Below are 72,089 nucleotides of genomic sequence, written 5' to 3' on the forward strand. Positions count from 1 at the left end.
CATATTAATATGGTTAAACATGCATAAATAGATTCGGTTCATAATAATAGGCATATTAGCAGGCATACAATATATCATGCAAATAAATATAAATAAAGGCGGTAAATAATAAACCTGAATAATATAAATCTGAAATAAAACTCTGAATCTTCAAGTACTCGAACAATAATTCTTGAATAGGGAAAACAAAACAAGGAAATCAAAGCCATTAATTGAATTGACTCATTATTTTAGTGAAAGTCGCCACCGTGCTTTATTGTTTCCAAAGGAAATGGGAAAAGACGAAATAAACCCAAAGTTTGTTTTTAAAACAAAAAGAGATATTAGGTACGAGTGTTAATTATACAAGGGGAATGTTTTACGCACCCCTCATATCTGTGGTACTCCACAGGAACCTTTTTGAAAATCTGTGTTTATTAAAAGATATATTGTGTGCAAAAGAAAGGTTTGTTTGATTTTTAAAAATAAGCTCGGCAAGACATTACATCTTGTGCCTACATACCTCCTCGGTGCAATGGAGAAGTTAAAGCTAATGTAGTTCCTCTTAAAAGGGAAGATTTTTAAAAGGAATAAACATTTTATCATCTTCGGAGAGAATACTCAGCCATTGATCTTAAACATGAGAACAAATGGATTCTTTAAATCAAAAATAAAAGAAGGGCTCCAACTTGGATAAAATCAATAAGTATGCCACTAGCTCTATCAAGTGGAAAAGATTTCATCATATCAATCAATATTAAAATCGTGGGATATCGCAACTCACTACAACAATTAAACTTGTCTATATTTAGAAAGAAAAGCCACGAAGGGCGAAATATATTTTTAAGAAATATATTTTGAAAGAGTTTGCAAACAAAAGAAGGTTTTGGAAAAAGGGAGAAAATTTTGAAAATCAAAGAATGAGAGGAAATGAAGAGGCTATCCTAAAGCGTAAAATAAAAGCTAAGGAAAAGAACGGTCTAACCAAAATAAGAAGCTAACGCTTGACATTAAGAGTCAAGGTAGATTTCTCATCCTTTGGACTACCAACACTAAACCAACACATTACCACTTGACGATCCAGATGAACTTGATTATCCTTAGCACAACTTGCACCAAATCTTTGTAACACATCATAAAATTCTGACGAAAATCGGACAGAGTAACGACTGTATACAGATGAATTTCTTATCACCATGCCTTAGAATTAACCATCAAGGACTTTCAAGGAAACACCTACACACACAAACAGATAACAAACCAATGCCAGACAAAACAACAATGATCGCGACTTTACGTGTCTATTAGTCGGGATAACTGCAAGTGCACAGTCGTGTCGTGTAGTTTTAAAAGATATCGAATCCACAGAGACTATAAATCGATCTACCGTTATCTAAAGTTACTATGTAAAGCTAAGGCTAATGATATTTTGGTTGTTTTCAAAAGGGAAAATTAAAATCTTAATTCTAAGAATATAATAATAAACGGATATCAGTATGTAGTTCGTCTAACTTAGGTGATCCGAAGTTCCATTGGATATGGTTCTTATTTAATTAAAAATCTCTACTAACTATGTTATTTAAAAGTCCTCCTCTCAAACTCTCGCTCTATTGATTTAGACTACGATCCTAACTCATAATGTACGCTCTCGCCATCCTACCAGATTTAGAAACGCTTTTTGAAAACATCATAATTAATAAAATGCTCATTTCATGAAGACTTTACCTACTTAAATCTCCTAGTCTCAAACTCTCGCTCTGTTGACTCGGATCATGCTAGTATTCCCTAACGTACGCTCTCACCATCCCGCGTCGGGTTTAAAAACACTTTTTGAAAGTAAATAAATTCTAATCAGCTTTAATACGCTTTCGCCATCCTTAAAACTAATGTCCTATGTCTACTATCCAGTTAAGAATCTCAAACTCTCGCTCTGTTGATCTTAACCTTTATCAGTTCTAAAACCTCAAACTCTCGCTCTGTTGGTTTTATAACTTTATCAAATTAAATTAGACACAAAACCAGAAACGAGTGATTTTTAATAAAACATATTTAAGCCAATTTATTTCGGATCCCTACGGTTAGATTACTTTACATACACATATCTAAATAAATTAGCCAGACATATTAATATGGTTAAACATGCATAAATAGATTCGGTTCATAATAATAGGCATATTAGCAGGCATACAATATATCATGCAAATAAATATAAATAAAGGCGGTAAATAATAAACCTGAATAATATAAATCTGAAATAAAACTCTGAATCTTCAAGTACTCGAACAATAATTCTTGAATAGGGAAAACAAAACAAGGAAATCAAAGCCATTAATTGAATTGACTCATTATTTTAGTGAAAGTCGCCACCGCGCTTTATTGTTTCCAAAGGAAATGGGAAAAGACGAAATAAACCCAAAGTTTGTTTTTAAAACAAAAAGAGATATTAGGTACGAGTGTTAATTATACAAGGGGAATGTTTTACGCACCCCTCATATCTGTGGTACTCCACAGGAACCTTTTTGAAAATCTGTGTTTATTAAAAGATATATTGTGTGCAAAAGAAAGGTTTGTTTGATTTTTAAAAATAAGCTCGGCAAGACATTACATCTTGTGCCTACATACCTCCTCGGTGCAATGGAGAAGTTAAAGCTAATGTAGTTCCTCTTAAAAGGGAAGATTTTTAAAAGGAATAAACATTTTATCATCTTCGGAGAGAATACTCAGCCATTGATCTTAAACATGAGAACAAATGGATTCTTTAAATCAAAAATAAAAGAAGGGCTCCAACTTGGATAAAATCAATAAGTATGCCACTAGCTCTATCAAGTGGAAAAGATTTCATCATATCAATCAATATTAAAATCGTGGGATATCGCAACTCACTACAACAATTAAACTTGTCTATATTTAGAAAGAAAAGCCACGAAGGGCGAAATATATTTTTAAGAAATATATTTTGAAAGAGTTTGCAAACAAAAGAAGGTTTTGGAAAAAGGGAGAAAATTTTGAAAATCAAAGAATGAGAGGAAATGAAGAGGCTATCCTAAAGCGTAAAATAAAAGCTAAGGAAAAGAACGGTCTAACCAAAATAAGAAGCTAACGCTTGACATTAAGAGTCAAGGTAGATTTCTCATCCTTTGGACTACCAACACTAAACCAACACATTACCACTTGACGATCCAGATGAACTTGATTATCCTTAGCACAACTTGCACCAAATCTTTGTAACACATCATAAAATTCTGACGAAAATCGGACAGAGTAACGACTGTATACAGATGAATTTCTTATCACCATGCCTTAGAATTAACCATCAAGGACTTTCAAGGAAACACCTACACACACAAACAGATAACAAACCAATGCCAGATAAAATAACAATGATCGCGACTTTACGTGTCTATTAGTCGGGATAACTGCAAGTGCACAGTCGTGTCGTGTAGTTTTAAAAGATATCGAATCCACAGAGACTATAAATCGATCTACCGTTATCTAAAGTTACTATGTAAAGCTAAGGCTAATGATATTTTGGTTGTTTTCAAAAGGGAAAATTAAAATCTTAATTCTAAGAATATAATAATAAACGGATATCAGTATGTAGTTCGTCTAACTTAGGTGATCCGAAGTTCCATTGGATATGGTTCTTATTTAATTAAAAATCTCTACTAACTATGTTATTTAAAAGTCCTCCTCTCAAACTCTCGCTCTATTGATTTAGACTACGATCCTAACTCATAATGTACGCTCTCGCCATCCTACCAGATTTAGAAACGCTTTTTGAAAACATCATAATTAATAAAATGCTCATTTCATGAAGACTTTACCTACTTAAATCTCCTAGTCTCAAACTCTCGCTCTGTTGACTCGGATCATGCTAGTATTCCCTAACGTACGCTCTCACCATCCCGCGTCGGGTTTAAAAACACTTTTTGAAAGTAAATAAATTCTAATCAGCTTTAATACGCTTTCGCCATCCTTAAAACTAATGTCCTATGTCTACTATCCAGTTAAGAATCTCAAACTCTCGCTCTGTTGATCTTAACCTTTATCAGTTCTAAAACCTCAAACTCTCGCTCTGTTGGTTTTATAACTTTATCAAATTAAATTAGACACAAAACCAGAAACGAGTGATTTTTAATAAAACATATTTAAGCCAATTTATTTCGGATCCCTACGGTTAGATTACTTTACATACACATATCTAAATAAATTAGCCAGACATATTAATATGGTTAAACATGCATAAATAGATTCGGTTCATAATAATAGGCATATTAGCAGGCATACAATATATCATGCAAATAAATATAAATAAAGGCGGTAAATAATAAACCTGAATAATATAAATCTGAAATAAAACTCTGAATCTTCAAGTACTCGAACAATAATTCTTGAATAGGGAAAACAAAACAAGGAAATCAAAGCCATTAATTGAATTGACTCATTATTTTAGTGAAAGTCGCCACCGCGCTTTATTGTTTCCAAAGGAAATGGGAAAAGACGAAATAAACCCAAAGTTTGTTTTTAAAACAAAAAGAGATATTAGGTACGAGTGTTAATTATACAAGGGGAATGTTTTACGCACCCCTCATATCTGTGGTACTCCACAGGAACCTTTTTGAAAATCTGTGTTTATTAAAAGATATACTGTGTGCAAAAGAAAGGTTTGTTTGATTTTTAAAAATAAGCTCGGCAAGACATTACATCTTGTGCCTACATACCTCCTCGGTGCAATGGAGAAGTTAAAGCTAATGTAGTTCCTCTTAAAAGGGAAGATTTTTAAAAGGAATAAACATTTTATCATCTTCGGAGAGAATACTCAGCCATTGATCTTAAACATGAGAACAAATGGATTCTTTAAATCAAAAATAAAAGAAGGGCTCCAACTTGGATAAAATCAATAAGTATGCCACTAGCTCTATCAAGTGGAAAAGATTTCATCATATCAATCAATATTAAAATCGTGGGATATCGCAACTCACTACAACAATTAAACTTGTCTATATTTAGAAAGAAAAGCCACGAAGGGCGAAATATATTTTTAAGAAAGATATTTTGAAAGAGTTTGCAAACAAAAGAAGGTTTTGGAAAAAGGGAGAAAATTTTGAAAATCAAAGAATGGGAGGAAATGAAGAGGCTATCCTAAAGCGTAAAATAAAAGCTAAGGAAAAGAACGGTCTAACCAAAATAAGAAGCTAACGCTTGACATTAAGAGTCAAGGTAGATTCTCATCCTTTGGACTACCAACACTAAACCAACACATTACCACTTGACGATCCAGATGAACTTGATTATCCTTAGCACAACTTGCACCAAATCTTTGTAACAAATCATAAAATTCTGACGAAAATCGGACAGAGTAACGACTGTATACAGATGAATTTCTTATCACCATGCCTTAGAATTAACCATCAAGGACTTTCAAGGAAACACCTACACACACAAACAGATAACAAACCAATGCCAGATAAAATAACAATGATCGCGACTTTACGTGTCTATTAGTCGGGATAACTGCAAGTGCACAGTCGTGTCGTGTAGTTTTAAAAGATATCGAATCCACAGAGACTATAAATCGATCTACCGTTATCTAAAGTTACTATGTAAAGCTAAGGCTAATGATATTTTGGTTGTTTTCAAAAGGGAAAATTAAAATCTTAATTCTAAGAATATAATAATAAACGGATATCAGTATGTAGTTCGTCTAACTTAGGTGATCCGAAGTTCCATTGGATATGGTTCTTATTTAATTAAAAATCTCTACTAACTATGTTATTTAAAAGTCCTCCTCTCAAACTCTCGCTCTATTGATTTAGACTACGATCCTAACTCATAATGTACGCTCTCACCATCCTACCAGATTTAGAAACGCTTTTTGAAAACATCATAATTAATAAAATGCTCATTTCATGAAGACTTTACCTACTTAAATCTCCTAGTCTCAAACTCTCGCTCTGTTGACTCGGATCATGCTAGTATTCCCTAACGTACGCTCTCGCCATCCCGCGTCGGGTTTAAAAACACTTTTTGAAAGTAAATAAATTCTAATCAGCTTTAATACGCTTTCGCCATCCTTAAAACTAATGTCCTATGTCTACTATCCAGTTAAGAATCTCAAACTCTCGCTCTGTTGATCTTAACCTTTATCAGTTCTAAAACCTCAAACTCTCGCTCTGTTGGTTTTATAACTTTATCAAATTAAATTAGACACAAAACCAGAAACGAGTGATTTTTAATAAAACATATTTAAGCCAATTTATTTCGGATCCCTACGGTTAGATTACTTTACATACACATATCTAAATAAATTAGCCAGACATATTAATATGGTTAAACATGCATAAATAGATTCGGTTCATAATAATAGGCATATTAGCAGGCATACAATATATCATGCAAATAAATATAAATAAAGGCGGTAAATAATAAACCTGAATAATATAAATCTGAAATAAAACTCTGAATCTTCAAGTACTCGAACAATAATTCTTGAATGGGGAAAACAAAACAAGGAAATCAAATTCTCCGGTCTAACGTAAGGTTAGATCGGTTAAAAGTACACAACAATTTCCGGTGTAGAAATTGTTGTGTGAAAAATAAAGAAACCTTAAAACTAAGAAATAAAATAGAAGAATTAAAATAAATTGCAATTGTTCGGTAAAAATGCCGACCCTTTTCCATTGTGGTGTACGTTGTATTTATAGTGGTCATAATGCAGTTTCCATTTCCAATCTTCTCGGAAGTAGTGGTCATGAAGTTCCTAAAATGCAGCAAACGATTTGAAAAAGTCTTTTGAGACATGGGTCTTTAATTTGAATGATTCTTAGTGACGTGGCCATCAATGTAGGAGACGGGCGTCTAGGGTGAGAAAGAAGTGGAGAAAATAGTGGAGAGGTGGAGACGGGCGTCTCCATTTGTGACGTGGCCACTTGTGTTGGGCTTTGGGCCTTTGGAGACGGGCATCTCAACTTTGGAGACGGGGGTCTCAGTTTGGAGACGGGGGTCTCCAACTTCGGAGATGGGCATCTCCCTCTATTTTCGTGGATTGGGCTTTGTTTCTTCCAATATCTTTATTTCTTTTCTTCTTCTTTCCTCCCATCTTGCTATTTGTATTTCTTTTTCTTTTAGAATCAATTCCTTCTCAATTTATTCTTCTTTTGCAAAATGCTTCTTGCATAAATATAATACCTGAAACAAAGGAAAATACCAGCATAATACCGTAATAAAATATAATTATAATAAAATAATGAAACAGTTTATGTTATAATCGAGCCTAATATACGATATAATTACGTGTTATCAAACAACAGAATAACAAGGTCCAGAGGTGCTAAGTCCATAAGGTCCAGGTCTCCAAAATGCTCGGGATAGTAACCAATAGTCCAAAGAGCCTTAAGTGTTTTTTATTGTTTTTAAGTTTTTTATTAATGTTTCAGCACAAAAATAGAGTATGGTCCAAATGGACAAAAGGGAAATAACAGAAACATAAACAAAACGTCCAAATGGACAAAGGGAAAATAGCGGAAACATAAACATGATGAATGATAAAGGCGAAAATAAAAGAAAGCATAAAGCAAGAAATATAAAGAGCAATATAATAAAATGCGGAAATTAAAGTCAATAGTTAATTTTTAGCAAGATGACCATCTTGAAACTTGTCAAGTATATCATCGAAATGTTAGTAATAAAGATCGATGGTGAGTGAATGATGATCTCGGGTTTAAATTCAATGAAAGTTTATCAGAAGCTTGATAAAATCATAGCGACTACACGATAAACTTCCATAAGTCTTAAACCAACCACATACAATCTACACACACAAACAGATAACAAACCATTGCCAGACAAAACAATAATAGAATAACAAGGTCCAGAGGTGCTAAGTCCATAAGGTCCAGGTCTCCAAAATGCTCGGGATAGTAACCAATAGTCCAAAGAGCCTTAAGTGTTTTTTATTGTTTTAAGTTGTTTATTAATGTTTCAACACAAAAATAGAGAATGGTCCAAATGGACAAAAGGGAAATAACAGAAACATAAACAAAACGTCCAAATGGACAAAGGGAAAATAGCGGAAACATAAATATGATGAATGATAAAGGCGAAAATAAAAGAAAGCATAAAGCAAGAAATATAAAGAGCAATATAATAAAATGCGGAAATTAAAGTCAATAGTTAATTTTTAGCAAGATGACCATCTTGAAACTTGTCAAGTATATCATCGAAATGTTAGTAATAAAGATCGATGGTGAGTGAATGATGATCTCGGGTTTAAATTCAATGAAAGTTTATCAGAAGCTTGATAAAATCATAGCGACTACACGATAAACTTCCATAAGTCTTAAACCAACCGCATACAATCTTTGCCATATGGGATCTTTTTATTCGGGACACGAAATGTTGCGCTATGTTAAGCAGACCGCCAAGTGACTTATGTAGAAGTCACCCTACAACGAGACCGGTCAACAATTTTTGTGCTTATGCATGCGAGAGAAACAATATGTAGATCGTTCTCCGAAAGCAAAACCGCACGAAAAGAAAATAGGTAGCGGTCTCATCTTCATCTAGAATCCAAAAGAATTCCAAAGATGTTGAAGATTTTCATCGACCAAAATAAAAAGAAATGAAAGATAGAACCACATTCAAAAGTTCCTTTCATCTTTAAGTTCAATCACTTAATATTGCGGATTCGGATTTTCATCCTATCAACGGCCTAAGTCCATTTACATTAGAGAGGAATTAGACCTCTAAACTTGTGATTCAAAGAAAATATCAAAAAGAAAGGAGTAGAAGAAGAGTTAGAACCAAAAACAAGTTCAAAAAAGGAAAAAAACACCATTCTGTCAGCATGCAATCGATTGCTCTACTGGTGCAATCGATTGCATCTCTTCAGTTTTCAAAATCTGCACATTTTTTCAGCTGTGCAATCGATTGCACTATGCAATTTTCTTAAAAAAACAACAATCAAAGGGAGAAAACTTGTTTAAACATTATACCAAACACCTTGTGATCTTGGATCAACTTGTGCACGAAAATCCATCAAATAACAAGCAGTTAACACCAATATAACACCAAAGGTGTAGCCAACATAATCAACAATAGATCTTGAAGAATGGAATGGATCTAGAGATTTACCACTTTCTTGCTCAAAACTTCATATCCACTTCAAGAACAAACAACAATGCTTTGATCTTCCAAAATTGATGATGAACAAATGAAAGAAAAGAGTGAATGGATGAAGGTTTAGTTCAAAACTTAGTAAGATTCAATGTGAATCTTACTAACTTTTATAAAAATGAACTTTGAGTGAGGTGAATTTTGGAGAGAGTTGAGAGAAAAAGAATTCAAGAGAAATTCTAGCAAGGTAAGTTTGGCTATCAAAGCTTGTTGAATGAAGAGGTAGATACCTCTATTTATAGGATTTAGGCTTGGGATTAGTGGTGGTTTGGATTTAGGCTTGGTAAATGAAATTAGGCTTGGTAAATGAATTTGGAGCCAAAATTATGATCCAATGGTGCACATGTCATCAAGTGAGGGTACATGATATGACTTGATCAAGATGATGTAGAGAATTGATTGTGCAATATAGAACATTCATCCCACACATGAAAATGGTGACACACTCCTCAAAAGTTGGAAATTGTCTTCATTTTTCACATTTCGCACTGGTGCAATTGATTGCTTTAATGGTGCAATCGATTGCTCCTCTTCAAAAAGCACAAATTTGACGCAAAAATAGTAGGTGCAATTGATAGCTCCAATGGTGCAATCGATTGCACAGAAGATAGAAGGCAAATCTGGTGAAAAACAAGTGAGTGCAATCGATTGCTCTACTTGTGCAATCGATTGCTTGTTGAAAAATGCTTAAAAATTCCTTTTTTGGTAGATGCTCTAGATTAGTACCTACAAAACACAAACAAATAAAAGGACAAAGCAAAATCTTTTTTAAATTTTGGTTAGCATATCATATACAAACTAAAACAAAGGTGCTTGATGATCTCCCTTACAGATGAAGTGAGCATAACACAAAAAATGGAACTCCAAATGAAGCTCTTGATTAATGATTGAAGTGCAAATGATGTATGATCTTAGGGTCAAAAATTGAGGTATGACAGGGAGTGTACCTGCAAGATACTCCGATGCCAAAGTGAGAAAAGGGAGTAATCAGAGTGCAAGTACGAGGTAAGAGTGAAAATGAATGAAGTTACCTGACCCTCTAGTGAAAGAGGATATTTATAGCCCCCAGCGCTGGGCCAAGGTCTCGCGATTGGACTGGATACCCAGGCCCAATTCAGAGACTGTCAGGATTCTACGTGTGTAGTGGAGACCAGCACATCGTCTCCATCCTGGATCAACCGCTTCGAAGTTCTAGGGGAGACGCGTTCATTTCGGGAGTACGTGGACTCCGCCTTATTCAGAGGGTTGTGGATGAAGAAACCCTACGAGGAGGAGAGACCTCGGCCTAGAGGATAGGTGGAGGTGCTCGCAGGAAGTGCCTGTCCGAGACCTCGAGGGCGAGGATCCTCGGCCGGAAAGATAGGTGGAGATCCTGTCCGGATATCCCATCGCGGTGCACGCCCGACCCGGTAACGAAAAACTATATTGAGCCTTGCTCTTGGATTAGGCTGATTTTGGGCCTTTTACTGTACTTGGGCCAGGCGACGACATAGTCATAACAATATACATATTTAATAATTAGATATTGAGCACATACAAAAATTAATTTAATTGTTGGCTGGCTTGCATCTTTTTCCTATTTTTGAACAGCGCTGGCAAATGGTTCTAGAAAAATCTTTTAATTGACGTTGGCAAATATGCATGCATAGCACCTATCGTTTTTTTTTTTCATTTCAAATTTGATAAAAATACATACTACTTTTTTAAAAATTTGGTGAAAATGTAAATTTTTACTTATGGATTAGTAAAACGCCGGTTAGATTTTTTAAATAGACTATCATATTTTTTGGTATTTAATGAGTGAATTTTCTTTCAAACGGTAACGTGGTGTAAGTAACAACAAAGATAATTTATCAAAATTGAAAAATGTGGGGATGTCACGACTAATATAGAGTTTGCCAAGTAAATTTCTCAAAATCTTTTAACAAGTCTTTTTCTATTCTTAAATAGGTTGTTAGAGCATAAACTGGGCTTCCCAATTCATACCTCTGAGCCCATAGAAAACCTTATATTGAGGAAGCTTCTTGCCACCCTTAAATTAAACCTGACACCCCTATAATTTTTCATAATGTTAAATATCATTGTAAAAATTTTACTTAAAAAGAGTGAACGAAAAATCCGACAGTGTAATTAAAAAATTCGATAGTGTATTTTATATGCAATTTTATCGGATTTTAAAAAAAATGAATTAAACATTTCGGATTTTTTTATAAATCCGGTATGTTTTATAATTTTTTCAAATTTTTGGAAAATTCTGGTAGTTTATTTCTGATAGACAAAAAAATTGAAATTAACAATTACCGGATTTTCCAAAAAATTAGGTACGATACTGAATTTTTTGAAAAATATGGTAAAAACTCTTAGTTTTTGAAAAATCCGATAAAAACTCATATTTCTTGAAAAATCCGGTAAAAAACTCTAGACTTTTTGAAAATCTTGTATAATCTCATAGATTTTTGAAAAATCCGATAGTGTATTTTAGAAAATCCATTAAAAATTATGAGTTTTGAAAAATTTGGTAGTGTATTTTGAACAATTCGGTAAAAATTCATAGAGTTTTGAAAAATCCGATAGTGTATTTGACAAATCCAGTAGTTCAAATCTGGTAAATTTTGAAAAATCAGATAAAAACTCGTGTGTTCCTCCAAAAATTCGGTAAAAACTCATAGAACCCTAAAAAATTCGGTAAAAATTCATGAATATCTCCAAAAATTCACAATTCTTTCGAAAATCCAAAAAATATATTTTTTAAAAACGTAAAAAATCATAAAAGATATTATTGTAAAAACACCCCTTTTGTGCGGGTTCCAGGTTATACTTAGGGTTGTGGCAAGGAAGATTCCTCCACCTTATTTGTTCCAAATAACACCCGACACAACTGCCCTTGTTCCCTCTCGTTATTGTTCATTAGATGACTCTCTTTCCTTAGCTGAACCACACTATATGTAGCCACACCATATTATCTTTTTCTATTAAATTGGTTATTAATTAACTTCACCAAACATTGTTCAACGTCTGACTATGCTTATAAAATTATCAAGGGCTAATTATATCTTTTGTAATTTGATGATGAATAAACATATCCTTTTATATATCATTCATGTTGACAGTAATGTTGAATTGTAATTGCACATTTAGAGAATTTGCTGTTAGTTTGTTTTGGACCTTGTGTTGAACTATGATTAGTTTGGCCCAATATGGGTTTAATATATATTGCATTTTTGCTTTGTAATGACAGAGTGAACAATCATTCATTGTAATCGTTTTCCAATTGAGTAAAAAGATAGTTACAATTTTTCTCTCTTTTCTCTCTCTTTCGTCATCTTCATCTTCAACCCTGTGCTCCAACAATTGGTATCTAGAGCTTCGGTTCGGATCCACGGGAAGGGAAACATGAGTGTACGTGAGGTGTGTGATTATTTTGATTTCAGTTTCATTCAATTCATAGTGAATTGAAAATTGGAATCGTATCAAAATCCCATTTTTTGATTTTGAGGGATCGGGAAACACAAGTGTATTTGTGAAATTTGAGTGATTTCTTGCATAATATCAAAGATGAACGGTGGAAGCAATAGTTTGAATATGAAACTTCCAGTGTTTGATTGAAAGAATTGGAATCGGTGGATAATTCAAATGCGTGTGTTATTTGGTGCTTAAGATGTTTTTGATGTCGTCAACGACGGTTACACGCTGGTTGTTGCTGATGCAACAGAAGCGCAAATAAATGTGCAACGAGAAACGGGGAAGAATGATTAGAAAAAATTGTTCTACATCCATCAGTGTCTGGATGCGAATGTGGTTTAGAAGATCTCTGATTTGACGACGGTGAAGGCTCCGTGAGACACACTAGTATGGTGCTATGGCGGTGACGCATTAGTGAAGAAGGTGATGCTTCAGTCTTTACGTAATCAGTATGAGAAACTCAACATGAAGAACAATGAGAAGGTATATGAGTACTTCTCAAGAGTGATTATGATCACTAATCAGATGAAAACTTGTGGAGAAACACTCTCAATACACGTGATTATTGATAAGGTACTAAGATCACTTACTCCTCAGTTTGATTACATTGCTGTAGCTATTGAACATTCTAAGGATCTGAGCATAACGAGAATTGAAGAGCTACAAAGTAGTCTAGAAGTACATGAGTTGCGTTTAACTGAGAGAATCTTTGAGAGAGAGAGAGATAAACCAGGCTCTGAAAGCTTCTTTTTTGAATAAGGACCAGAAGCAGTCTTAGTCAGAAGCCAAGAAAAGACATGGTGGTTCTCATAAGTCAGAAGGCCCCTACTCTGATGAAAATAAACATCAAAAGGAAAAGGAGAAGCTTGACAAGAGAATGGTTCACTATTACTGTTGTAATATGTTTGGCCACTTTGCTAAGGACTGTTGGTTAAATAAGGAAAGGAAGTCAGAATAAGCAAACATAGCCAGAGGAGATTCTGACGAGGAACTTGTACTATTGATGACTTATGAATCTGATGATGAACCTGTGCGATTGGCAATTTCTGATTCTGAAGGAGACTCTGAATATGAGTCAGAATAAGAAGATGACTCTGAATATGAGTTAAAATTAGAAGATGACTCTGAATATGAACTCGAGTATGATTCTGAAGATGAGTTAGAATCAGAAAATGACTCTGAAGCTGAAGTCGAGTTTGGTTCTGAAGTAGGTTTTGAAGATGAGTTAGAGTCACAAGGAGACTCTGAAGCTGAAGATGACTTTGAAGACGATTCAAAGTCAGAAGATGATTCTAATTCTGAAGGTGAATCTAATTCTGATTCTAATTCTGATGATGATCCAGAATCTGGTGGTCAAACCTCTGAAGATCAATTAGAGTGTGAAGGAGAGTCTGAAGGTGACTCTAACAGAGATTCTGGAAGTTATCCAGACTTTGAAGTTGGTATAGACTTTGGTGGTCAAGACTATGGGGGTCAAACTTCTGGAGGTGATCATGTTTCTGAAGGTGGTAATTATGAAGATAGTGTTTTTGGAGGAGGTCCATAAGCTAATATTGTTCCAGGTTTTGTAGAAGGTTGAGAAAAAATTCAAAGACCAAAAAGAATGAGACGAATGTCCAAAAGGTTTATAGAGTTTGACATGTTATGCGATTCTGAAATAGACTCTCAAGGTGAAGTCATTCAGTGTGCCATGTTAGTAGACTCCGAACCTGGGATTATAGAAGAAGCACTTAAGAAGAAGTTCTGGATGAATGCCATGGAAGAAGAACTTGACGTTATATAAAGAAATAAGATTTGGGAGTTGACTGAGCTTCTAAAGGAGAAGAAATCCATCAGCGTTAGATGAGTTTTCAAGGTGAAGTTGAAGCCATATAAATCAATTGGGAAACACAAAGCAAGGTTAGTAGCTAGAGGTTTTCTTAAGAAACTTGGGCTAGATTACTTTTAGGTGTTTGCACCTGTAGCTAGACGTGAAACAATCAGGTTGGTGATTGCTATAGCTGCTAATAGGAATTGTTCTATGATACATCTCGATGTTAAATATGCATGTTTGAACGGTCCTTTACAAGAAGAAGTTTATGTGTCACAAACTCCTGGATTTGTGAAAAAGAATCAAGAAGGGATGGTGTACAAGTTACATAAAGCCTTGTATGGATTGAAGCAAGCTCCCCGAGCGTAGAACTTGAAGATTGATTCATTTTTCAAAAATCAGGGGTTTCAGAAATGTGAGATGGAATATGGTGTTTATGTATAGGATACTTTTGAAGGCAATATGATTCTAGTGTGTCTTTATGTTGATGACATATTGCTGACATGGAGTTGTTCTGATGAGATAATTAAGTTCTAAAAGGTGCTGACGAATGAGAAGGGTATCATTTTGCATCAGCTGAAGTATGAACTTGAACTTTTGAAGAGATTTGATATGACAAATTGCAAGTCTGCAATTACACCTGTTGAGACGAATCACAGGCTGGATTCTGATGTTCAGGGTGATGATGTAGATGCTACAGCTTTTAAATAGTTGGTTGGCTCATTGAAATATATTTGTAATAACGGACCTGATATCTGTTACACATTTGTAATGGTGAGTAGGTTTATGAACAAACTAAAGTGGTCACATTACCAAGTTGCTGTTAGGATTCTGAGGTAAATTAAGGGGACTTTGAAGTTTGGAGTTTTGTTCCCTTATGGTACTAAGTCTGACGCAGAGCTGATATGATATTTAGACTCTTATTAGTGTGGAGAAAGAGTTGGCAGAAGAAGTACTTCTAGATATTTTTCAAGTATCTAGGATGTCCCATTTATGGGTGCTCCAAGTAGAAACTAGTGGTTGTGTTGCAACTTATGAAGCTGAATACATTGCAGGTGCTTTTTCTACGTGTCAAGCTGTTTGGCTGATGAATTTGTTGCTGGTTCTGAAGATCAAAGTGATCAAGCCTATGAAGTTGATGATTGACTAAAAATCTGCCATAAGCCCGAAGAACCCAATGTTGCATTGGGGAAGTAAGCACATTGACACAAATTTCCATTTCTCCGAGGAATTAAGTCCATAATAGAATACTATAAGTTGTTCACTGTAGCATTCATAAGCAACTTGCAGATATTCTGGCGAAAGTCATCAAGATTGGACATTTCATCAATTTGAGGAATGAAATTGGTGTTGTTGATTCTAGCTATGAATGTGAATTAAGGGATGTTGTTGATGTGTAATTGCACATTCAAAGTGTTTGTTGTTAGTTTATTTTGGGTATTGTGTTGGGCTTTTATTAGTTTGAACCAATATGGGTTTAGTATATATTGCATTTTTGCTTTGTAATGACAAAGTGAAGAATCATTCATTGTAACTGGTAACCAATGAGTAAAATTTTAGTTACAGTTTTTCTCTCTTTTCTCTCTCTTCCATCATCTTCATCTTCAACCTGGTGCTCCAACAAGTAATAAAAACACCTCAAGCCACAATCATTTAAAATTTGTATCATAACATAACATAAATAATCACTAATTAATCATAGTTGCCTACTATCTTTTAAAATCACAAGTGAGATTCTTATCATCTATAAACCCATAAACTGTAGTACCTACCTCTCAAACCTAGCTAGCTCTTTCAATATCATTATAAGTTATAACTATAAGTCTATAACGGTGTCACCCTTATTCAGAAGAAACATTCAAAGCATAAAAGATGCTTTCAAAGCACAAAATTTCAAAGTAAGAACGAAAATCCATTCTAATCCCGTAAATATCACCAAGAACAAGCAAGTCGAATAGGAAATGGAGAAGATGGAGAAGACGAGAGGCACGACACTAGGGTTCGAGAGAGATGTTTGACTTATGACGAAATTGTGCTCTGATATTTGACTTACACAATATAAAAGAGTACAAAGTTGTTTTTTACATTGATGTAAAAATGAAAATTTAATAAGATATTACAAGACTATAAGACTCTAAAAATGAAGCAGTATTTGTTCCAACAATTTGCACTCATCTTCGCGTGAACATCATTTTCAAGAAATAGTTTTTTTTAACCGTAAGAAATTTTAAGAAAGAAATTCCTCACAAATAGAAGCCATAATTTGATGCCGAACAATGCCATCCCAAAACTTACAACTAACTACAAATATTAAACTTTGTTAAGAATATATAGCAAGTGTGAGTAGTGGGGAAATAGTCTCACATTAGATAGGAATATGGCGACTTGATAATTTATAAGTGGGAGAACTCACTCACCTATGAATCTCTTACAAAAAATGTGTTGTTCAAAAGAAAGTCTCACAAAAATAAGAATGCTCTTCGCTCGACCCTCCCCAATGGCGCCAAAATACATTATTGTACATGTTTAAGGATGACTTGGACCAATATATTTAGCTTATTATATGTACACTCTACTATGTAGAGTGTTATATTGTATCATATGTTTTTTGTTATATTATGCAATGTTTGTCATTGAGTTGGTTTGTATTTATGCAGTTGCATATATATGCAATGTGTGTTTATGTTGGTTGTTTATTCATTTATGGAGGAAAACAAGCTTAATGTCAACTTATTCCTACTTTTTCTACCATTCAATGGTTCAAATTGTTTTCCAAAATTTAATAGGGAATCAATTAATTCAGTTGTCATGAAAATAACTTAAGATAGATAATGATGAACCACTTTTTACCAGTGTACCTCATAGGAACTTGACCATAGTGAAGTGTAAAAACTGTGGAATTTTTATACACAATTCAAGAATGTACAAAGATAAAATACAAGTGGATCGAAAATTTCTCAAAAGAAATATTAAGGCAAATGAACGGAAGAAAACAACCATTGAAGAACCACATATTGTTCCAACCCAAGGATCACATGCACTAGAAACACAAGAATCACAACCAATATATATATATATATATATATATATATATATATATATATATATATATATATATATATATATATATATTTTAAATCGTAAATGTAGATGACATTTTTTGGGGTTAATTTAGAATTGTAATCAAACCTATTTTGGTGTAATTTGGATATGTAAGGGAATATGTTTTTTGTTTAGTTGGATATATAATCGTTTGGTTAGTTTGGATGTTAGTCTTTATGTGTAATCAAATGAAAACTTATAAAACCTAAAACTGTTTAACCAGTTCAGGATAAACTGGTACTTTGAGAAGATCGAAATAACCTTCTCATCCTTGAGACTTCAATTTACCAGTATGATAGAACCCATTTTCTTTGAGGTTCTCAAAATCTACAATCATCTCATTGAGAACATCCAATTCATAGGCTGGAGTAGACAGTTGAAGTTATTGAATACCTTTTTGTTGTTGTTCTTGATATTGTTGTTGTTGTTGAGAAGATGAAGTTTGTTGTTGAGCTTGTTGTTGATCAGCCATGGCAAATACGAACAAGGGTTAGGTTGCTGAGAAACTTTTTAGGGGTTTAAAAAGATAGAAAGTGTGGGTGAAGGGAAAAGTGCGTGAAAGGTGAGTGAAGTGAGTTTAAATAGATAGTTTTGCAATGATGAAAAGAAATCTGGAATCATGCAAAGATCTTACAAGAGTGAGGCATGATAGATTTTACCTATTTCTAAGATAAATAACTTCTCCCAAAGTGTCACTCAAACCTTAAGCGTGTTTCAGAATGAGACATCTTTCTTAGTTGTAACCACAAACCTTTCGCTTGCTAGACATCAATTAATATAGTAAAATTTTCATAGTCCATAAGACAGAACAATTTAGAAAGGTTCTGACTTAGGACGCTTTTGAGATATGAGACCTTCATACTCCAAAAGACTCATAGTTTATAAACGCTAAATCCCAGAGTCTCATTTTAATATTCTGAGAAATAACCATTCTGAGATTTTTATCTTTTTCATTTCGGACATAACTCCATTTTTAAATTTTTCAGAAAGAAAACAAATCTATCTTCAGCGAGGAGTTTTATGAAGATATCAGCCCATTGATGAACTGTATCAATAGATTTTTAATTTTAAATTCCCTTCTAAACATAGGATCGTATAAAATTATGCTTAATCTCAATATGCTTAGCTCTAGAATGTAAAATGGGATTCTTAGATAAACATATAGCAGAAGTATCATCATAGAGAATATGAATGTTACTCTCATATATATCTGAAAATCTTCTAGTTGGCATTTCACTGAGAGGATCTGAGTGATGTGTCTAAAAACTGCAACATACTCATCTTCTGTTGTTGAACGTGTAATTGTTGATTGCCTCTTGCTGGACCATGAGATCAAATTCTCACCCATAAACTAACAACTTCCAAAAGTGCTTTTTCTCTCTAGCCTATCTCCAGCATAGTCAACATCATAATAACCTACTAGCTTGTACTCTTTTTATTTTCTGTAACACAAGCCAAGGTTAGTAGTACCTTTTAAATAACTAAAAATCCTCTTAACAGATGTTAAGTGTGATTCTAAAGGACCTGATTAGAAGTAAGCACATAAACAGAAACTGAATAAACTGTCAGGTCTAGAAGCAGTTAAGTATAAGAGAGAACCTATCATACCTTTGTATACCTTCTGATCTACCTTATTGCTTACCTCATCCTTCTCCATAATACATGTAAGATGCATTGGAGTCTTGGCTAGCTTGCATTCTGACATGTCAAACTTCTTCAGAAGTTCTTTGGTGTACTTGCTCTTATGGATAAATATTCCTTATGAGCTATGGTTAATTTGGATTCCCAACAAGAACTTGAGTTCTCCCATCAGACTCATCTCAAATTCAATCTACATAAACTTAGAAACTCCTTTCACAAGGTAGTATTAGCAGAACTAAATATAATATCATCAATATATATTTGAACTACTAGAATTTCATATTTGAATGTTTTATAGAACAAAGTAGTGTCAACATTTCCTCTAGTAAAATCATTTTCTAAAAGAAAATTGCTTAGTCTTACATTCCATGCTCTAGGAGCTTGTTTTAGACCATACAATGATTTCTTAAGTTTGAAAACAAAAATTGGATTTTGTGATTTTCAAATCCAGGAGGTTGGTGTACATACACTTCTTCAGTTATGTAGCCCTTCAGAAATGTACTTTTAATATCCATATAATATTAGATGATGTTGTGATTAACAAAAAAAGAAATTAAGAGACAAATAGACTTTAACTTGGAAACTGGTGCAAAGGTCTTAGTGTAGTGATAAGTTCCAAATTGTACTTATTTGTGTATATAGTTTTGCGGCACTTATCGTCTCTTTTTCCTCAACTTGTGCGTGAATGCGTATGTTTTCGTTATATTTGTACATATTGTGTATAATTTGTGTTTTTGATTCATTTATGTACCGTTTGATAGTTTTATCTTCATTTCGTAGGTATTGATGTGTATTTGGAGCATGAGCAATAAAGTGACAAAGACACCGCTTCAAACACGCGATTTTGAGCAATTCATCGGCGGATAAGGCTCAAAATAAGGATGATAAAAATCATCAATTTGGTTTCCCTTTATTAATTGTTAGATAGAGCATGGAATAAGCTTTCCCACACTTTGAACCGGGCGTAAATCAGAGTTACGGTTCTCAAGTTATGCCCAAAACAAGATTTCATCTTTCTGTTGAGGGTGCTAAGCGCGGTCTGGGCGGTTTGGAAAATCATTAATTAGGGAAAAATCACATTTTTAGGTTATGATTTGGGTATTTTTTTCTCCCACTCCATCACTAAACATTTTTTTGGATAGATTAGCTTAGAAAACAACTATGGAGCTTGCATCTTGATGATCGGAGGTTGAATTTCTCATCGATTAGTGTTGACAAACCAAGAAATGTTTGGTTCTTCTTCTTCTCTTCTCTTTTTATTTCTCTTTTGTTGAGTTTGTATGTAAATTACTCTAAACCCATGGATGTTTGTTATTCTTTCTACTAGTTGTATAAAGTTTGCTTTACAAATCTTAATCGGTGTTTCCTTGATCTTTTTGCTTAAATGCTTTGGATTTGCGTTGTTGTAGAAATAGACATCATGAATCTTGATTAGGGGTATATCTATTAGCTTTAGATTCTAGACATAGGATTGGGGTTAACATCCACATAATATCTAAATTTAATGCCTCTCTGTTGTTCGATCGGTTGAGACATCATCGAAAGAGCAATTTGGTTGAACTCTCGTCGGTGTTGCAGAAATGGACATTGATGTGAGGGATATGTGGTGATTTTGATGAGTATTGTAGATTGAGTGCGGCGGAGTGATAAATCTAAGTTTGTGAGGAGTAGTTTAGATTCAAACCAGATAAGTTATTCTCTTCCCAAAGAATGTATTATTTTTGTGTTAATATTTACTTTTCCGTTTTCATATTTCAATTTATTCAAACTCAAGCTCGAAACCGTAGCAACCGTTGAACGGCATTCTAACGACCATCTCTGTGGACACGATAATTCCCGGATAAATATTTCCAAAAATTTTGTTGCTTGCCGCTGTACCGCTTCAACATATAGTCAATCCCTTCTTGTTAACTATAACCTTGTGCCACCAGTCTGGCCTTGTTTCTTACCACTTCTCCTTTTCTCATTCATCTTGTTTATGAAAATCCATTTAGTTCCAATAACACGAGTTCTTTTGGGTCTAGGCACAAAATCCCAAACATCATTTCTGGAGAATTGATTTAGGTCTTCTTGCATCGCCAAAATCCACTTAGTGTCCAAAAGTGCTTCATCAAAAGATGTAGGTTCTATGAGTGAGACCAAACCCAGAAGCGTCTCTTTAGAAGGTTTGAATGAGGATCTGGTTTTGATTGGTTCAATTTTGTCACCTATAATCAATTCTTCAGAATATGAAGATCTTTGTCTGTGCTTCCTTAGAGGAGTCTAAACTTCAACAACTTCTGGTTGAACATCTTCAGAGTCCTTTGTCTCAGATTCTTTATGGGCGAGTTCTTTTCCTTCAAAGCTTGAATAGGTAATCTCTAGATATGCAAACTTCTCAACTAGCTTTGACTTTTCACGGTCAAGCTTATCATCAAATCTCACATGAATTGATTCCTTAACAATTTATTTTTCAGTATTATATACTCTATAGCCTTTTGAGTGTTCAGAGTATCCTAACATTATACAGTTTTGTTTCTTAAAATCAAACTTGTTCATATTGTCTTTAGTGTTTAGAATAAAAAATCACATCCAAAAGAATGAAAATATGAAATGTTGGGTTTTCTGTTCTTCCACAATTCATAAGGAGTCTTACCTAAAGTAAGTCTTATAGAGATCCTGTTCTGAATATAACACATGGTGTTAATTGCCTTATCTTAAAAGTGCTATTCCATGTTAATCTTATTAATCATGGTTCTCACCATTTCATACAAAGTCATATTCTTCCCCTCTACAAATCCATTTTGTTGTGGAGTTCTAGGGCAAGAGAAATCATGGGAAATTCCATTTTCATCAAATTTTTTTCCAAAATGCTTATTTTCAAATTCACCACCATGAAAAGAATGGAGCCATCTTTCTTACTAATAGCTTTACAAGACTCTCGATTAAGGATTATATCATAACCATTATCACTTAATTGACTTATGGACAATAGATACTGCATTAATCCATCAACAAGTAAAACATTCTTAATAGAAGTGGGAGAAACTTTACCAACTATTTCGGAGCCTACGATCTTCCCTTCCTGATCACCTCTGAAACTCACGAAGCCACTAGGCTTAAGTTGCAAGCTTAGAAACATATGTGTTATATCCGTCATGTCTCGTGATCATCCAGAGTCTAGGTACCATGACATGTGTTTTAAATGAGTTATTAATGATGTGTGCAACATATATTATCCAATCCTTAGGTACCCACATCTCTTTGGGTCTTTTCTGGTTAGTTCTCCCAGGGTTCTTAGAGAACTTGGGTCTCTGAAGAGAATAATCATGTTGTGTATATATGCATAAGATAAATGGAAATAAATAGATTTTGGTTTTGCTTTAGGTTTTAAAATAGGTTTTTCTTTAGGCACATAACCAACTCCTCTTCTTCCATTTTTTCTAACTCAATAGATCATTGAAGCCATTTTACTTCTATCTATGTTTTTAGCCAAAAATGTATGAAAAGATTTGTCATATTTCATTATGACATTATCAGAGTCTACAAAATCTTCTGAAAGAATTTCTTCCTCAAGTTTTGAACTCTTGCTTTTAAGGGTGGAGTTTTCATTCTTAAGAATAATTTTTCTTCATTTAAAATGGAGAATTCTTTCTTAAGTTTACTATGTGCTTCAGATTCAGATACATGGACTTGTTTCAGATCCTTGTATTTGTTATGAAGTCTCTGATACTTTTCTATAATATCAGATAAGCATAATTCTAATTCAGAACGAGATAGGTTAAGAAATACCTCTTCAGAGTCTGACTCAGATTCTAATGAAGTGTTTTTATCAGATGCCTTTATGCTTTCCATAAGCGCCACATTTGCATGTTCTTCCTCAGATTTATCTTCTGAAGAATTGGAAACATACCAGGTATCCACCAGTCCTTTCATCTTCCCTCTGAAGACTTTCTTCTTGGGCTTGTCTTTTTTGAGTTTGGGACATTCGTTTTTGTAGTGACCTGACTCTTTGCATTCAAATCATGTGATGTCTTTGCTAGCATCTGACTTCTACTACCCAGAAGTAGATTTGGAGCGAAAACTTGTCCTTCATGATCCTTTAAGCTTACCTTGTCTTTTCTTCCAGAGTTGGTTAACTCTTTTGGAGAGAAGAGACAACTCATCTTCTTCTTTAGAATCTTCTTAAGATTCCTCTTTAGCTTGAAAGGAATTAGTCTTTTCATACTTTCCTATAGATTTCAGAGCCGCAAATTTTGCTTTCTTTCGAAGCTCATGCTCTTCAAGCTCTATTTCAGGACTTCTCAAAGAACTAACAAGTTCCTCAAGAGTAGTGTTGTTTAGATCTTTAGACAGTTTTAGCGTGCTTACCATATGCCTTCATCTCTTAGGTAAGCTTCTGATAATCTTCTTAACATGATCTGTAGTAGAATAACCTTTGTTCAGAATCTTCAGCACTGCAACTAGAGTTTGAAAGCTTGAGAACATGTTTCAACTATTTCGTTGTCCTCCATTTTGAAGGATTCATACTTCTGTATCAAGGCTAGCTCCTTGGTTTATTTCACTTGAGCATTTCCTTCATGAGTCATTCTTAAAGAATCAAATATAGACTTAATTGTGTCTCTATTTGTGATCTTTTCATACTCAATGTATGAAATAACATTAAGAAGAATGGTTCTAGCTTTGTGATGATTTTTGTAGCCTTTCTTTTGTTGTTCAGTCATCACTCTTATTTCTAATTTGTTACCACTAGCACCAACAGGATGAACGTAGCCATCAACTACCATTGCTCATAGATATTTGTCATGGCCAAGAAAGAAACTTTCAATTATGTCTTTCCAATAATCAAAATTTTCTGCATCAAAAACTGGAGTTTTGACATTATAATGATCTATGTAATTAATAACGGGTGGAGCTGGTGGAGGGACTCCTGCCATTGTGTTTCAACAAATATTTCTAGATCTTTATCTGACACGGTGAAGTGTTTGATAAACAATTAATACAAGAATAGGAGCTCTGATGTCAATCGAAGGTTAAGTAAACACAAGAAAAGAGGGGTTGAATTAGGTTTCAAGAATGAATTTTTTTTGCTATCCAAGACAATTAAATAAAGAACTTAGAATAAAAATAATAAACACAATATTTTTATCCTGGTTCGCTATTAACGAAGCTACCTCCACTCCACCCTCCAAGGTGATTTCGCCTTCTCACAAGGACTTAATCCACTATAACCAAACTTTATTACAACCACAAACACTTACTGTCAATGTCTTCTTGAGAATTCTAACTATACCATAGTCTCTCAAGGAATAAAATCAACTCAAAAGTTGAGATACATAGTGTTTTACAAGAATGCTTCTAAATAAGCATATTACACAAAATAAATACAATGAGTAACACAAAAGTGTTTGAGAGCTAGTGTATGAATAAAATTTCCTTGCTTGGTGCTTTTCTATTGAAGGTGTTTTCATGTTGGTTGCAATTATGGTAAAACATACCTGGTTGATATTGTATTATGCAGGTTGCATATGTGTGAAGCTAATACAGGTTTTGTAGTGAATGTCATGATCAATGTCATGAAATCCGTGTGTGACAGCAGGAGCTGTTATTGTTAATTAAATGTGTTTCCTGATTTATCTCATTATCAGTTTAGGAAACCTTTTATTGAATGCTGAATATTTCGTCCAAAAGATCCTGCTGACAGCACATTGTGTAACAGACAGATGGCGTGTGAATTAGGTTAACTTGGTTAACCCTAATTTGTTTCTTAAAAAGCCCAAGCCCCAAGACTGCATATAAAAGGACTGCAATCCTATTTTGGAACGCAGACAGAAGATTCTGTATTGTGAAGAACTGTTGTTCTGTAACTGTCTCGTGTGATCCAAGCAATTGTCCTTGATGATTGCGTTGGAATAGTTTGTGTTTGTGTAATGTCACTCTAAGCTTTTAAGCACGAGTGTGTGTCTCTAGATTGAAGCTTTTAAGCAGATCAAGGTGTGTTTTTCAAGAGTGTCTTCTATCTGTAATTGTTATTTGTTTATGTGTAATCACTGCTGTGATTGAGGGGAGTGGAATGGAGATATTCCATATCTAGGGAGAACCTAGGTAGAAGGGTCATTGGGTAGTGATTAAGTGAGAATTTGTAAGCGGGGGAGTTTAGCTTTGAATTGATACTACTAATAGTGGACTTCATACCTGGCTTAGTAGCCCCCCTAGAGTAGGTTGTTTGAACCAAACTGGGTAAACAATTCTGTGTGTTCTTTATTGTTTTTATGTTGTTTTGTTATTACTGTCTGTGCTGCATAATTGTGGATGTCATAACATCCAGTTTGACATCGAGTGTGTGTTACTAGAATTTTCAATTGGCATCAGAGCAGGCACCCTGCCTGTTTACATCTGGGTGAGATCTAGGGATAACAAAATTCTGGTACTATGGAGAAGGAACTATTAGTGTTTGGAAACAGACCACCTATCATGGATGGCTCTAACTATGACTACTGAAAACCTCGTATGGTAGCAGTCATTAAGTCAGTGGACAGCAAGGCCTGGAGAGCTGTTGAAAGTGGATGGAAACATCCTGAGAAAATTTTGGAAGATGGAACCACTGTTCTAATGCCTGAAACTCAATGGAGCAAATCTGAAGAAGAGTTAGCTTTGGGCAATTCCAAGGCCCTAAGTGCACTGTTCAATGGTATTGACAAGAACATATTCAGACTTGTGCAACACTATGAGCTGGCTAAAGAAGCTTGGGATATTCTCAAAACAGCACATGAAGGCACGTCCAAGGTGAAGATGTCGAGACTTCAAATGCTTACCACTAAGTTTGAAAATCTCAAGATGAAAGAGGATGAAACCATTTATGAATTTTACATGAATGTCCGCGAGATTTCAAACAACTCAGCAGCCTTAGGAGAAAAAATGACTGAAGAAAAACTGGTAAGGAAGATCCTCAGATCACTGCCTAAGCGATTTGATATGAAGGTAACTGCCATAGAGGAAGCTCAAGACATCAACAACATGAAGCTGGACGAACTTATTGGTTCTCTACAAACCTTTGAGTCAAGCATCTGTGAGCCTGTTGAAAAGAAGAACAAAAGCATCGCTTTTGTCACCAACACATGTGATAATTCAAAAGAAAGCAATGGTGGAAGTGATAAGAATTTATCAGACGCCATAGCCATGCTTGGAAAACAATTCAGCAGACTTATTAAAAGAGTTGATCAGAAGTCCAGACCCAATGTCAAGAACACTTCCTATGACATCAGTCAGACCTATGACTCAAGCAAAAGATTCAAAGCTGAGGAGAAGCCCAATCTAGGAAAAGGGGTTCAGTGTCATGGATGTGAAGGAGTCTGACACATTAGAGCTGAATGTCCTACCTACCACACGGAGCAAAAGAAAAGACTGACTGTTACTTGGTCTGACGAAGACTCAGATTCAGAAGAAGAAACTGCAAGACATGTCACAGTTTCAACAAGAATCTATGAATCTGATGATGATTCCAGTGATGATGAGCTAACTTTTGATGAACTAGCTGCCTCATACAAGAAGTTGTCTATGAAGAATGCTGAAGTCTGCAAACAAGTGGAGAAGCAAGAGATAATCATAAGAGAGCTAGAAACTGAGAAGAATAAACATCTTGCAACCATAGACTCCCTCAGTAGTGAAGTAAGCATGTTGAATCACCTACTTGATCAAATAACCAAGTCATTCAAAATGCTGAACAATGGAACTGATACTCTAGAAGAAATTCTGGAATCCGGACAAAGAATAGGAGATATATCTGGAGTGGGATATGTGGCTAAAGAGGAACTAATCTCTGGACTCAGGAGGACAGAACCCAAGACTTGTGTGACTAACCAGATGTCAATCCAAATGTCACAACATCAAGGAAACATAAGAAGGAGGCATTCAAAGAAAAGGTTCCAAAAATGGAGGTGTCATCACTGTGGTAGATTTGGTCACATAAAGTCGTTCTGTTTCAGACTATTTGGATACCCAGACCAAACTCAACAAGTCAAACTTGAACATGATACTTGTAACAGGAAGCAATCGGGGATAGCTAAGAATGTTGCTCTAATAGCACACACCTCTCTAAGGATGCCCACAAAAGAAGATTGGCCGCAAACCTTATAAGCATCAGCCAATTGTGTGATAAAGGAATGTATGTCAAATTCACTAAAGAAAATAAAGAAAATGAAGAAGTCATGAAAGGAGTCAGATCTGAAAATAATTGTTATCTATGGGAGCCTAAAAATTCCAAGTCACTGACTACTTATCCCATGACCAAAAGGAAAAATGAAGAAAAAGATCAAGAAAGAACCATCAAATCGGAAACTCCTGTTCCTAGAACAAGAATCCTGATAGAAGAAATGGATGAGTCTGATGATGAGATCTATATTAAAGAACTCACCAGCAAAGAACTAGCTACTGGATACTCTGAGATGTGTGTACTAAATGGAGAATTGAGCAAAAGATTGACGATATATGAAAATGATTATGCCCTGTTACAAGAAGAAAGAGTAAAACTCATGATGAGCATTGTTGATCTAGAGGGAAAGGTACAAGACACGAAGAAGGGAAAGAAGGCAAAACAAGAGGCTCAACACACTCCTATCTCAGCCAAAAGGTGCTATCAATGTGGTAAGTTAGGTCACCCGAGGTTCTCTTGCCCTTAAACTCAGGCATCTTCCAATAGAAATACCCCTCAACAGGAAAACCTGACTAAAGAGAAGGCGGCACAACAAAAGCCTTGGGTGAACGCTAATCACTCAAGCCATGACACACATGAAGAGAAGGCTGTAAAGAAAGCAGGAAACTCTAGAAAAAGGAAATCCAGGCGAAACAAACATCAAAAAAAGGATAGGGGCTTTTCGGTTACAAACAAGAACAAAACAGTCATGAAGGATATTGTAGAAGGAAGTGAGTTGACTCACTCAACAGATCATGTCAATGTCAACACAGATGTCTTAACATCAAAATTTGCTGAGAACTCAATTGTGCAAATTGAGACAAATAAAGCATCTGGGATTGATGAATGTTCTTCAGTAAATATTCAAAGAATCATTCAAAGGGAAATCACTGCTCTAAACACTGTCCCAAGGATGGTATCCATCGACAGTCAGGATCCCCTGAGAAAGAAGACACTAGAGATAGACCAAGTCTCAAGATTCTGGATGGAAAAAGCACTAGACTCACACCCACACTTGAAAGATCAAGAAAGCAAGGAGAGCAGGATTCTTGTAATCACAACTGAAGATGCTAAGCTGATGACAGGTATGATTCCTACAAATCTGTTAAACTAGTTTAAATCATGCTGGACACACCTTGGTGTATCTCACCAGAATATAGAGTGGAATGTCGTAACTATGCCTTACTACATCAAAAGCAAGGTGGAAGACAAATGGAACCTCGTGCAAAAGTCAACCACTGATCTAGATATTACCAACAAGCTAGATATCCAGGAGGACTTTCAGCTAACATCCCACCACAATAGCCCTAGTATGATCACAAAGTGCAATTTTCCCTCAGAAACAGGTTTAGAGATAACTCACATTGTTGAGATGCCTCAACAATCTCGGTTCATTTCACTTAAAACAATACCTTGTCCACACACACATACAGAAGTGACTAACCCTGTAAGAACCCTGAATGAAGCAAGTATGCGAATGGTACATATGATGCATATTAAAGATGATCCTAACAAGAGTGATGAGAATGCTTCTAACAAAATCAATGACATCTTCACAAAAACTCTTGATGCTACACAGTTTGAGAACTTGCGAAGCAAGTTGAGACTCTGCATCCTTGAAGAACCATAGAGTAAAAAAAACAGGTGGAGAAGACACTTCTGTTGGCTTTGGCAACTTTTGTGGCCAAATAGGGGGAGATAAAGTAATACATGTCACCCCAGAACAACAAGAATGGTGGTTGTGTGTGATCAACAATACTAATTTGCTTATTTTTTGTGTTGATCTGTTTGTGCTTGTGATACTCTTGTGGCTGTTTGTCTGGTTTGTCTAAGCACTGTGTGCATACTGACGATGTATGCTGTCTGTTTTGTATTAGCTTGTTTTATTGTGTTTTGGTTATCTTGTGTCCGCTGCAAGTATTTTTCTAGTATGGTGTGACAGGTTGTTTTAGCCAAAAATTTGCCAAAGGGGGAGATTGAAGGTGTTTTCATGTTGGCTGCATTAATGGTAAAACATACCTGGTTGATATTGTATTATGTAGGTTGCATATGTGTGAAGCTAATACAGGGTTTGTAGTGAATGTCATGATCAATGTCATGACATCTGTGTGTGATAGAAGGAGCTGTTATTGTTTATTAAATGTGTTTCCTGATTTATCTCATTATCAGTTTAGGAAACCTTTTATTGAGTGCTAAATATTTCGTCCAAAAGATCCTGCTGACAGCATATTGTGTAACAGACAGATGGCGTGTGAATTAGGTTAACTTGGTTAACCCTAATTTGTTTCTTAAAAAGCCCAAGGCCCAAGACTGCATATAAAAGGACTGCAATCCTATTTTAGAACGCAGACAGAAGATTTTGTATTGTGAAGAACTGTTGTTCTGTAACTGTCTCGTGTGATCCAACCAATTGTCCTTGATGATTGCGTTGGAATAGTTTGTGTTTGTGTAATGTCACTCTAAGCTTTTAAGCACGAGTGTGTGTCTCTTGATTGAAGCTTTTAAGCAGATCAAGGTGTGTTTTTCAAGAGTGTCTTCTATCTGTAATTGTTATTTGTTTATGTGTAATCACTGTTGTGATTGAGGGGGGAGTGGAATGGAGATATTCCATATCTAGGGAGAACCTAGGTAGAAGGGTCATTGGGTAGTGATTAAGTGAGAAGTTGTAAACGGGGGAGTTTAGCTTTGAATTGATACTACTAATAGTGGACTTCATCCCTGGCTTGGTAGCCTCCAGAGTAGGTTGTTTGAACCAAACTGGGTGAACAATTCTGTGTGTTCTTTATTGTTTTTATGATGTTCTGTTATTACTGTCTGTGCTGCGTAATTGTGGATGTCATAACATCCAGTTTGACATCGAGCGTGTGTTACTAGAATTTCATCTATCACATAGAGTTTTAGCGTTTTTGTTCAAAAGATTGTTGTGCAAAAGTTATTTTTCTATTCTTCTAAGTCTTCTTTATATAGGCAAAGAAAGATCCGTTGAAGGGTGAAGATGGAATTCCACAATTTATTAGATGTATCCTTGCATAACGATCAGGAAAAAATGGGAGACAAAATGATACAATAGTACTATCCTTAATCCACAAAAATCAGTGTAGTGGAAGAAATATTTGATCTTGTACCATGTGTTATTTTTCTCAGGTAAAACCTTTTTGATCTTATCTTCTAATTTTCAGAGGCTTCATAATACGTGTTGATGAAGCATATTTTATATGGATCAAAAGCTGTATGAGAGTCTTCAGAACATTTTCTTCAGAGTCTTTAGAACTTGGTCTCCAAAGTCTTCAGAACTTGGTCTTCATAATCTTCAAAACTTGTGCAGTGTAGAATATCAGAGCTTGGAAAATCTTCAAAAGCTCCTTTAACAGAGTCAGAAGCCATTTGATGAGCATTCTTTCAAAAGCATCGTCAAAGAGCATTCCAGTACTTGACTTCTCCTTGTAAAGCACACTTTGATATCTCCCCAGAGTCATAGTGTGTTGAGTGCAGAAGTTTGTGCAGTGTAGAATATCAAAGCTTGGAAAATCTTCAAAAGCTCCTTTATCAGATTCAGAAGCCAATTGATGAGCATTCTTTTAAAAGCATTGTCAAAAAGCATTCCAGTACTTGACTTATCCTTGTAAAGCACACTTTGATATCTCTCTAGAGTCATAGTGTGTTGAGTTCAGAAACTGATGACGTCACATGTCACTTCTTTAGAGTCAGAACATGTTAGCATTCATCTACACACTAGACAAAGCCATTATGGTACAACATTGTTGTCTAAGAAACAATGTATTGTTATCATCAAAACTAAAGAACAAATGAAGAATCAAATCTTATTCTTACACAGACTCATATGAAGATTCAAGTGAAGAGGTAACCCTTTATCTTTTTGACTAATTATGAAGATGATGATGAGGTAACCACTCTTTCACAAATGTATGATATAAACCTTAAAGCTAGCAAATAAATGATCTCGAAAAAATATTATGACATATAAGAATCATATTAAATCTCTAACAGATAAAAATGAAAAATTATAGATGATATGAATAATCTTGAATATATAATATATAACAAAAAGTAGCAGATTTGGTTGGTGATAGAATTAGGATAACTTTTTAAGTGTGTACACAAGTATGCTGTTTAATGTTTACTCGACTATCCAGGTATACTTATATCTACAAAATTCCATAAGCATGTCCTTATTTCATATTACTATATAATTATAATAACATTTTCTTACAAACTTTACGAACAAGATTTTGTCTTTTCTGTCCTTCACAAACCTTATCTCATAAATGAATCAGTCGTCAATTTAGACTTAGCTACAAAAAAAAAAAAAACAAGTTGACAAGAATTACAAAACGAAATTGTCAAAGGTTAATAAATATTTTGAGCTTAACTAATTAGACCGTGTTTTTTTCTTCTTTCAAACGTGTCCATTTTCTCTTATATATATATATATACACCTAATTCTATCACCAACCAAATCTGCTACCTTTTTTGTTCTGAGTCATGAAGTTCTCTTTTCCTGGTTGTTTATTTTCATGTTCCAGTGAAGTTAACAACAATGGTAATTAAAAATATATACTTTAATTAAACATTAAAATGATGTTTTGTTTTTGTTAACTATGTTTTGATCTGTTTAGTTTGTAAACTATGTAGATTTTGATGATGGAGAGATTAATGATGGAAGCTTTCGTATATTCACTTATCAACAACTGAAATCTGCTACTGGTAATTTCAGTGAAAAAATTGGACAAGGTGGATTTGGCTCTGTTTATAAGGTTAGATATTATTTACTTTCTTGTAATTATATTATTTTTTTCTCTAGTAGTCTAGTGGCCGGAATTCGAAATTTCATCTGGGATGTCGCTGGTTCGAATCTGCATCCTATAGTTGGATGTCACTGCACAGCTATCAGCTGAGCTGTTTTAAGGAGACTATTAATAATTATTTTTATTTGATGGAAAAACTGATTAGGATTTAATTGAATTTTAAAGGGGAGGCTTAAGGATGGATCTTTTGTTGCTGTGAAAGTGCTTTCTATTGAGATTGAATCCATGAGAGGAGAGAGGGAATTTGTTGCGGAATTGGCTGCACTAGCAAATATGAAGCATCATAATCTTGTTAGCCTTAAAGGGTGTTGTGTTGAAGGAGCAAAAAGATACTTGGTTTATGATTACATGGAGAATAATAGCCTCCATCACACTTTCTTAGGTACTTCATTTTAACTTTTTTTCAATTTTCCCTCGACTTCAAGTCCACTGCACCGTCTCTGAATCTCAGAATAACGGTGCAGTGAACTTGAGGTTGGAATATTATCTGAATGAGCTCGAAATGAACTATGGTTCTTGTTGTGGCTTTTGATTGATAGGTTCGGAGGATAAAAGGGAGAGATTCAGTTGGGAGGAAAGGAAGAGTATATCAATCGGCGTGGCTCGTGGACTTTCGTATCTTCATGAGGAGTTGAAGCCTCATATAGTGCATAGAGACATCAAAACAAAGAATATACTAATTGACAGAAGTTTTACACCTAAACTTGCTGATTTCGGTTTGGCGAAACTAATGAGAGATGAGAAATCTTACATTAGCACTAGAGTTGCAGGGACATTGTAAGTGTTTACATTAAGAAAAAAACTATACAGTGATTGATAATATGAATCCTTGCAGGGACATTGACTAATGTAATTCGTTCGACAGGGGTTATTTGGCTCCTGAGTATGCTAGTTCTGGACAACTAAGAAGGAAATCAGATGTTTATAGCTTTGGAGTATTGCTTTTGCAAGTTATCACTGGCTTGGCTGTTGTAGATGCCTATAAAGATATCGAACGTTTCATTGTCGAAAAGGTAAGATATTTTGCCTTCTTGTATAGCTACCTATTAAGCACAGACACCAGACACGACACTGATACTGATACATCAATATCAACACTGGTAATAATTTGAGAAAATGAATAAATTTAACATGGTCACAAGTGTCGGTGTCGGTGCTACAGGGAGAGCTACATAAATTCAGCCTCACTTTGAGGAATAAATTAGTCAATGACCATTGTAGAATATAGGAACCAAAATTGTCAACATTAGACAAAGCACACACTAATGTCAACTGGTTTGAACATGTTTGCAGGCTTATGCAGCTTATATGGCCAAGGATCTATTAAGAATTGTTGATCCTGTGCTTAATAGAAACTATTCAGACAAAGAAGCCACAAAATTCCTCACAGTTGGATTACTTTGCGTGCAAGAAACCGCAAGATTACGGCCACGAATGTCAGAGGTTGTAGAAATATTGACCAATAATAATGTCGATCTCAAAGATGTTCACATTTCAAAACCAGGTTTTGTTGCTGATCTCAGAAACATCAGAATAAAACAGAACATGATAACAAGCTCGCCACAAGAATCGGGCTCGTCAGGAACAACCTTCGCAAGCTCCATCTGGAGTGTGGGAAATCTCGCCCGTTAATCCAAATCGATAATTCTATCGATTTTTAAAAAAAAATCTTCTGCTAATGATATGTGACGAATCTTCGTCCTATTTAATTAGCAGTTTTTTTTTACATCTGTGCATTTTTGTACATGATTTTTACTAGGTTAGTGTCAAATTAGTCATGTGTATAGATAAAATCCTATTGATGTGTTCATAATCATTTTTTTTCCTTAGGGTTGGGCTAGCTTATGCCATTTTGATTAATTGGTTTTTTTGTTGTTTTATTATTTTATTTTTATTTTTTGGAATTGGCATTGCCTTCTATATATATAAAGATTTTTGTTTTGACTTGTATTGGATAGCTCAGTGAGATTTTGAACATGTAATTTTGTAGTCAATTTTCCAAGTTAGTTGAACTTGAATGAAGCAATATTTATTATGGGAAAGACTATCTATAAAATAAAATAAAAAATCATTTTTGTAGATAGTGTTTTATTTGGTCTACTATATAGATAATGATTTTTATTTGAAATTTTAATTATGTTATGTTATCCTAGCAACTGTCATATACCGTTGTAAGCAAAGATAGACTGATATGTCAGTATCAACATGGGTGAGGTCGAACAACTTCTAGAGAAAAACTTATCCTAGAGATATTCTTCAAGAAAGCATTGACATGAATGCTACCATGAATGTGGAAAAGAAGAACATGGATAAATATTTTAGAGGTCCTTTAGAAATATTCAACTACTACACCCTATGAAACATCTCTATGAAGTGTATCTTGAAATAATGTGCAAGCACTGAGTTTAAGGAATGGACATTCAGTTCCCCAAGCCAGTACTAATTTGACTTGGAGTCGAGTTGACATAACAAAGTATTGCATGTTCCACATGAGTAGCGACACCAACATTTTAAACAAAGTATTGCATGTTCCACATGAGTAGCGACACCAACATTTTAACTAGTGTGTTCATTTGAAGAATGTTATGATTTTTTTAATCAAGAACTATATTTGAGTATGTTCAAGTCATGACATTGGTAGAATCTCAAAACATCTTTAAAATTGTAAAATTTTGAGATTCTATGCATATGGTTCGAATCACACATCTCATGACTCGAATCAAATGAATCAGGGACTGCAGAAAAACTTTGAAGTTGTCATGATTCAAATTATAGCACCTTTTGATTCAAATCATGGCTCGAATCATGAAAATTGCATTTCTATGGTTTGCCACTCTCTCATTTGATTCAAATCAAACATTTTCATGACTCGAATCATGACTCAAATCATATATATATATATATATATATATATATATATATATATATATATATATATATATATATATATATATATATATATATATATATATATATATATATATATATATGAGTTTTTCATATGTTTCAGATCTTTATTCAAATCACTTTGTCTTCTGACTCAAATCATACCTTTTGCTTATCACTCGAATCAAACATCATTTTTCTCTCATTTTTGTGCTTGATTCTCCAGCACATATAAATATAATTTTCTCTCAAAACCTTCACAATGTTAGAAAACATACACTTTCGATATTGATTTGAAATATATATATATATATACTGAATTGAGCGTTGGAGTGTTAACCTTGCAGGTCAACTTCTCCTTCACCGCATCAGAAGTTCAAGCATATTGTCGCATCATATAACCTCCGTTTTGCGATCAATTTTAGTTACATAACGAAACAGAGGCGTTGTATTTGAGAATTGACATCTAATTCTCGCATTCTCCACAATTAAACATTATCACTTCGATTCTCCGATTGGAAGCTTTCTCAACCTAGTAGATCATAGTTCTTGAGAATGAACTTCAGATCAACTATTTTCTATCTATTCTGGTAGCGGATCAAGTTCGATCTTCAGAATCTCCAAATATATGATCACCAGATCTTTCGACGATGGTTGGATCTTAAGTCACTCGCGCCGCCTATGTAGGTGAAATAACTGACATTGTTGTTGATGCTCACGCCGCATGAGATCCACCATCTCCTCTTCAAGGAAGCATGGATCATGTCGTTGTGAAAAATCCATTACATCATAATGTATCTAGAGCTATCTGAGAAAATAGGTTTCAAGAAAGAAAATTTGTGGACGAATGAAGGGTCAGACTTGCAAGCATTCAATGGCACGATCACCCGCCTGTGGGGAAACATTAGATCAGTTGTATCTATGGGAAAGTAAGAGACGTCAAGACAATAGACTCTCGGTTCTTTGTAGTTACTTGCAGGAGTGTCTACAATTTCATCCTCAACAGAACTTTTGTGGTAGCTCTTGCTGTCATGACCTCACCAGTTCATCTCAAACTCAAATTCTACAAACTTTTATAGTGAGCCAGTCACGATTAATGTTGACCTCTAGGGAGTGCTAACCTTGCGAGTCAACCTCTCCTTCAACTCATTAAAAGTTCAAACCCGTTGTTGCATCTTACAACCTCCGTTTTCCAATCACTTCTATTCTATAATAGAACAAAAATATTTATTATTATTATTTAATAATTTTTTCTTATTTATTATATTTTAATAATTTTTAGTAAACTTATTAAATTAAATCTCACTCATTTTATCATTTAAATCAATGCAAGTAATTATTATTTTAAAAGTGTATAAAATTCAAAAAAGACATCTATTTAGAGGTGGAAAGGAGTGATTTTTTATTAGAACAAATTTTATAAGTCAAATTGCTTTTTTTTTTTTTTTTTTTTAATTTGCATCAAGACTTTAATTTTTATACAGGTTTATATAAACATATAAGACCTCGTATTTAGTAGTCATAATAAAATCCTTAAAGTAGATGATATTCTTTATTTGAATATAAAGTAAGACTTCATTGTGAGTATTGAATAATAGATTACTATTCTTTAATCATTTTTATATAATGTTATTGTCAATATAGAGGATAAAAACACAGGAATTAAAATTATACAAATTGAGTTTAAACGTAATGCACGCAGTATAAATCAATACTCCTATATACAATCAATCTTTTAATTTGTTATGTCATACCAATATTTTAAAATTAAAATTTTTTTCTTATATTAATTTGTGTCTTAAGAGCAATGTTAAGAATTCTGTAAATTAAACTTAGTCTTGAATTTATTTATTTATTTTTTAAAGTTAACAAAGTCAATAAACAATTTTCAAAGTAATATTGTAACATAAATTTTTTAATGTGTACTCTTACTGTCCTAGAAACTATTGTGTGACTATACTGATAGTCAAGAATACTTAGTATCTTAGATACTGAGTATCATGAATATTTCGTATCAAGTAAACATATTTCTATAACAATGAAGTGTAACACACATATTTAAATTGATCCACTTGATAATAATGCACAATATTTATGAAAGTAAGATCAACGACTTAAGAGTTTAATCAAATTCAATTGAAATGCTTTCAGTGCGCAGCATTGCCGTGTTCAGTGCGCTGCATTGCCGTGTGCAGTGCGCGGAGGAATTAAAGTTGAAGCCATGCAATTTTCAGTCTCCAGTGTCAGCATTTTAATTTGTAATTTGTTAATCTATTTTTCAGGTTAGTTGAACTTGAATCAAATCATTTATTACGGAAATGACGTAACAGACAAAACTAATCGTCACCTAAATTCTTATATAGTTAACAATTCAAATTTATAGATAATGTTTTTTATAATATTTATGTTGTCCTGTCCTGTCACTGTTATATAATTGCCGCCATTAAAAATAAGTGTCAACGTATTTCTTCTTTAATACTAATAATAGACTGTGATTTTTTAGTATTAGTGGCTTTATTTTATCTTTTTTTTCTAAGTTAACCAATACAAAAAAAAAATCTTATTTGTGTTTTTTTTTCTTTTCAAAACAAGTTTTCTTTAAAATATTTCATTCTCATTCAATCTATCACTATCAGCTCGCTCTACATTACCGGTTATCAAACCGGTGAAGATACTAAATTATTGGTTTATTGGTCAAATTACTGGATTGTTAGTCGAACCGAATAACAAAATCGAATTAAATTAGATAATTTGATTGAATAAACTGATATCCATAACAAAATTATATACTTATTAAACCAGTCGAACCGGATGATCAAATCTCTGAAAACAATTTCGATACCTAAAAAAATTTCACAATTTCAAAATATCATAATTTCATTAGTTCATTTTTTAAATTAAAATTTTAAACATAGTCATCACACACAACAAAATAGTAGAAAATACAAATTTAAATAAATTTTGAACGTCTAATTGCAATATAAACTAAAGGGTTAAGTATGTTTTTGGTTCCTGTAAATATCTCAAATTTCATTTTTAGTCCCTATAAAAATGACATATTTTACTCCCTACAAAAATTTTATGCATTCAGTTTTAGTCCCTACTATTTTATAAAATTTTGAAAACTATTTAATTACCCTTAAATTTTTGAATAATTTTTTTCCTACGTGTTTATAATACTACTCCCTCCGTCTCACAATAGGTGTCCTATTTCATATTTTTATTTGTCTCAAATTATTTGTCCATTTAGAATATCAATGTGATATTTATTATTTCTTTCCACTAACCTACCCTTATTTATTTTATTTTAATTCATTTAACTACTCCACTATCTTATTAATAAGGTTATTTTAGTAAACGAGACTCGTTGTAACACCCCACACATATATATCTAGAATAATATGCATGTAATGGTAATAATGGCACATAAAGACAACATAGCATAATATCGCAGCGGAAATAAAGTACATCACAGTACAAGGTACAACAAAGCCGAATGTATCATGGCTATAATAATACATCGCATAAGCTAGTACATCATCCAAAATATAATACTAAGATAGGCACGAAAACAGAACAAAAGATAAGCATCTATCAAGAAACGCCAAAGGGCTAGTCCATCTTGCCTTTGTCACGGTCTTGCCTCAAACCACCTGAAAAAGATAGAATTGGAATGGGATAAGATTACTAGATCTCAATGAGTCCGACTATCCTATAGGTCCACTCGGATCTAAAGGGTACATGCATAACAAAACGAATCCACCAATGATTCGGGGTTATCCTCACATTCGGTACAAGTACGGAGCAAACACAAGGAATCGTCCACCATTGGACTCATCATACACAATATACAATTGTATAAAAAACAAGTATACAACCCATACCCATGTACGGGGAATCCAGAAGTACGTTAATACCACTACTAGGTTACAAAACACACCCTCGGTGGGTTCACCCATGTCTATTGTCAAGAGACTTGCACAAGAACCCAAAAAGAATGATTAGATGGGTTCACACAAGCCTATATAGCTGAGAGATAACCTTGCCTAAAAGGCGTCATCGTCCCATTAATCATCTTTACGCACGTGTGTTAACGTCAAGTGCAACACGCCGTCTTGGCCACATGAGCCCATCCGGGTAGGAACCTAGTGATGTAGTCTACATGGCATTACTAGAGGTGAGTTATCATCATGTTGTTGCCTACGTGGCCTCATAACCCCACCATACCGAGCACGCAAGTGTGTTAACGCCAAGTCAGTAAATGCCTCCAGACCCTCACAAGCACACTGCAACGGTAGCTCAGGTGTGAGCCCTTAGATCACACGACCGGGGTTGTCCCATTGATCACGAAGCCCGGGACGACTCAATGATCACGAAGCCCGAGTCATAAAATAACCTAGTAGCTGGTCCACTTCGATTCTAGCATACACAAGCACGACAAACGTCGAATCATACAATGCAATCAATCCCGAATGTTTAACCGAAACAGCGGGCATCAATAATTCTTCATATTCCATCACATAAATGTATTTCAATCTCAAGCATAAAAATAGTATTCAAGAACAGTTGGATTGATACTCAAATTTATGCATAACATACACATATGAATAATCAGATAAGAACTTGAAATTTCATGTTATCGGACATCACACATAATTAGAAATATGCGTTATTAGTCGGGGAGGAGTCCGGTTCTGACCATGGGACCAAAATCCACTCAAGGGAAAGAAAAAATAATTTTGCAGCAAACAGCATCCGCAAGCGACCATCGTCCGCTTAGCGGGCTCGCGATACTTTTAATTTCTAAGCTACAGCCGCTAAGAAACCTTGGTCCGCTTAGCGTACTATCATTTTCGCAGAAAAATGCAAAACGCATCAGTTCTGCCATGGGGTACCCTCATCCCCTCAAACCACCTGCATGCACGAATTAAGGCAACAATAATACATTCTATGACCTAAACAACTACCACATAACAACATAGTATGCTTAGCATCATAGATTTTTCAATTAACTCACAATCCCTAAAATCCCCAAAGTTCCCAATAGAACAAAAACCCCATTTTCTAACTAGGGACTCACCTTAGAGATGAAGATTAAGCTGGGACAGAGGTGAAAGCTACGAAAATCTGGAGCAGATGATGGGAAGAGCTTGGTTAATGGTGCATGCAAGGTTGTCTTGAGTTGTCTCCTTCCTCTCTTTCCACGGTTCCTTCTTTCTTTCTCTACTCCACCAAAAATTATGTTTTGCCAAGGAAGAATGAGAACCAAACAAGTCTTAACCTGTCTTAAGGGTGAAAGGACCATCATACCCTTCATTGCCACTAATAAGTTTAATTAGTCTAATAGACCTATTAGTAGAAATGTGTATCATATTTATCCCATGTCTATACCAAATCATTTTAGTAATAATAATGGGACAATTATAATACCGGGTATCAAATTTGAATATTAACTTTTGTGACTATTTCTATTGCTATGTTTACTAGAGTCTGGGTAGATGTTTCAATTTCTCTCACAAGTTATACTCTTAGAGGCGTTGTTTCTTTTTAAATGAATAAGAGTTGTATTCTTAATGAGAAAATGAGAAGGAAGACACATGGTTCTTTATCTTAATATGAGATACTTTTCATTGAAAATAGGGGGAGAAGTCCGAAAAAGGAACCGAAAGATGGTAGAGAGAATACTAGAAGCAGGTCCAAGTTGCGATACAAGAATCAGGAGTGTCATTATTGTCATAAAACAGAACACGCACATAATATTATTATTAGTGGAAAATGGATAATAAAGACAAGAAGAGTAAGTTTAAACAAAAAGAACATGAAGATAATGATGATGATCTTGTTACTACTTCTACAAGTGATGATATTGTTATTCTCCATAATCATGAGTCTAATCATAAGTCTGTTAATCTTTATCAGACGAGAGCATATGGATAGTTGACAGTGGTGCTACATTGCATGTTACACAAAAGAATGATTTCTTCACATCTTATACGTCTAGTAACTTTGGAGTATTGAAGATGGCTAATGATAAATTTTTTTTTCTTTTTATTTAAAGAAATGATTTTTATAAAAATGTTTTTTTTAAAAAAATATTACAAGTTTTTTAGATTCCTTTTTATTTAAATTGAAAGATTAATTTTGACATCCTATAACATAAACACAGGGCCGACCCAATCAATCTCGAGGCCCCGTTATAATTCTATAAATGGGCCCAATTTTTTTTTAAAAATATATAATAATAATAATTATAAATGACATATCAAAAAATATAATTATATATTAATAAAAAATAAATGTAGTTATACTTATTTAAATTTTTAATTATTTTTTATTCTTTATGTATTAGGTTTTTATCATAGCATTTTTTTGATTTATTGAATTTTTATAAAGTATTTTTATATCTATTAATACTAATAGAGAAATATTATACTTTTTAAAATTTAAGACCTTCCAAATTTTGAGATCATATGCTGTAAAATTTGTTTCTCTTGAACATGACCGAATTTATCTGTTTGATTTGAATAGAAAGTAAATTAATTTGAATCTTCCTCTATATTTTTTGTAATATTGTTCAATTGAGTAATAAATCTCTCAAGAAATAAATACTATGCATACTTTGATTTCTTATATTTTAAAAGTTTTATTTTAGCTGTTAAATATAAGATCCTATATCAGTATATAAATAATAGAGCCCTTATTATAATTATTTCAATCTAGTGTTTCTAAGGCAGCTGATATAATATTTTAAACCAATTTAATTTCAATACAATAAATTAAATTAATAGCAACGGTCCCAATTCAAAACTAAGAGGCCCTTAAGGTTTGGGGCCCTGTGCAATAAGTCTTAATTCAAAATTAAGAGGCCCTTAAGGTTTGGGGCCCCTGTGCAATAAGTCTTGTTGCACTTGCACAGGGCTGGCACTGCATAAACATATATGATTGAAGATCAAAACATAATTGAAATTGCAATATTTCTTTAAAAATTTATATTTAAAAAATGATTTTTATGAAAAACTATTTTAAATAATTTTAAAATTAAATATTTTTAAAAATTTTGATATCAAAAAATATTTCAGTAAAATAATAAAATACTAAAATAATAATGTAAAAATAACTATTTAAATTAAATTTTTATTTAAAACTTTAATAATTTTTTTTATAATTTTTTAAAAATAAAAATATATTATACTATAATTTTTTTTTTAAAACTGAAACAAATGGGTTTAATAAAACCTCATAAATGACAAATGATATATTTTTTTTAAAATTATTTTTTGAACTTGAGCTTTTGCATTAGAGTTGCTAAAATGGACTATCAGGTACTAAACTGACGGGTTCTGACGGACTCTGGATTTTTTACGAGATGGACCAAAAAGACTTTGTATAATATAGACTCGAGAATTACTACCCGAGTCCGACTCTAGATGAGCTTCGGGCTACTCGTCCATAAACGTGCTTTTATATTTAAAAAATTTAAAATAAAAACTCCATAGTATTTATTATAAATAAAATTAAAAATTATATTATTTTAAATCTAATACATTTTAAGTACTATATAAACTCTTATAAATATTATAATATATTTCTAAATACAATATATGTCTAAATTGTATAAAATAATACTTGAATATTAAGAAAAAATATATATAATATGACGAAAGAATGTTAATTATATTAATGTATAATATTTATGAAAGAAAGATTGAATATAATAGAGATAAAATTTAGTGAGGTGAGAAAAATCAATGTGCTATTTTGGAGTAAGATAATATAAATATGAATATATATTTATTAAATTTTATATTTATGCGGGCCTAATAGACTATCCACGGCCCATATGGACTAGCCCTAAGGGTAGCGGACTTTTCAGGGTTAGGTTAAAAAAGCATTGAAAAATATGGACTATAATTTTAAGACCAGAGCCTATAATTTTTTGGGCCTGACGGGTCGGTCCATATAACGGGCCGGTCCATATAGACTAATCCATTTTGAGAGCTCTAGCTACTTTGCATAGATTATGGGGATTTTTTATTTCACCTCATGATTTTCCAGCGCACCACGCAAAATTCCAAAAATATCTCTGAAAACCAAAAATATATTTCCTGTTCGCACCTTATACACATAATTCATTCATTTTTTTGATTCGCCCCCTATTTTACGTTAAAAATTGTTCCGAAAATATACTTCAACTATAAAACCGGAAATATATTTTCGGTTTCTAATAATATATGGTAGCAAGATTCGAATAATATATGGTAGCAGTATATGGTAGCAATAATCTGAAGTGAACTAATTAGAATATTAGCCAATCAGCATCTGTGTTTGTATAAACAACATGTCTTGTTCTTTTTTTGGGTTTGGTAATTGAGTTGTTCCTCTGGATTGTTAATTCACACATGACATTCCACAAGTAAACAATAGCCAATAACCGGGGCATTTACAAATTCAAAGTATAAAAACTGAAAATGATGAACTTAGGAAGATGCATAAGTATTCATTTTTCCACTCCTTGCATACTCAGCAAGAATCTCCTGTAACATATAGACTTCACAAGTTTTATGCAATGAACGTGGCTCACGCCTCAGTAACATGGCTTTTTAAATCGGAAGTGTATTTCCGATTTTACGTAAGTGCAGACTAGAAATATACTGAACATTTTAAAGAATGGAATAAAAGATTTGCTAGATTATTTGTTCCAGTTGAGAACCGCTTATTTTGGAATGAATTTAAGTGAGAGTAAAGCCTCTATATGGCCTTGTTCTACAAAAAATAACCTTAACGCGCATCTTAAGAGCTCGGATCTATTGAGCCATCGATTGTACTTTATTGATCTTCATCGATCAAAAAGTTTTTCTTCGCTTACTTTTTATATATAATGATTTCACAGATAACTTTTGATTTCACTTGAGAATATATATATATATATATATATATATATATATATATATATATATATATATATATATATATATATATATATATATATATATATATATATATATAAAAGGAGCCAGAGACTCGTATATGAAGTAATTTGGATATATTGTCACCTCTACATATGTAAACCACTAGAATGAAATTGCCATATCATACTGTTTATGGTGATTTCCGGTAAACAACCGCTAGTCTTCCAAACTATAATAAATATGCACTAGTACAAAAATATCAATATAATTTTAAAATTTACACCCAATATACGAAAAACGGGTGTAAATTAAAAATGCGGTGGCAATTTTGTAAATAATATATCATTTTAAACATTATCAGGTGATAATTTACACCCTATTTTCTAAAAACGGGTTTAAATTAAAAATATTATTATAATCAAAGTTCAATTACTCCCTTTAAACAAAAAATGGGTGTAAATTTATATAAAAAAAATTGTTTAAATTTATAACTCAAAATATATAATCTATATAGCATTTTAATAAATAATTTAAATATTATTAATAAATTAAAGAATGAATATTAATGGATCTAAATTTATTAGGTGAATAAAATAATTTAAACATTATACAAAAACTCTTTATTAGGTGAAACATTATACTTTAAACATAATTCTTTAAATTTATTAATATAATAAAATACTTTCTCTATTTTCTATTCAACTCTTTTTTTTTTTTTTTGGTTCAAAGAACTCATTTTCAACTATTTCAGAAAACCCATTTTTAATCTAACTCTGTTCCATTCATGCATTTCGCGCGCTGCTTCAGGCCATGGCAATTTCGGAATTCAGCGAGTTTGATTGGAAAAGAGGTTGATTTCGGATTTCTGCGAAGTTTGATTTCTCTAAACCACACTACAATACCCTTGCAGTGACGACACCGTTCCCTCACTGAAAAACGAAGATCTCTTCTTCGCTCACTCTCATTTCACCAAAACGTTTACGACAACGAAGCTGAGGGGAAACTATTGCAGTGACGACAACGAAGCTGAGAAGAAATTATTGCAGTGACGACACCGAGAGAGGAAACCATTTCACAGTGACGACAACGAAGCTTAAAATCTGGTATGGATCTCGATTCCATTCTCAATTTTCTACGGCTGATCTATGGCTGTTAACGATCATGCATATTCAATTTACACAACGAAGTTAGGGTTTAATTGATTTGTATTCATTTGCAGATAACTGAATCGTGATCATGTGGGGGAGATTTTCCTTTTCCTCTCTCCTTGTTAAAGATTCTACACACGCCACATGTTTGTTACTTTGCTGGTTTTTTCATCTTTCTCACCAGTTTGGAAGCATAGTTAATGTCCATGAACTTGATGAATATGCTAGTATGAGAATGGTTTAGTATTGAATCTCATACATGTTTCCATTTCACCGATTCAAGATACTGTTATTCTTTATCTGCAGGTTCATGCTTTGCAAGATTGGATAATATTTTGTTAAACAATAAAAGTGGAGAAGACGAAGTGAACGGTGTCTCCGATACTCTTTCCAAAGAATCTCAACCTAAAGGTTTATCAGCTGTAATTCCTGGATGGTTCTCTGAAATCAGCCCAATGTGGCCAGGTTCGTTTTCTCTCAATTTTCACTGTTTGTTACTCAATTATTCAATTATCACTCCCAATTTTAAGCTTGTTGTTTTTGTCGTCATGGAAACTAGAATTTAGGTTTTCCTGTTACTTTTTGTTGTTTATTGTGTTTTGGGCTTTATTTTTTACACTTGATTGTTTTTATGTATTATTTGTGATTTGCATAGAATCTTACTTTATGATATCGTGAAAGTATTCATTCATTCTCTGTGGTCCTGTTCTGATTATCACTACAAGAAATTATCCATTTTGCGACAATTGCATTGCGACACTTGAGAAAAACTGCCCTTATTCCATATCTACGACAGTTGTTGCAACAGTTGTAAGCAACTGCCTCAAAGTTTTTAAAACAAAATTAGGTCCTTTTCATTTTAAGATCCACGACGGTTACCCAAACTGCCTCTGCCTAGGTATTAGGACGGTCTTCAAGTGCTTATAGGCCAACTGTCGCTATTTTTATGAATAATTGGAAATAGTAATCCACCTCTTCTAATCCTGCGGCAGTTGCACGAACTGACCTCACTCATTATCCGCGACCGTTCACCTACTACCGTCGTATTACACGTAAATTAAAAGAGTGTTTCAACATAATTTGGTGCCTATTGTGTTAAAGTCTCACAAGCAGAGAAGAAACAACGAGTTCTGAATTTGGTTGTGGATGATAAAACTAAATATTAAGAATATTGATGCCGCTTGTGTATTGGAGTATCAATTTTACATGTGTAGTCTTTATGTGGGAACCATTTTTTTCTATATGTAAGCTTTTGCTGCAAGATTTGATATGGTCTATGTGTGATAAATCATTAGTTTTCAATCTGTGATATGGTCTTTATGTGTCGTGTTTAATTGATATGGTTTTCATTTGATATGGTTTTTATGTTTTTCAGCTACTCTGGTGGTCTCTGAGCACTAACATATATATTAATCTTTATGCGCTAATATCTTGCCGCCGGGAGAGGGGAAGGAAAACTCGGACAAAAGAAGAAGAAGAAAACATGGATTATCCTCACATTTGTAACAAGGAACTTACTCACATGTTGGGTTTTCTTTTGAAGCAAATGTCAAAGAAGAATTCCATATTTCAGATGCTGATGATGATGAAGATGCAGCATATTTTTGATCTAGAAGGTATAGCATTAGCAATTCACAATCAAATTAATTTTCCATATAACTCACTCTTGTGAAGGGAATTCTCCACCGCGATCTCCTACATCTGGAGTTGATACACTAAACCGGTTGGAGCATTGGACCTTTATTTATTGCCAAGATAGATTGGACACTCTTTTCTCCGAGCAGCATATAACCCATAGTGTTTCCTGAGCTAATTTTTTCTGGTTCATAATAGATCTAGGATTGTCAAGGTAGCTAATAGAAAAATGGATGATGCTTCCTATTTGAACTCTCAATGTTCTACTGTCTTGCAGGTTATAATCTGATTGCATACTCAAGGCATTGCATGTCAATCCCGCTTCTGGTGTATCTATTAATAAAGGTGATGAAGTCTTGAAGCCATCTTTACGGTATATACTGTAGCTCCATGGAAATATTAAAATTATTTTATCTGAACCTCTACTGTCTTGCAGGTTATCATCGTCACATTACATGTTGATCCTGCTTCCGGTGTATCTATTGATAAAGGTGCTAAAGTCTTGAAGCCATCTGTAAGGTATATACAATCACTCAACCACTTACTGTTACTGTTTGTTTTGTTTGTTTGTGGACATTGTTGAGTGTTCTTTATGTTTCTAATATCAGCGATGACTTCATTCACATATGCTAAGATTCTAACGTATTAGGTGAATTAGTGCTTCTATATGTGTGGTGGGTCAAGATGGATTCTTATATTTTCAAACTAAGTGGGCTCCCAGATGGGTAGTGATTATGCACTTTGAATTCTCATAGATCTTTATTAGTTCTAACTTCTAATTAGTCAACCACAATATATAATAGACTTTTTGCAAATGAACTGCTCTTTTTGATAAACACTTGTAGGTAGGACAATAGATGACTCCAACCCTTTGGCTTCTAACTAAATGATTCTGAAATTCTATAAGATTTTGAAATTCTGCTACCACAATACACACAAATCCTCATGAAGTGATTGAGAACAAGAGAACAAATTAACATAGTGATTGTTTATTTTTAAAGGACATCACTAATTCTTTCTCTCAGATGATGATGGTAGCTATGTTGAAAAATATTGATTTTTGATTTTAAAATATGGACATATCAATTCCTCCCAATATCATTGAGCAGACAAATGTGAACATATCAGCCCAATAATAATCTTTCCTAAGACATTTACCAACCTCCAATTGAGAGGGAAATAGCCTTCAACTTTCCAGGTGACATCAAATGGGGCACTTGCAGAAAAGATAACCTTATTTTCTTTTCATCTAGACTGACATTTTTAAGTGGTTTGTTTTTAACTTGAACAGTATATCTTTTGTATGTTATATTGCCACACATCATATATGATTGTGTTTTTAGGTTCTGTTATGATTATGTTTTTAATGTCTGTTATTTATGATATGGTTATGATTATGCATCTAAGAAATTTCGTATTAGAAATACACGCACTCTGTACAATAGTTTTATAATAGCTCAGAAAACTTGTACCTGTCTTCGGTAAAAAATACTCATGAATTTGGCTTCGTTTTTGCAGGGGAGGCACATTCCTTGAAAGTGGAAAAAGTTTTGTTTCAAGGAAAGTCTGATTATCAGGATGTTATGGTCTTCCAGGTACATGTTAGCTTCAGTTAAATTTGAAACTGTAATACCCCTGTGGTCTGATTTTTATTTACGACGTATGCTTTCGATTTGCAGTCAGCAACATACGGCAAGGTTCTTATTTTGGATGGAGTCATTCAGCTCACAGAAAGAGATTAGTGTGCTTACCAAGAGATGATCACTCATCTTCCTCTTTGCTCTATTCCAAACCCCAAAAAGGTATTTTAAACTTTAAATCCCTCTAGGAATTTAGTATATGTCTAGTTTGCCTGTATGGTATTAAAGGCGTTGTATATAGTTTTTAGTTTGATCATTATATGAATGTGGCTTAGAAGAATTTGAGAATGAAATGCTTGTTTTGTTTACATAGAATGTTAATGTGCCCAACACCGTGCCGGCTCCTGCTGCACAATTGGTTACATTAGTTTATATACAGTATTTTTTTTACATTTAAAGTTGTTTTGGCCTTTCTTGAGAAGAGCGCAGACTGTTATGGTGTTGTCAATCGCAGATTAAAGGAAATTTTCGTAGTTGAAATTCTGCTATGAGCCTATGCTACAGCCTTCTAGCATTGAAATTCAATTTAGTAATTAACTGCTGGATAAGATCAATAGAACTCTTTGTTACAATAATTCATCCATATAATCAAGCACACAAAGAGAGTGCTCACACAAAGAGAGTGCTGCTGACTGTCATCTACAGTAAAGAGTAAAAGGTCACGTTTGCTTGATTTAAAACAAAAGCTCAGTGGCTAATAATGATTTTGAAGTATTACTTTTCACCCAAAAAAAAAAAATCAAAATTCAGCAGTGCAGACCCAAGTCTTTCAAATCAGCCCTTGGGAGCCCATTTCAGTTCACTGGGAGCTTAATTCAACTCATATTCAAAGATATTAGTTATCATGAGTTTGAATGTAAGCCTCTTCATCTAGTTTAAATCGACATTTATTTAAATCCCGTTGATGGATATGCTATCCATTAGTGAGAGCTAAAGTGTGTATTGTTCTGGTTGTAACTTCTTTCGCCATAGGATATTGTTTTGGTTGTAACAGTGCTGAAACTTTGCAAAGCTTGTTGAGCTTGATAGGAAACAATTCTATTCTCATACAAAGGGTCACCGTAGTAAGGATGATGGAGCATAATAATACGGTGCATGCCAGGTATTCTGGCTTGGTTGAAATGACAGTGGAAAACTTGAGAATTGCTGTGAATTGCTGTGAATGCCGTGAAATGTGAGTCTTCACTACGCTAATGTCAGAACTCACGTTATCATCAATCATTATTTCATTTCTTTATTCAATTTCTATTTTTATTCTTTTTTAACATCTTCAATACTTAACTAGGGTTTTGTAATAGTAGTTCTAAATTATCACTGTTTGTTATGGTTAGGGTTATGTGATTCTGATTACTGTCATTGTAAGGAAGATACTATACTCTATACTATTATTTTATTGTTATACTCTATACTATTATTTTATTGTTGATTGTTGATTCTTGATGTTTTCAGGTTATGATGTCAAGAGAGATTGATGAATTAGATAAGATTATTGTTTTGTAGTGATTCGGTTTCGCGAATGGCAAGAGACCTGTTAGATTTGTTCTCCATGAAAACCTGGAGGTGTTCTTGGTCTCTTGCCGCGACGATTGCTTCGGTTTTGGCATTGGCTTCTGTAGTTCATTTGTTCTTGTTTCCGTTGACGCCGTCTTTAGATTATTTTAAGTTAGCTTCAAATTCATGTGTTTCGAGTAATGCATCGGTGGAGTTGTTTAGTAAGCGTGGTTGGGATGAACCTGCGATTGATTTGAAGATTCGGTTCCCGGGTGATTTGCACGGTTCGGTTGCTTATAAGGGTGCGCCGTGGAAGGATGAGATTGGTCGGTGGCTTGCAGGTTGTGATTCTGTTACAAAGGAAATCAACGTTTCTGAGGTGAGACAAGTGATTTTCCAAGTTGTTATTTCAGAAATTTATGGTGAAGTTTTATGATTGTTATTGGCATTGAGTTAATTTGTGGTTACCAAAAGTGAAATTTCTCTGCTTTGTAACATGAATGGTTACAGATAATAGGTGGAAATGAGTGCAAAAATGACTGCAGTGGTCTGGGAGTTTGTAATCAAGAGTTGGGACAATGTCGATGCTTTCATGGTTATGCTGGTTAGTTCTGTTCCCTCCTACATTCATTTTATTGACTAGGTACATAATGCTTGATTAGAAGATGCAAATAGTAGAAGATAACTCATTTGTTAAAACTTGTAGTTCTAGCTTTCACATATAGTTTATCATCTCTCTTAATACAGCGGTGATCATATCTTCTATTTCTCCCAAGGGCTGATTTGAGAAACTTGAGAACCTTAGAATTGTTGAAGGCAAAGCTTAAATCAGAGTCTTCAAAATCTCTGTTACTAGACCCGTCCATCACAATTAAATTGGTGTTGTTGTTGATAGTGTTCATATTGTGATTGATAAAAGGACACACAGAGAAATTTCTCGCAAAGAAGAACAACGAAAATGAGTTGCAAAAGATATAATTCTAAACTATGAGAATGGGATATATATATAGATATGAGAATGAGAAGGCAATTGCATGCATTTAAAATTTAATCTTGTTTATTCATATACAGCGAATTAAACCATTGTTATAAAGTATTTCTACGTATAAGGTATTTGTTATTTTCCATTTTTATTTTTATGCTATTTTGAAGATTTCTAACAATTTTGGATAATACAAATAAGGATAGTAGTTCTTTTTTCCATTTTTATTTCTTAGAATCCTTCGAATTTGTACACTATACACCAATTCACATAACTAAATTTCTATGTTCTAATTTAATTTTGTTTTTTCTTTTAATGTTATATTATAATTATGTATAACTAAATATGGCAATTGTATAATAGTTCTGATGTGTTTTCTTTCCATTCTCTTATTGTTAGGAATTGTAAGAGTAATTACATGGTCAATATTCAAATATAGTTGTAAGTTACATCATTGAAAAAGCTAACACCTTTTATCTGAAATAGAAAAACATAACAAAATACATTTGTTTCTATTATGCAGAGAACAATGAAGCTCATCTTGCTTTGGGGACTACCCTGTTTCATAGCGGAATGTGCATACAAGATATGATCAGCTTTGAAGGTACAATAACGCTAATAATGTTTTTATTTTATTTTTATTTTTATTTTTATAATAATTGAAAATGATGGTGTACATTAACTTTGGTTGTTGGTTGTAGATGTATTGAAGGAGTTTACTTCTAAGAAATGCGGTAAACTTGGGAAATTGCTTATGGAAAGTGGTAATCATGGGGTTCAGATGAAACACAAAGATTCTAGAGCACCGAAGCTAACCGTCAAGCATGGCGTAAAATTATATATGAAAAAAGTGTTATGACTTAGTTAAAATATAATTTTTATGTGTATGATTTTATAATACTTGAAATATTATGACTGTCCATGATTTTGTATATTTTTTGGTTAATATTAAAAATATTTTGACTTAGTTAAAATATGATTTTTATGCGTATGATTTTATAGTATTCACAATATTATGACTGAAAATAAAATATAACTAAATGGTGTTTATGAAATAGGGTGTAAATAGATATAATTGTTCATTTATAAATGGCGTATTTACATCCGATTTTTACTAAAATAGGGGGTAATTAAGAACATATTTACACCCGATTTTTATTAAATAGGGTGTAATTAAAACATAATTAAGCTCAATTACACCCGATTTTTATTAAAAAAGGGTGTAATTAAAACGTAATTAAGCCCAATTACACCCGATTTTTATTAAAATAGGGTGTAATTAAAATGTAATTAAGTCCAATTACACCCGATTTTTATTAAAACAGGGTGTAATTAAAACGTAATTACGCTCAATTACACCCGATTTTTATTAAAACAGGGTGTAATTAAAAACGTAATTACACTCAATTACGCCCGATTTTTATTAAAACAGGGTGTAATTAAAAACGTAATTACACCCGATTTTTGATAAAACAGGGTGTAATTAAAAACGTAATTACACCCGATTTTTGATAAAACAGGGTGTAATTAAAAACGTAATTACGCCCAATTACACCCGATTTTTGTTAAAAATAACGGGTGTAAATTCGTTAGACATTTCTCACCCTGTGGATATACACCCGATTTTTATTAAAAATAATGGGTGTAAATTTAATAAAAAACGGGTGTAAATTAACATTTTTGTACTAGTGATGATTTGGTTACTTGCAGGATCGACTAGATTGATCCTAGGACACATAGTCAAGAAGATTGTTATCAATGTTTGTTCGAACCATATTCATTATTTGTCTTCTTCAATAAGCGTTGTTCGATTAACAGAACAAATAGTCTTGACAATCACTTTGTTACATATAAATGTGACTTCAACGAAGTGACATGACATAAAAAATTAAAAGGACAATTGAAACGTAAAGAATCTTAAACTGCAGAAATATAAAAGACTTTGAAAGTAAATAACATGAAAGTAATTCGAAAGTAAATGACGTTAAAGTAAAGATGCAGAAACGTAAATGACAAGAAGTAAACGAAATGCAGTAATTCTGAAAGATAAAAACAAAAAGATAATACACATGTATTAAAATGGTGGTGTCATACGTACATTTTCTCAGCGAACTCTTTCTCTTAACGCTTGATACTTGAGTAAATATGTGAGTGATTTGTACAAAATGAACACACAGAATCCTAACACTAAGACTCCTATTTATACTAGTTTTGACCTTAACGGTCCTATACTAATCTGCTGCCACGTTTCTCATCAGAACTTCCAGCGAAGCCATCTGTTGTTGAACGGTTACGAAACCGTCTTCGAATTTCAAATCTTCCCGCCTGAGTCCATCTTCGACGCGTGGCAGTGTATTAAACAAACACTACTAAAAAACACGCTAAGTAGTAATACTTGAATACATATTCTATGAATTTTGTCTAAGTCCCGAAGACATATGCTTTCATTAATCTTTCAGCGTTCACTTATCTTCATCGAACTTAGAAGTCTATTTTTCGAAGCATGACCATCAGTAGCCATTCTTTTACTTTTTAAGGGATGGCCATCAGTAACCATCTTTCCTTCGATTCTCAACTCCTTCGAAGGATAAACAACATAAAACGAAATCTTCAGCTAACACATACATAATAATAAAGCAAAATGAGAACATTGTCAAGTTTACCACTTGTCAACCTCTCATGCATGCTTCTGTTTTTGTTTATGCTATAAAAGGAAAGTTTTGTTTTTGTTTATGCTATAAAAGGAAAGTTTTAATTAATATTATATCTATTTGTTTTAAATTAATTCAAAAAATTCAATAATCATTCGAGTGTCTATTTAACTTCTCAAAATTCGTGGGAAAACAAAAACTTTCCAACTTTCAATGTCATTTTGAAATCATCATTCAAGTGTCTATTTAACTTTTCTATAATTAACAATTTTTAAAAAAATATTTATACTATTATTTTTAGATTGTTTAAGTCTTTATTTAATTGACTAATCTCTTAATATTGGGAAAAAAACAATCTCCTAATAAGAAAGTTAATACTTAATCATTTTTTATTTTAAATCATAATTAGTTACAACATAATTAATAATGTATATTAATTATATAATTTATTATTATTTTGGACCATTGGATTAGGGAATACTTTGTTTCACGCGTTGAACAACCATTGAACTAATTCAAATCTTCATTAATTATTAATTAGATACTTTTCATCTTATAATACTGAGAAACACGGTATTTGAATTTTTTGTGATTACCAAGGTTGTTGCTATCATTAATCTCACTTTAGGTATTCCAAACAATTACAAATAAAAGAGCAACATCTCACATTCAGCTTCTACAAGGTAAGTTATTCATTCACACGCTCACGAAACTGAAAGGGAGGGGTTGGAGAAATCATATTAGCTTATGCAAGGTAAGTTATTCATGAATCTCATTTAGTCCTCCTTTCAATCTCCGGTTCCTCTTTCTATTAAAAATATTCTGCAAGGTAAGTTATTCATGAATCTCATTCATTCCTCTTTTCAATCTTCGGTTCCTCTTTCTATTAAAAAAAAATTCTCTCTACTCCAGATCTCTCAATTCATCTCCTAACTTGATTATGGATTCTACTTCTTTATATAGTTTATTTGAAATTTTGATGCCGAAGCAGAGGTTGTTGAAGACAAATTTTGATGCCGAAGCAGAAAGGTTGTTGTAGACAAAACTGTTTATTTGAAATTTTGATGCTGAAGCAGAAGGTTATTGAAGACAAAAATTTCGGTCTCAGTTCATACATATGTTCAGTTCAGGATTTTAAATCTTTCGTGCAGCCCAAAATTTTTTAATTATGGTTATTGGATTTTATTTAATTTTAGGGTTTTTAGTCATTTTTTCAAATGGGCTTTATGTTATGTATTAATTGTAACCGAAAAATATGGAGAAGGAGAAGGCTAAAGAGAACACTTCGTAGCCCAAAATTGATCATGCAAATGTAGTATTTTTTTTATTATTGTTAATGGATTTTGTTTAACTTTAGGGCTTTTTAGTAATTTTTTCAAATGAGTTTTATGTTATTAGTGATTGTAACCGAAAAAGATGGAGAAAGAGAAGACTAAAGAGAAGGAGCAGAATAATTAGAAGGAGTATTTGATATCTTAGGGTTGGAATTTACTTTTCACGCATGCTGTTTTCTAACTTCTCAAAAGAGTTAAACTTGCCTTCGAAATCCTAATGTTTAATATTTGATAATAATGCTAATAACTTTAATGTTTATTTTATAAATATTATATGATCTAATTAATAAAATAAAATCAATAATTATATATTTTCATAATTGTATAGATTTATTATAATTAAATGTTTTATATATAGAAATAATATGATTTATTGGAACATTTTTATAATTGTGTTTTTAAAATTTTCATAAATTTTATGAAAAACAAAAATTTGTCATTCTTTTCATTCAATTTATTTTATTATATATTAAATAAAATATCTATTTTATACATTTTCTATGGGTCGAGACTACTAAAAATAGACATGCCCTAGGGACGAGACTACTTAATTTTTTATTATTTCATTTATTTTTATACAAAAATAGACACAAGAGACCGAGACTACTTAATTTGTATATCTAATTTATTGAATTAACACAATTTCCCTTTAAAAATTAATAAAATAATTCAACACTATACAATTAATTCATATTTAGCACGAATTGACATATTTTTATTTATTATTTTTAATAGTATATTTTTATCTATATTTTTAATCATTACTTTAATATAATTATTTTCTATTTATAATAACGTTGCGCCACCTGCCGTCCTCCAAATAGATTTGATGTTTCTATCTTTTGATTTCCTTCTTCGGTAAGTTTTCCCAGTATCAATACATATTTATTAAACTCTTTTATGAAATTTAAAGATTTATACTATATAGTTTTAAGGGAAATGCTAACAAGTGCCCCAGGGGCACTCTTTAATAGCTTTAACAAGTAAGTTTTTCTTGGAAATATGCGTAATTAATGCATCGAAAATTGAAATGGTGAACTTTTGAAAGAATATTTTCTTTATTTAGAATGCTTAAAGAGTGCCCCTGGGGCACTCGTTAGCATGACCCTTTAAGGGAAATTATTATTACTTAATTGATAATACTCATATTTAATTTTATGGGAGACATTTAAAATATTAATTAATTAATTCAATTATATAAATGAGAATAAGTTACAAATATTTTTATAAACATGAAAAAGTTTACTATTGATACAATTATTATTATAAACTGTAATAAGTTATAAATATTTTTATAAACGGGAAAAAGTCAATTGATAATACAATTATTTTTATAGGTGGGAAAAATTAATTGTAATACAATTATTTATTGAGTTAATTTTTTTTAAAACTTACACAAATTATTAATAAATTAGAAATGCCCAAATTATTTTATAATTTAAAAAAAAATTATTTAAGTAAACTTTTCTATGTATATTATTAATAACAGTGACATTTTATCTATACAATATAATAATTTAACTATAAGTAAAATTTGTAAATTACAAGTGTTTTAAAATGAGATTTTTTATTTAGAAAATATTTAACACGTGCCTCGCACGGGTCTAAATACTAGTATCTATAATAACATTACCCACAATCTAAATGCAAAACACAATTATTGGGTATGGAGAAAATTTCGTCACCTATTTCAAATTAAGAAAATTGCAAACACAGTTATTAGGCATGGAGAAAGATTCATCGTAAAAAAAGAATTGAAAAAAAATTAAGTATGTTAATTGAAGAGGTAAACATGACTTATATTAATAATGAAAAACAAAATCATGGAAAAAACAATGAAAAACATAAAATCTCACTAGAAAAAAACGAAAAAAGTTAGAGCATGTTCATAAAAAAAGGTAAACAATAACAATGGAAATAAATGAGTATGGAGGAATACTATTTTTCACCTTATACTCGACTTTGAGATTTGAAACAAAACGAAACAATAAAAATAAAAATGTTAAATGTTTAAAACTTATCCCCAAACTAAGCTTAAAATCGTGTAATAAAGGTTGAAATGAAAACTAACGAAACTGAAATCAAAAGGAACCTGTAAAAAATGTAAAAACCTTGTAATAGAAGAACAACTTTGAAATGAAAGATTTAGCAAAATGTGTGATCCTTAAATAACACAAAGAAATATGAAAATCAAAAAACTTGGATTAGCAATAAGAGATTTAAAACCATTTTATTTGGTTTAACAAACAAAAAGGAATAGGAGTTGGTAACAAAAAAAAATCAGTTTGTTGTTTGCAGCGATGAGAAATAAAGAGGTTTATCGAAAATCTGAAATCGATTGAAAGTAGTCTTGGAGGAAGAAACCAAAATAGGTTAAAGATTCGATGTTCATTGGTCAGGTCGTAAAATAGAAAACAAAAAATAGAGATAGAGATTTAAAATAGATTGTGATATGGATGAAGGAAGAAATGGAAGAGGTTTTGAGATGGGTGAAGAAAGAAAATATTTAGGGTTTGGGAAAGATTGAATAAAATTTGGTGTATCAACAAAGAAAGGGATGGAGAATGTGAAGGACTTGCAATTGTTTTGAAAAATTGGAAAAGGATGAGAGAGAGGTTACAATGACTTGTGAAAGATGGAAAAGACAGTATGACCTTCTGCAATTGGCATAATGCAACATTAATAATGAATATTTTTTTATGGAAATGTAGGTGATTAATTTAACAAATAGTTTCTTTTGAAGTTGAATTGCAAATTCAGTTGCAAAAGTAAGAAGAAAACAAATGGAAGTAGTTTGTTTCATGAAACAATAGGTTTGTTTGGAATCAGAAACAAAACATAGTTGGAAAAAGCTTGAAGAAGACATAATTTACCTCAAAACCAGCGAGGTAGTAGTTTTAAAGGCAAGTGGTGAAATGAAAATTTCATAACATTCAACTTTCTTACATTATAGATAGGTTTGTTTGAAACCATAAACAAAACATAGTTGGAAAAAGCTTGAAAAAACATAATTTATCCCTAAACCAGCGACGTGGTGGTTTTGAAGGCAATGGCTGAACTGAAAAATTTCAAAACATTCAACTTTCTTATATTATAGATATTGTATGACTTATATAAGATTATAAAAATATAAATATAAATTATCGATAAAATCTCTCAACTCTGTCGTGAACTAAACATATTTTTAATTTAAAAAGAAACTTCAAAAGAAACCTCTCACCTCCCCTCACATTCTCTTACCTCCGTTAGGGTGTGCTTGGATTGATGGGATGTTATGAAATGAAATAATGAATGGAGCGGAATGGAAGATGATGTAATAAGTTCCATCCTATTCCATCAAATCCTTCAAATTATAAAATATACACAAACAATGGAATGAAATCTCAGTTTCTTTCCGACCCGCTCGACTTTATTTCTTCATGTTTCATTCTGCTCCGCTTTGTTCTAATTCATCATCCAAAGATAACCTTAAATTCCCCCTTATGAAACTTCTTCATCCGTTTTCCTTAGGGTCTGTTTGGTTCAAATGAAGGGGATGAGAAGAGAGATATTTTAATGGAGGAAAGGGAAGAGGATGAGAGGTGAAGGATTTTTTTAATTATATATATGTTTGGTTCAAAAGAGGGGAGAGGAGGGGAAGAGAGAGGTTTTAATTAAAAATATGTTTGGTTCACAAGGGGAGTGGATGAATTTTATTAATAAGTTACATTTTTATCCTTATAATCTTATATAACCATATAGGTTATATGTTATCCAGAGGTAAAAATTCGTAAATATTTTTTGGAAATAAAATATGCATAACTAATTTAACACAATTTAAAATGTTGATTTATTAAAAAAATTATTACTTAATAGGTAACATTAAAAAAGTTGAGTACATTTAATTCATATTGTAACTCTCCTACACAAACTAAATTATGGATTGATAACAACTTTTAAATTATGATGATACATCTAACAGAACAAATACATAAAATATCAATGCTATAAAAATAATTTTAAAATTTGATATAAAAAACAATAGAATACATAACAAAATTAGAAAAAAAAACAAACATAAAAAAAATAAAAGATTATAAAAAGACAAAAAAGTGTAATCAATATAATGTATATTAAGTATAAAAATACAATATTTTTTTTAAGGCAAGAACAATCATAATAAGTTTATGAAAGCTATAAAGAAAATCACACAAAAGAGATGCACTGACATGAAAGAAAATGAATTATTTTGAAATACTAAAATAAAATTGAGGATATTCTAGTAAATATAAAATAAATTTAAATAATAAAAATCATATTACCTCCCCTCTAAATCCCTCCAATTTGGAGATGCAAAAATTGAGTTTTCGACGCATTATGCTCGCCTCCCCTCCTCTCCCCTCTTAGAATTTGAACCAACACTACTAGAAAATTCACTTTTGGTGACCGATTTAGTGACCAAATTAGCCACCAAATTTTAATATCCATGAGCCAATTTTAAGAGGTTACTAAATCGGTCATTAAAATAAATTTTTCACCGATTTAGAGACCAAAATTTAGTGACCTCCTATTCGATCACGAAAATTGTTTTTATATAAAATTTAATTTATATATAAAAATTAGAGACTGGAATTTCGTTCACTAATATTTTTTATTTTCTTTTTCTATTTTTAATCCTCTTTATTATGTCACTATTTCCTTTCCATTTTTTTTTAAAAAAAAATTATTTCTCTTTCAATTTATAATTTTTACTAAAAGTTTCATCTTTTTTTATTGTTTTAACAAATAATATATTTATATAAAAATTTATGTACATATGCTTAAATATAGAATATAACAGTAGATGTTAAATGGTGTAATGACAAAGTCTTATTAAATTACGCGAATGTCACGAGTATGATTCCTAGGTATCGCAACTTTTAATTTTATTTTACAAAAAAGAACACTAAAATCGGTCACTAAATGCAGTCACTAAATCTGTCGCAAAATCTTAACGACTAACACTTTTTCAATTGTATAATTAATGATCGTTAAATTGGTCGCAAAATGTTTTAGTGACCGATTTTTCTAATTCAGTAACTAAAAACAAATTTTCTAGTAGTGCAAACACATTTAATTAGAAATATTCCCTCCCCTCCCCTCCCCTCCATCTACCCCGAACCAAACACACCCTTACTCATTCAATATAAATTATGTAACATCCTGATTTTATTAGTTATTTATTTAATTACTTTAATTGGTGTTTTATTAATTATTATGTGGTATAATAGTTATCTAATTATTTAATTTGTGTTATTATGCTAATTAGTTATTTGAGCTATTAGTAGAATAATGAGATAATATGCTATTGGGCCTAATAATCAAGAATAGAAATAACATGAGTGAGTGTGACTAAGCTCATTAACCTAAGAGAAAGATAGTAAGGAAAATAGGGTTAGAGTCATAATTATCACTTGGGAGAAAGAGAGAGCTATAGAGAAGAGAAGAAAAGAGGAGAAAATAGGAAGTTTAGAACTAGAAGAAGAAGGAGATTCTTCAAGAGGTAAGAGTTCGACTTCCCATTGTTATGGTTGTATGTGATTATATGCAATGGGTAGGATAGGTTTGGGTATTTCAATTGATGGGGTTTTGGGATAGTTAGGGTTTTGATATAAACTTTGGATTTGATGATGAAATGGGAGAAATTGACATGATAGGTTAGTACCCATATAGAGTAATATATTAGGTTGTTATTGTATGATGATAATCTGGTGTTGATTGGTGTATTTTGGACCTATAACATGTGAAAATCGGATTTGATTTGGGTTGGGAGAGTGCTGAAACACACAATATTTTCTGTTTCTGGTGTGGTTCCTTGGGAGAGCGTTTTGCTTCTCCGGGCGAATGGTTGTTTGTAAGTCTTCGTCGGGCGAGAGGGTCAAAATTGTGACCAAGTTTCTGTAATGGTTCGTCGGGCGAAAATACCCTGTTTTGTAAAAATTCTAAAGTTCATAACTTTTGATCTGTAACTCTGTTTTATGTGTCGTTTGAAGCATTAAGAAGCTAATGTAAATATATTTATGATAGAGGTAGATTGGTTGGAACTTGATGAATTAATTATGATATTGTTGTGTGAATAACATGTAATTATGTATATGTGAGTTATGATTTGATGAATTGTGAGTAACATTGTGATAGTATGTCATGTGGTGTGATATTCATGATGTGTATGAATGAATATATGCTATTGGAATGCTCTTTGTTGTGGATGATTACTTGTTGCATGTTGTGCAACTTTTGGTAAAAAATTCATATGAGTTGGATTATTGTGATATGCGTGTATGTTTAAGATTGAGAGATGGTCTTAATTTGCATATATTGTTGTTGCTCACATACATCATTTATAGTCAAGAGGCAATGGGTGCTAGTTCTCGCGGAGACTAGTTGTCCCAAGTTCAGAGAGGGGGCTTGAAAGCTTAGAGAATGGGCTTTTTGTAGGTTATCTGTCTGGGAGATGGACCCGGTATGTCTAGAAAGGATAACAGAGTTGGTACCACATGCATGAGTTACATATGTTGTTGTCGAGTCACATGCATTATAATTTGTGGATGCTATGTGATAATTTGATTTGTGATAATTGCGTTGGATGCTATTTTGAGCCATGTTGCATATTTGACTATGTGAAATAGATTGTGGAATGTTATTTACATGATTATGCAAGGTGTGATGAATTCTTGTATATGTATGCTATGCATTGCTTATTTTTACATATTTCTATGATAATGTGAATTCTCACCCTTCTGTTGGAATGATGTTCTATGTGACATCGCTCAGGTACTGAATATAGTGGTGCTTTGCACGAGGATAGAGGAGAACTCTAGTTGGTCTTCTTTTCTATTTGATTAGGTAGTGAGTAGATGCTCTGTTCATGTAACACTTTGGGGTTTTTAGTGTCGAACTCATGTTTTGTTATTTGAGATGTATTATGATACTTGTTTTGTTAACTTTGTATCTTTGAGATAATGTTTGTTGTTAAGCGGCCTTAGTGCCTAATATTTTGGATTTGGTATTTGGTGATCCTGATGAATATTTTGAGACATGATTATAGTATGGGATATGATCATTTTGCTAATACATGAGTAATGTTATTTTCTGCTGTTGTACGCATTGAGAAGCGTAACGTTTCATATGTGTTATGTATTTATGACCAGATATATATGTTATTTGAGATATGTTTTGTTGGTTCTTGAAAACTTTTAGTTTTTGGGAACGTTGGTGTGACACACTTTTATGTATGCATGCTAATTTACTATGATTATATGTTATATTCTGGGGTTATAGAAAGGGGTGTTACAAACTCCCCCATCATTTGTTTCTCAAATTCTTAAAATCCCCAAAATATAATATTTCTTAAATTCCTTAAATTTATGATTAAGAATCCATCATCTCTCTTTGTGTATACTCTTTCTAGGTAGACACTTCTGACCTTCGTCGCTTCCCTAATCTATTAGACGTTTGTTATTCGCAAGTTACAATTGTCATCTTCACTCTCGCAATTGGGTTTATGTGTGTTTTGATTCTCTTTCATTATTTCTCATGTGGAGTCCATTGCCATTGTAAGAAAAATTAGGAAATATTTTTCCAAAGGATTAGATGTTTCACTTTCGTCTTGTCTATGACATTTTCTCGTCATTACTTTCTTATTAGTATCCAACTTTTGTGCAACTTCTTAGGTTGAAGATTGAGTTGTGTAGATTATTGGATGAGAAACTATCTTCCATGCTCAAATTAATATTCTTATTAGTGTTATATTCTAATTCTCAATCTTTTTAGACAACTTAATTGTTCTTCATTTATGTTTAGTGTTAAGAAAGTGAAAATTGTTCATGAAAGAGATATGAAACAATGAACAACCAACAAAACTCCAAGGAAAGAGCTTGAGAAAATAAGATGAGAGTGAAGCATGAAAGTTTCATTTTATTGCTTAACTTTTCAATGTACATGGAGGAATGAATATATAGGTGAAGAGTTAGTTATTCTAACTGCATAACAAACTTGCTTAACAACCTATAACCAACTTTCCTAAAATAGTAAAGCTAATAACAAATTATCTATTAAAGGAAAGGTGCATCAAAAGGAAACTGAAACTTGTGATTTAACATAATCCCTCAAGCTTAAGCATGATAGATACCTAGCATTCTAAGCTTGGAAATGAAACTCTAAAACTTTCTTGTGGTCAAAGGCTTTGTGACAAAATTACTAAGGTGCTCTTAAGAAGCTATTGAAAGCAACTTTCAGACACAAGTGGATGATCCAAGAGCTCTATATTCCGCCTCTGAAGATGATCGAGTAATGGTTTGTTTCTTTTTGGCTTTCCATAAAAAAAGAGATGAGCCTATGAAAAAATAATAACCTAACGTAAATCTCCTTGAGTCAGCACATCCTGCCCAGTCTGCATTAGAATACCCCCAATATCTGCAATGTTGAAGTTCTGGGTAATATCAAACCTTTGTCAGGATTCCCTTTTAAGTATTTAATACCTTGAGGAACACTCATGTAAACATCCTCCTCTAGGTCACCATATAAGAATGCATTATTTACATCAAGATGATGTAAATGCCAATTCTTGATGGCTATTACTGCAAGTAGAACCCTGACTGTGGACAATTTTGCTACATGGGAAAAAGTATAAAACAATTCCAAACCTTCAACTTGACGGTACCCTTTTGCAACAAGTCGTGAAAAACCTGGAGATGAAGGCATGCACTGATTTCTTGAAGTACTACACACATAATCCTTAAGATGAGTAGGTGGGTTTCTGTTTCTAGTAGTTCTGATAGAGCTATCATGGTGAGGGACAATGGCAGGTTCAGGAGCACGATGTGTTGTGTCATCATGTTGTGTGTTAAGAGTCTGGTCTTCACAATAGAGGGAATCATATTATGAGGGCTTAGGGCTAGTATCTGATACAGGTTCAGGTATTAAGGGTAAAGTCTCAGGAATGGGAATGGTAAGGTATCATTGGGAGTATTTGTAGGTTGTAAACTTGTATAATATTTCCAGTTATAGGGAAAATGTGTTCATGGTGAGTCACATTTCTAGATGTGAAAATGTCATGGTTGTTGATGTCTAAAAGAATCACTCCTTTGGTAGCTTGCTTGAATCATAAGAAAATGCATTTTCTTCCCTTAGAATAAAGCTTGGTCCTTTGTGATTGGAGAGTGGCAACATATATTAAGGAACAAAAAACCTTTAAAGCATGTAAATCAGGTTCTTAGTCAAACAACTTAAAATGAGGTGACTTGTTATTTAAGATAGGGTTGGGACCTTTGTTTATGATGTGAGTAACATGAGTGATATCATAAGACTAGAAGGATTTAGGGACATTGGCTAGAAAAATTAGTGCACGAGCAATATTAAGTATATGTTGATGTTTTCTTTCCACCCTTCCATTTTATTGGGGGGACTCAACACAACTTATTTCATGTGAAATACTTTTAGAGGCATAAAATTGAGGCATAATAAATTAAGGACCATTGTCACTTATAATGATCTTAAGGCGGGAATCGTGTTGTGTTTCAATCATTTTAATAAAGTTTATGATATTTTGTCTTGTTTCAGATTTGGTTTCATTAGAATGATCCATGTATATCTGCTAAAATCATCTACAACATTCAAAAAATAAGAATAACCATGATGAGATTTAATGGCAATAGGACCCAAAATGTCAAAGTGAATCGTATCAAAAGGTTGTTTGGATTTACTGAAACTAGAATGATAGGGATTCCTTTTATGTTTGGCATAATGGCAGACATCACAAGCTGCATTTTTGTTTACAACAATAAAGGGAAAAAATGGTATGCAGAGTTTGCATTCTACTAGGTGAAAGATGTCATAATCTAAATTGCCATAAGGCAACATCGGGTAAAGTGCAGGTTGAAGAGTGGTAGGTAGAATGAGAATCACCATGCTTGTTTTTTAGGCTTAACTGACGCAGTCCTTTAAAATTTTAGCCAAACCAATCATCTTCATTGTTATTGAATCTTGAATAAGACAAGGATCATGAGTAAAGCTGACATTATATTGAGATTGTTTACATAATTTTGAGAATGAAATTAAATTGATAGAGAAATCAGAAATGTAAAGAACATTATCTTTGATGAAATCAGAGGAAAACATGACACAACCAACATTTTTAGCTAAGGCAATTTGACAATTTGGAAGTCTAACACTTATTGGTTGAATAGTTTTATATGTTTGAAACTAAGAAAGTGATGAGCAAATGTGATCACTAGCTCTTGAATCAATTATCCAAGAGTTTAAGGAACAACACTTATAGGCTAAAGATAGGAATTTACCTTCATTATGCAAAGGTGGATGACTTGAAGATGAGTCAACTTGATTAGAAACTGCAGAGATATTATCTTGGTTAAGGGATGAATTCTGAAGCATATTCATGAATGTCTCATATTGCTCCTGAGTGATTGAAAGAGAATTATTGTTAGTATTGGAAACTGAGGTATTAGAGCTTCCATCATCATCATCATCATCATCAACCGTGGCAACATTATTTGCCATGGATGTTTTGCCAAAATGTTGTGGAAACCCATGCTTTCAATAGCATACTTCAATTGTGTTGCAAGTCATACCACAATGTGTTTCATGCACGATAGAAAGGATCAAAATCATCTTCAGGAACTGGTGTAGTGCCATCGACGAATTCGAGTTTCATCTTTCCTTCCAAAGCTTTACGCATAGCTCTGGCCCATGAGTGATAGTTTGAACCTTCAAGAACCAGTGTAACCTTGACAGATGAAGGTCCATCACTTGGGTGTACATAGTAAGGACTGGTAACATCAGCTTGAGGATCAATTCTAGGTGGCATGCTGAAGATTCAAAAGAAAGCTGAAAAAACTCAAAATCAAAGATGAAAGAAAATAGGCACAATAATAAAGGTGTGTGATACCATGTTAAGCAATTGAAAATTTCTCATGAAAGAGCTATGAAACAATGAACAAACAACAAAACTCCATGGAAGGAGCTCGAAAAAATAAGATGAGAGTGAAGCATGAAAGTTTCATTATATTGTTTAACCTTTGAATGTACATGGAGGAATGAATATATAGGCGATGAGTTAGTTATTCTAATTGCATAAAAAACTTGCTCAACAACCTATAACCAACTTTCCTAAAACAGTAAAGCTAATAACAAAATTATCTATTAAAGAAAAGGGGCATCAAAAGGAAAGTGAAACTAGTGCTTTAACATTTAGTGTTCTAATATGATAACTTGATACTATTGTATGTTTCTAAGGCTTCTCCCAATGATATAAGTGCATCACGTGTACATGCATACAAAATCGTGAATTCAGTTATTGTTTGGGGGAATTCTGAAGGCACATTGCATATAATATTTATCTCAATTAGATGCATATCATGGTTAACTCTATATGTCTACATAAATTATTGGTCGTATATGCGAGAATTTTTTTCAAATACAATTGGAACATAAATTATGTATCAGAAGGAATTATTTTATCGAAATAGTGCAACAAGCCTCATGCTTAGCTGTGTTTACGCTTTATATTCCAGCCAAAAGAGTAATTTAAGTTTACTTATTAGAAGCTTGTAATTATGGACATCTAGAGGCAAAATACGAAGTTTGAAAGAACTTCCTTAGAGAAATTAAGGAAAGTTTTCTTTTCTAATGCTCCTAAAGATATTCAAATATAACTATTGACTTAACATACCTTTTTAGGGGGACTTCACTGGTGTTTTTTTCTTCTGGCTTTTGGTGTTTACGAATGGGGTTGCTGTGGAGCGGTGCGCAACCGCAATTGCACCTGCTATTACGGATACGGTTGCTTCCGCAACTGTATTGGAGCATACATCAGACAATTTTAATCATGTTTCTTTAAATATTTTCATCAAAAAATAAAAATATTAAAATCCTAAAATTCAATTTACTTTTATATAATAAATAATCTTAACCTTAAGTGTTTTTCAACATTGTATTTCAAACATCTACCTATAAAAATTCACACCATAACGGCTGCAATGTGCATCGCAACGACCGCAATGACAACAATCCTAACATCTGCAACCGCAATTTAAAATTATGGTTTGTATGCAAGTCAATTAGTGTCTTTAATTGTGGCAATTCACATGGTTTGCATGGTTTTAAATTGCAGACTGCATCACGTGATGCGGCTGCAATATTGTGCTTGCGGTAGTGTCTGTATCCGCATCAGGCCCCAATTGCGATGTGATTACAAATTACATTAAAAACCACATCATAACACCGCAATGGCCGCACCATAACGATTACATCAGCCCTAACAAAATGCATCAACACGCAATAGTTTATGCATTGTTTGTGAAAATTACTTGGTCAACCTTCATCATATTTATATCATAAATTTAAGGTATGTCTTAAAAAGATTTGAGAGATTGAAAGTGATGGCAAATTGTTAATGAGATATATATAAAGATTTAGAGAGAAAATAAAAGACATGTGAAACATAACATAAATAATAAAGTATATTATATTTTGTTTATAAAAAAATAAATTCAAGCCACAACGAGCGTAATTTGCGCTGCAATAGCCACAACCGCATCTGCAATTTAAAACCATGATAGTTTGGCGTTAAAGTATAAGTAAAGCTATGCTTAACACATATAAACATTATTATAGAAAAAAATGTTTCTATAAAAAGATAATTTCTTAGTACAAGGAGAGAATTTTGCCAATTTGTTGTAGAAGTATTTATTTGTAGTGAAATTCTCTATCTCTCTCTATAATGTTTACTTACTGGTTATGATGGTTAGCTTGTCCATTCAATAGTATCTATAAATCATGGTTCTATTGATCTTTTTGCTAGCTATCTATTGAATTGTATCTGTCACATAATTCATTTAAGTTTTCTATGATTCTTACTTTTACTACTATAGTTTTTGCTGAGTTGCTTCTCATTTATTATTGATTCATGAATCATATGATATATGCTTTAAGAGAAAATTTTGAGTTTTTAATTTCTTACAGTATTATTGCTTATTAAACTTCTAAGCAATTATGACATTGCTGTGCCTTCTTCAACCAAAATGTGTTGCAACAGATTCTCGAGTAATTTCCAGTAACCAAAGTAACAAAGCTCACTAGACTTAAAAGTGGATAGAATGGTTCTGTATAGTTTATTTAAATTGGAGAAACAATAGATATTTTAGAATCCCTCTTAAAATAAATGATTTGGTTCAGCCACTGTTTTACCGGTTCAGTTTTTTCTAGGTTCAGTTTGGTTCAATTCTCAACTGGGTACAGTTTTTTAAAAAGGCTTAGGCACAATTGTGCATGTTAGAGTAAGTTCTTATCTAACTATTTTCCCTATTTGTATGTGATGAAATAAAAAAACTTGCATAGATACGAACATAAATCATTAGGGTTAGGAACAACCAATAAGAAAAGAGAAATTTTAAATTTATTTAAAATTTAACTTTTTTTTAAATAAATTTATGGGGTGGTTGCGATTAAGTAAGAAAGAGAAAAAAATATTTTTGTTTTTTAGTTAATAAAAATTTGTGATTGGTTTAATACCGCCTTGATATCCAAATGGATTTGGAGATTGCTGACTGAAGAAGATGCTATATGGAAAAAATCTTGCAGGGGAGATATGGGGATCTTAGAGTGAGGGTGTTGAATGGGCCAGAGTATGCGTCTAACTCGTCAGACTCGTTGTGGTGGAGAGACGTCATGGAAGTGAGCAAAGAACCTAGTGGAATTTTGAGTAAAATTACAGTCAAACTGGGCAATGGAAATATCACGCTCTTTTGGAAATCAGTTTGGTTGGGGCATGGCTGCTTAGCAAACCATTATCCTAATCTGTTCTTAGAAGCTGCCAATAAATTCAGCAGTGTGTGTTGTATGGGGAGGTGGGATAGTGATGGCTGGAAGTGGAGGATTAGGATTGGGGAAGACGTGTACGGGAGAGAAGCTACTAAAGAGCTAGCAGAATTGGAAGACATTTTGCAGGGGACTCAACCGGTGTCGCAAGGTTCAGACGTTATTGTATGGCCGTTTGAAAATTCCAAAAGATATAGCGTTAAATCCTTATATAAGTTGTTGAATCATTCGGTAAGGGGAGTAGAAGTGGAAAATCAAAGGAAAGAGGGGTTGTGTAATGTATGGAGGGCTGCTGTTCCATCCAAACTTAAATTCTTTGGCTGGCGATTACTGTTGGATAGATTGGCAACGAGAGCGCAATTGCGTACAAGGAGTATTATAATTCAGCATCAAGAGGCTCTGTGTGTGTTCTGCCACTTGCAAGAGGAAGACATTAATCATGTCATGCTGTCTTGTTCCATTTTGCAGCTACTATGGAGGAGGATCTACAGATGGTTACAAGTATATATTCCGTTAAACATAGATTGATGTTGTCACTTTAATCTCTGTATCGAGTTACTCGGTGTTAACATGGCGCGCAGTAGGATTGGTGCCATATGGTTAACAGTTTGCTGGAGTATTTGGAGGATTAGAAATGAGGTTGTTTTCAATAATGTTGTTGTGGATATTGAAGAGCTGTTTGGCATGATCTTGTGGTATTCGTGGTGGTGGCTGGCAATAGAATCTAGGGACAGAATTCTTTGTAGTTTCTATGAATGGTTTCATAATCCTTTTCTGTGTTTGTGATTCAGTAGGAGTGATCAGTGTGGAATCTTTTTTCTTGTAAGGGTTGGAGTACAACTAGTGCTCCCATCTTTTATTTAACAAGAAGTTGCTTATTAAAAAAAAACTCAATTGTTATTTTTTGTTTTTCTTTTGTAGGTGAAGATTAAGTATGTGTCAGACAACAAGTATTACTCAATTGTTATTTTTTGTTTTTCTTTTGTAGGTGAAGATTATAAGAGAACTTGAAGATAGAAACTTTACTATTAAGAAGACACAATTTGTTTCTTTATTGTTACATAACGGCTTTGCACGGTCTTGTAAAAAAACGGCTTTGCACGTTTATTACATGATCAAAAATTATATATTTTTGTTATTAATGTGATTCTTTAAATTTTAACCAATTAATTGGGCTCGAGTAGTAAACGAGTTATTGCTAAGGACGAAGATTCGGAAAATATCGAATTCAATTTCTTGTAGAAACAATACTTGTCTAGGATCACGATCATTAGATTACTATGACCTCGTTCCCCTAGAAAAATGATATTTTAAAGTAAAATAGAGAATTTTTAGTAATTTTTAAAAAAAATTTATTGTATATAATAATAAAGTAATCAATATTTTAAAAATTGAACCGGTAATCAAACTGGTAAGATTGCTGGGTCATTGGTTCATTAGTCGAACTACTGTGTCATTGGTCGAACCGCATTGACTAAACCATATTAAACCGGATAATTCGGTTGAATATACCAACTTCTATAATAAAACTATATATTTATTAAATTGGTTGAATCGGATGACTCGATCTTTAAAAAGTATCATAAGACCTACAATTTTTTTTCTTTCAAAATAACATAACTATAATTACACATTTTCATTCTTTAAATTCAAATTCTAAATATAATCATCACAGATAATAAAATAATACAAAATACAAATTTAAATAAATTTTAAACAAGGCCCAATTCAAACAAAAAATTGTTCCAAATATGTTTTGTACAAAGTCTAATTATATTTTTATTTTATTTTAAAAAAATTATCAAAACAACGTCGTTTTGTCCTAGAAAAAAACATGCATTTAACCTGTCGATTTTCCCAAATCGCAGTCGGTTTTACCAATTCCCACTAGATCAGTAGCATATGTAGTCCGACAATTAGACCAAATCAACGACCCCTCCAATTTTCGGTAGGACTGGTTTGACTTGTCGGTTCGGTCTAATCTTTAAAGCACTAAAAATAGTGTTTTTCATTAACATATTTTTTATTTTTCAAATATTATAATAGCAAAAATTATATTTGAATAATTTATCTAAATTTTTCAAAATCCTCCTCCAATACAATTTTTTACTTTTAAGAAATTTGATTTTTAATAAAAGTAAATCTTTTAAAACCTTTGACCTAAATTATTATTTTCACTTAATCGTTTTTTTAATTCATTATCTCTAAACTTTCAAAGAAAACCTAAAATATTTTTGGATTGACATGATTAAGTTATAGTTAATTTATATGTTTGTAAAACTTTATGTTAGTCATCAAGTGCGTGAAACTTTTGTTTTATTTTGCTTCACAAATATATTTTAATTGCGTAATTAGTTTATAATTTGATAAATGTGTAAAAATTAACCATATTATAAGAAAAAAATTGTGGGTATATATATATATATATATATATATATATATATATATATATATATATATATATATATATATAATCTTAAAATTTCTGTATTCTTGAATGTACTATATTAGGATTAGACAAGGACCCCAAGCCCGACCTAATATGCAGGAAATCGATAAAAAGAGGAATTTCTTAATTCATCCTATGAGGTGGAAAAGAACTCAATGCAAAATTGAAAATGCCTCTCAATTTCTGAAAATACATATTCGGGCACACCTTTTGTATCACACATCGAGCAAAAATAGATTCACCCTACAATCAAACTTAATGTTATTCTGAAGATACATCTATGCAAAATAGTATCAAATAAATTGTCTATTGTCCATTCCAAGGTGTTATATGAAGATTTGTATATGGACATTTAGAAATTTGTCACCTTTGCATGTCAAATTATTCCGGAGATGTATCTATGGTAAAATCAAATGTGTTCTTGCTAAAAACAACCACCTACATGATCATACCTCATTTCCTTTTTTTATCCCCAAAAATCCTTTCATTCTTAATCAAGATTTTCACTCTGAAACTCCATTCTTGTGTTTTATCATATCAAAAGGAGTAAAAGAAGTTGGAATTTAAGGTAAAGTTTATTTATTTCAACTCTCATTGCTCACATTAATCATGTTTTGATGTTGAAAAAAGTTACGTTGTCCTTGGAAATGTATCTCTGAATTCTCTATGAACTCATCCAGAGATGCATTTCTAGAATATGTCTGTTATAATTTTTCACCAATCTGTTTTCTATTTTAGATGTTTCATAGTATTTTATGTTTTTGTTTTAATTAGATGTGGTGCATCCCGATGTTTTCCCCAAACCTATTGTGTCTTTAGATGCTTCACTTGAGTTGTGAAGGAGGTAGATGTTGGCAACAATTTTAGAGATGAACAAGAGTTTAAATTTTGTGATCACTTGCTTCAATAGATTCGTACAGAGGCATCTAAATTGGGGTTTGGTGTT

At 32.8% G+C, this 72,089-nt stretch overlaps 3 protein-coding genes across 3 annotated transcripts; all 3 read left to right on the forward strand.

Moving 5' to 3' along the window:
• The first annotated feature begins 31,725 nt into the window (after window positions 1-31,725).
• LOC131619953 (putative serine/threonine-protein kinase) lies at window positions 31,726-34,044 on the forward strand. The gene is made up of 6 exons (XM_058890994.1): window positions 31,726-31,899; window positions 31,992-32,113; window positions 32,330-32,546; window positions 32,704-32,941; window positions 33,030-33,177; window positions 33,458-34,044. The coding sequence occupies exons 1-6, from the start codon at window positions 31,842-31,844 to the stop codon at window positions 33,794-33,796; spliced, it is 1,122 nt and encodes a 373-aa protein (XP_058746977.1). The 5' UTR covers window positions 31,726-31,841; the 3' UTR covers window positions 33,797-34,044.
• An 11,277-nt stretch (window positions 34,045-45,321) lies between these two features.
• On the forward strand, window positions 45,322-57,559 carry LOC131658749 (uncharacterized). The gene is made up of 8 exons (XM_058928014.1): window positions 45,322-45,572; window positions 48,261-48,337; window positions 48,422-48,544; window positions 49,832-50,252; window positions 50,384-50,477; window positions 51,379-51,459; window positions 51,557-51,619; window positions 57,552-57,559. Exons 4-8 carry the CDS (start codon window positions 49,899-49,901, stop codon window positions 57,557-57,559), a joined length of 600 nt encoding a protein of 199 aa, XP_058783997.1. The 5' UTR covers window positions 45,322-45,572; window positions 48,261-48,337; window positions 48,422-48,544; window positions 49,832-49,898.
• Window positions 46,233-48,050, forward strand: LOC131619959 (uncharacterized). The gene is made up of 3 exons (XM_058891000.1): window positions 46,233-46,723; window positions 47,020-47,087; window positions 47,179-48,050. Exons 1-3 carry the CDS (start codon window positions 46,591-46,593, stop codon window positions 47,323-47,325), a joined length of 348 nt encoding a protein of 115 aa, XP_058746983.1. The 5' UTR covers window positions 46,233-46,590; the 3' UTR covers window positions 47,326-48,050.
• Window positions 57,560-72,089: the final 14,530 nt, after the last annotated feature.

Source organism: Vicia villosa, linkage group LG1 (genome assembly GCF_029867415.1).
Source record: "Vicia villosa cultivar HV-30 ecotype Madison, WI linkage group LG1, Vvil1.0, whole genome shotgun sequence".
Lineage (NCBI taxonomy): Eukaryota > Viridiplantae > Streptophyta > Magnoliopsida > Fabales > Fabaceae > Vicia > Vicia villosa.

Excerpts from the sequence above, each read along its gene's own strand:
- LOC131619953 (XM_058890994.1), top strand. The coding sequence starts at position 31,842 with ATGAAGTTCTCTTTTCCTGGTTGTTTATTTTCATGTTCCAGTGAAGTT. Across the intron at positions 32,547-32,703 it reads CCTCCATCACACTTTCTTAG|GTTCGGAGGATAAAAGGGAG; the intron begins GTACTTCATTTT and ends TTTGATTGATAG. Across the intron at positions 32,942-33,029 it reads ACTAGAGTTGCAGGGACATT|GGGTTATTTGGCTCCTGAGT; the intron begins GTAAGTGTTTAC and ends TTCGTTCGACAG.
- LOC131619959 (XM_058891000.1), top strand. The coding sequence starts at position 46,591 with ATGGATTATCCTCACATTTGTAACAAGGAACTTACTCACATGTTGGGT. Across the intron at positions 46,724-47,019 it reads GCATATTTTTGATCTAGAAG|GTTATAATCTGATTGCATAC; the intron begins GTATAGCATTAG and ends ACTGTCTTGCAG. Across the intron at positions 47,088-47,178 it reads TGGTGTATCTATTAATAAAG|GTTATCATCGTCACATTACA; the intron begins GTGATGAAGTCT and ends ACTGTCTTGCAG.
- LOC131658749 (XM_058928014.1), top strand. The coding sequence starts at position 49,899 with ATGGCAAGAGACCTGTTAGATTTGTTCTCCATGAAAACCTGGAGGTGT. Across the intron at positions 50,478-51,378 it reads ATGCTTTCATGGTTATGCTG|AGAACAATGAAGCTCATCTT; the intron begins GTTAGTTCTGTT and ends TCTATTATGCAG. Across the intron at positions 51,460-51,556 it reads AGATATGATCAGCTTTGAAG|ATGTATTGAAGGAGTTTACT; the intron begins GTACAATAACGC and ends TGTTGGTTGTAG.